The sequence below is a fragment of the Gossypium arboreum genome, chromosome 8, assembly GCF_025698485.1.
Source record: "Gossypium arboreum isolate Shixiya-1 chromosome 8, ASM2569848v2, whole genome shotgun sequence".
NCBI classification, from domain to species: domain Eukaryota; kingdom Viridiplantae; phylum Streptophyta; class Magnoliopsida; order Malvales; family Malvaceae; genus Gossypium; species Gossypium arboreum.
In genome coordinates this window covers 67,251,189-67,323,277 of record NC_069077.1, presented here as the reverse complement: position 1 = coordinate 67,323,277, position 72,089 = coordinate 67,251,189, and positions in this window count along the sequence as shown.

Genomic DNA, 72,089 nt, shown 5'->3' with positions numbered 1-72,089 from the left:
AACTTTAAAATTCACTATAAATTATCCAAAAGAATTAGGAGACATACCTTATATTTACAGATTCCATTTTGAGTCTAGTTTCATTAGAAACAAACGACATCAACATTAAAGCCCTGTACAGAGAGATATTCAAGTTATACCGCGCGAAGGTCAGAGCAGTCAATCCCTGTAACATGGGTAACTTTAACTAATAAACTGTACCAATTGGCCCGACCAAAAATCCTAGAAATAAATCCATGGATGGATATATGAGTCTAAATTTAGGGAAAATTTACGAAACCAGTTTCCGAGTTTTGCAACTCGAGATATGATTTTTAAGGCGACAGTGACGCAGTTTTCCAGCCTGACTGGAAATGTCAATTTGGTGGGCAAAACATGTGAACTTGGCTTGTTAACCCCTCGGGTCCGACACCGGCGATGGTCTCGGGTTTGGGGTGTTACATAGAATTTGTCTGGACTGAGAAACAGCAAAAAGCTTTTGACCATTTGAAAAAGGTATTGACTGAAGCGCCAGTGTTGATTCAACCGGAGTCTGGGAAGGACTACACTGTGTACAGCGATACGTCGCATGTGGGGTTAGGATGTGTACTGATGCAAGAGGGTAAGGTGGTCGCTTATGCTTTGCGACAGCTTAAGCCTCATGAAGCGAACTACCCTATGCACGATTTAGAGCTAGCAGTAGTGATCTTCACGTTGAAAATCTAGAGACATTACTTATATGGAGAAAAGTGTATCATATACACAGACCATAAGAGCCTAAAGTATCGTTGACTCAGAAGGAGTTAAACCTTAGGCAACGAAGATGGGTAGAGTTGCTTAAGGATTACGACTGTTCGATTGAGTACCACCCAGGTAAGGCTAACGTGGTGGCTGATGCGTTGAGTCGAAGGGTTGTTACTGATTTGAGAGCCTTGTTTGCACGTTTGACTCTGTTCAACGATGGAAGTCTATTGGCAGAATTGCAAGTGAGGCCTACTTAGACTGAGCAGATTAAAGAAAAACAGTTGAAGGATGATTCGTTAGTTCTTCGGTTTTGGCAAGTTGAGAATGGTGAGAATGAAGATTTTGGACTGAACACTGACGGAGTTCTATGCTTTCATGGAAGAGTTTGTATTCTGAAAGATCCTGAATTGAGGCGGTTAATTTTAAAGGAGGCTCGTGGTGGATCCTGTGCCATACATCCTGGAGGGAATAAGTTATATCGAGATCTACAAGAGGTGTACTGGTGGCCTGGACTGAAACGGGAGGTGACTGAATTTGTTGGGAAATATCTAGGGTGCCAGCAAGTTAAGGCCGAGCACAAATTGCCTTCTGGATTACTGCAACCGGTGAAAATTCCACTATGGAAGTGGGAGAGAGTAACTATGGACTTTGTGAGTGGGCTACCTTTGACACCCACCAAGAAAGATTCTGTGTGGGTAGTTGTAGATAGGTTAACAAAATCTGCACATTTCATACCATTTCGTTCTGATTACTCATTGCAAAAATTGGCCAGGTTGTATGTGGCAGAGATAGTGCGACTGCATGGAGTGCCAGTGTCGATTATTTCTGATCGAGACCCTAGGTTTACATCTCGATTCTGGTAGAAGTTGCAGGAAGCATTGGGTACATGATTGGATTTTAGTACTGCTTTTCATCCTCAGACAGATGGATAGTCGGAAAGGGTTATTCAAATTTTGGAGGATATGTTAAGAGGTTGTATCATCAATTTTCGTGGTAGTTGGGAGGAATACTTGCCATTGGCGGAGTTTGCATACAACAACAGCTACCAAACAAGTATTCAGATGGCTCCATATGAGGCACTTTATGGGCGAAGATGTCGTACGCCTACGTGTTGGATGAAGTTGGGTGAACGACAAGTTCTTGGACCGGAGTTAGTGGCAGATACTGAAAGTAAGGTTAAGTTGATAAGAGATCGATTAAAAGAGGCATCTGATAGACAGAAGTCGTATGCGGATCTAAAGTGCAAAGAGATTGAGTTCGCTGTTGGGGATATGGTTTTCTTGAAGGTTTCACCTTGGAAGAAGATCTTGAGGTTCGGCAAGAAAGGCAAATTGAGTCCGCAGTTTATAGGGCCTTATCGGGTTCTTAAATAGGTAGGGCCAGGAGCGTATCAGTTAGAGTTACCACCGGAGTTAGACAGAATCCATGACGTCTTTTATGTGTCTATGTTGAGGCGATATCGATCGGATCCTTCACATGTTGTGCCAGTGGAGGAGATTGAAGTAAAGACTGATTTGACCTTTGAGGAAGAGCCCGTGCAAATTGTGGATAGAGAGGTTAAAGTTCTAAGAAGGAAGTCGGTTCCGTTGGTAAACGTACTGTGGCGTAATCATGGAAGGGAAGAGGCTACTTGGGAGTCAGAAGAGACTATACGTCAACAATACCCTTAATTATTTGGATCAGGTAAATTTTGAGGCCGAAATTTCTTTAAGGGGGTAGAGTTGTAACGCCCTAATTTTCGGGAATTCTATGGATGTTGGAAAATTTTAAATTTTTGGTGTTCTGTCTACTTGGCGTAGATTTAATCAGGTTAGTGGGCCTCTAGAAGGACCAAGCTTAAGTTAAAACCCAATAATTTTAATTTGTTTTGATTCCATAGGAAGAAAGGGTTAACCAGGTTCTGGTTAATTGGGCTTTTAAGTATTAATTGGGTAAAAATTAAACACAAGGAAGTAGGTGGCAAGGTGGGATGTGACACCACTGGGGAGGCTATAAAGGTGGCGTGTGGCTGCTAGGGAGAACCAAGGTTCAAGTCACAATGAAAGCATATTAAGGGAATTATTTTTATGGTTGGAAAGGGTAAGTAATGGAACTCAAGTGAAAGACTGTCAGGAGGAGTTTAAATTGCTCAAGGGATTGAGTAAGGAGGGGATAAGGGAGAGGATTTAGGAGTTGATTAGGGAGAGCAGTATTGGCCGAATGGTGGACTCTTGGGGAGTAAGGGTTGGCCGGCCAAGGGTTTGCTTAGGGGGCAAATTTCGGCTAGGTTAAATGCCAAGTATAAATTCAGCATTTAGGGGTAAGTGTGCCATTTTTTCTTACCATCTTTCCTCCTCCTCCTTTCTTTTCTTTTTCTTTCCATCTACCTTCTCCTCTTCTTTTCTCCATAGCCGAACCCTTCTACCACTCTTCTCTACACCACTTTCTTACTGTTATTTTTAAGCCTTATAGCCGAATATCACAAAAACTGAAATCCCGAAGGTTCATATTGCCTGTGCCGAATTCTCCTAGCAAAACCTACTGATCTTTCTTCATCCTTTTTGATCAATTCTTTCTTTTTTTGAACCCCAAACCTCTGTCGACAAAGCCACTACAAAACCCTCACATTTTCTTCATTGTTGCAAAAAGCCGAAAACGCATAGCCTTAGGGACATAGTCGAATTCTGAGATCTCTAAGGGCTCGACTTTTGTTATCATTTGAGGAGTTAGATCTGCATCAGAATCGAGTAGGATTTAATTGGAACCATTGACCGAAGGAACCGGTGGTAAGTTTTCGAACCTAATCTTTATTTCGGATTTTAGAAAAAGCCGAAACTCCATAAAGGTTAGGGAGGCTGTCGATTTGGGCTTGTAGCTCTAAGGGTTGTTATAATTGCTTTATTTTGGTAATAGTGTGATCTAGAGGCTACTGATCAAAGGCTTGGACAAGTGGAACGACTAGATCTAAACCTAGTCGCTAATTTCGGCAAAGGTAGGATCGCTAGTACCTAAGGTGTTTTCGGCCGAATATGGTAAGGGGGTTAATATGTAGTTCATTTTAATAGTTAGATTAACGTGTTAGTAATCCAATTGTAGGCAGTTCGTGTGTGGATCTCGTCAGCATATTGTCCAAACAGGTGTGTAACTGACACCCTTTCATAGTCTAGATCGGCAAAAGCCAAAAAGTCGAAATGCCGAAAAACCAGTATTTTGTGGACTTGCGAGTGTGCGAATGCTCGTGAGGCAAATTGATTAACGTTTTTGGTAAACTACAATGTTTAGACTGTAGAGTGCATGATTTATGTGCCTTCGATATTTTTGGGCTTTATGGGCCAAAATTGGGATAGTGGGCCAACGGGCTCAATTTGGTAAGAACCCTCAGTAAGTGTTTCTGTTAGTACTTATATGCATGAAAACCCTTAAAACTGATAAAATTACTGAAATACCTTTATAGGTGGACAATTTACAGATTTACCCCTAGGAGTAAAATTACTGATATACCCCTAGGGTTAAGGTTGACCTGAATGCATGTTTGACTGTTATTATTTACTGCATGCCATGTTATTATTATCTGATGCATGGGATTGGGATACTGATGGAGGAAGTACTAAAAGTGGCTTGTCCACGTACTGGAGGCTTTGCCTCAACTTATTGTTAACTGAGCAGCAATGCTACAACTGTGAAGTGTAGGACTGGGTGGGTTGTGCTATTCCCCACATGGAGTGTAGGGCTGGTATGGATGGAGTTTAGCGGTTGGTTATAGGCTGGGTTGGGCTTGTATACACGAATATGTCTGATCTGTTCTGGAATGGGCCTCTGGGCCATACTGTTATCTGAAAATGGGGCTAAGGTCCAGTTTATTGTATTTTGAAAAGGGCTTCGGCCCAATACCCACTGTTATCTGACTGGGCTTAGGCCCAATGGGCTTGAGCTGACTTGGGCTTTGGATGGGTTTTCCTTGCACACTGAGTTTTCCAAACTCACCCCTTTCTCTTCCATCCTTGCAGGTGAGCCTTAGTTATGGACTTGGAGCTGGGCGAGATTCAGACTGGCCACGAAGATTAATTTTTGTTTTTTTTTTAGTTTCGCATTTATTATTTTGACTATTTTCATTCTGGTTTAAGTTGTAATAAGGCCGCTCTTCTTATTATTTTTATTATTTTGGGTTATTAAATTGGTTAGCTCTAGGGTGCGGTTTATAAAAGTTACTTATTTTCAAAATAACACGATAATCGATCAAAGCTTCCGCAATGTAAACGTTTTCAAAGGAAATGAATATTGTAAATAGACTTAAACTTAATTAATTATTCGTGGACTAGTCACAGGTTTAAAGTGTGGCAATGGATGTGTGCATGTCTAGTATTGGATCCGTGAAGAGCTTGGTACTTAAGAAGTCCAACAGACTCACCTCCTCTTTTTTGGCTTCCTACTTGGTGCACAACTTCCATTCACTTTAACTTAAAACAAAACATTCTTCAAACCCTAAGAAAGATTTTTGGATAAAACATAACTTCTTTAGTAACATTCTCCATGTGACACGCCAGATTCGAGCCAAACTTCCAGGCCAGGTTTGGGGTGTTACAATTTTTTGTTTAAAATTTTGAATTTTGTTAATTATGCTCAATTTGAGTATGAATAAAATTCTATTATTTTAATAAATTATTATGTTAGCTTAATAATGACATGAATGTATTTTTAATAAAGCATGCAAATTCGTACCATAAAATTTTTAGTTCTTTAAGAAAGTTAGGCATGCATGAAAGTTTAAGTGTTTAGTATTGATTTAGTAGTTCTTAAGGCGAAATCCTAGGGAGCATGGAGCATTGGAAATGTTTCAGGCAACTATTGTTTGGACCGTTTGAGCATTTCAAACCCTCCATGGTAAAATTTTATCCTTTGAAACACAACTTTGAGACTATATGGGCTAATTTTATTTCGACCCTTGCAATGGTTAGCCATTTCTTTTCGCTTAATGATCTTAAAATATTTCCCAAACACTAGACTCAGTAATATTCAAAATGTACTTCGAAAATAAGTTTGGGGGAGTGGAAAAGAAATATCAATTGCTCGAGTTAACTAAAAAAAAAGAAGAAAAAAAGAGAGGGCACATGTATTTGAAAGAGATGTACAAAAGAGCATATGAAAGTCAAGTCGGTGTATCGAAGGTAAAAATTTTGAAGGTTCGATTGATGCTGAGTCTAGGGTTTTTAAACCAAAATTATCCATCGTTCACCTACCCCTAGCCTAGCCACGTTACAACCTTGATAAAGACCTATTGATTCAAAGTCCTAATGCTACCCACATTAGTGGAGAGAAATTGCTATGATCAACATATGAAGACATAAGTTAAGCTTAATGATTGCAGCTTAGTCTTGAATAAAGGAATAAAAATCAAATTGGTAAGGGTTAACATGCCTTCGTTACAAAAGCATTTAGTCTAAATTTTGCTATTATAATAATTTGTTCAGTTTAATTTGAACAATATGTATACTTAAGTAGCATAACTATCAGATTTCTTGTCTTTGAGCATAAGTATTTTAAATTCATAATTTTGGGAAAAATGTTGTTTTGAAGGAATTTTTCAAGGATGTTTTCGAGAAATTCTTTTCAAAATTTGTGCATTACTCGGGACGAGCAATGAATTAAGTTTGGGGGTGTGGAAACACAAAAATTTATATACTTTTTCATACCCATTCTTACTTAAATTCGTACAAATCCGGTTAAATTCTTGTCAAAAAATAATTAAATATTATAAAATAATTAAATTGTGTTAAAAATATGAACATGGTGAATTTATTTAATTTTATACTCAATTTTGATTAATTTTGTCTATTTTCGACAAATTCGCGCAAAGGGCGAAAATTGGCTCGGCTAACACTGCTGAAAGCACAAAACAGAGAAGCAATTTGAAGTATTGAGGCACATGAATTTCCAGCCTAAGACGGTCCAGAAAATGTGTATTAATTCATAATTTAATTAATTTTAATTTCCTTCCCATTTAATTTGGGTTAAATAAATTATTTTTAATTAGTTATGGAGAAAGGGTCCAGTTAAACCGCACTAGTCGAACCGTATTGAATGAACCGAACCAGCCACTAATTGGGAAGCCTAGAACCGTCCATATGCTGACCCAAATCATCATTTTATCTGGTTAAATATGCTTGCAAAAAGGCCCTCAAAAGGCTTCTAATTTGCATTCAAACCCCACCTTTAATTGTGGCTTTGTAGATTTTCCCCAAGCCATTTTTAGCAAAGTTGAAAGTCTCAACTCTTCCAAGTAGATGGCCAGCCATAGGGGGGCTCTTTGGCTGCTGGAATTTTCTATTTTTAGCAACCACAATCAGCTATAAAAGCCACCCATTGCTGATCATTCAAACCATCCCTCATTCCATAACATTCTCCCATTCTCTCTTATCCTCACTCAGTTTTCGCTCAGTTTTTCCATCCCATTTCCCTTATTGTTCAAGTGCCAATTTCTTCTCTTGGAAATGAGGCTTTCATTAGCCATTTTGGAGTAGCAATTAGGTGTTCATAAGCCACCTTGATAGCTGAGAGTAACGAAGAACGGAGCAACTAGTCAAGCCACAGAGAAACACCGGATTTGCTTCTTGTTCCCTATCTCTTTTATTTTTGTTGTTGTTTTGACGAACATGTTTATGAATATTTATGCTATTGAAATGGTTATTTTAATCAATTTAGCTTAAAATTAAGTTTTTGTTGGGTGGATTATATTCTGCCTACTTGAATTGTTAAAATGATGTTTATGTTGTTATAGGCCTCAGTAAATTGTTTAGTTAAGTAAAATCATGCCTAAGTTATTTTTGCAATATAATTGTTAAATAACTAATGAATTAATTATTTAAATGGATTGAAATTATAATTAATTGACACAATACTTAATCAGTGCATGTTTATTCTTCTAAGGTAGCCGAAGGTTAAATTAGCAATGTATCTGGCAATATTATTGCCTTGCATAACTTGCAAGATTATTGTGATTAAACTGTTTCAAGGTAGGGATGCCTTGTTACCTCACATAGTCTTCTATATGCTTATTAGATTTAATTAATCGTTTGAATTGACATAGGGATATGTAAGAGATTAGTTCAATTTAATGAGTATGTATGTGCAATAACATGTTTTCTTATTAAAATCTGTTTAGTCGATTGAATTGACATAGGGATATGTCAAGAGATGAATGGAATTTTGTATGTGAGAATGTTCAGAAGTTAGCCAATTACCGAGTTGCCGTGAATTTATTCGTAACAATGTAAACACGAGTTTAATTATTCTAAGTTAAAGGAATATAATTAATCCAACACAAGTATGTTACATTGATTAAATCTTATTTGAAATCGTGCATTAGAACTCCTTTGTTTTATTTTAATTATTTACTTAGTTTTTAAATAGTTTTTGACCATTTTTTAAAACCAAATTATTTTTACCTCACCAAAGTGTTTTACAATTAATTTCGTAAATAATTCTTTTCACAATCCTTGTGGGTACGATAACTCGACATTACTTGTCACTTCATTACTTGTTGCAATTGTGTACACTTGCACATTTTTCCGTCGTTCCAAACATGCATGTATTTTGTTGATTAATGAAGGAATATGAATGTTTGATGCATGATAAACATCTTTTACTAGGTGATTCTTAGTGAAAACACCTAAAAAGGGGACTTGTTTGTAAAAGTGTAAAAGTGGGTAGTAATAATGTGAAATAAAGGAAAATATGGGCTGATATGAGCATAGTAAAGTTTGGCTAGGCTTGGGTAACCAAGAAAATGCATGCATTTCATTTTACGCGCCTAGGGATTAAATTGTAAATAATTGAAAAGTTAGGAGTAAAAAGGTAATTTTATCAAAGCATGAATTAAGGATTTATTTGAATAATGCAATTGATAAACAAGTTAAATTTGGCATTATAGATCAAGAAAAACATGAACTAAGTCTTGATCGAGGAAAGAATAAAGTATACAACGATTAGGCTCGATTACCATCATTTTGTACCGAGGTAAGTACATGTATAAATTATGTGACAATGTGGTATGTTATGTTGTGTTAACATTATGTGATAATTATTTTATTGCTTATTATGTATGCTATGTCTAATGGAACTATTGTAAGCATGAATGATGTTATGGTCGTTATCCACGATGTCATGAGCAAGTGCAATAGTGGTGCAATGTGCAAGTGAGAAAAACCCCGTTTGAACCTTAGGAATACTTAGGATATAAGTGACATGTCACTAGGAATTAAGAAGTCCGAACTCGTTGAGTGGTCTGGGTTCGTGATATATGTGGCATCCGAGGTCGTTGAATGGTTCAAGTTCATAATGGATGCAATACATGTGATTGAGTTTCGAGCAATGCTTTTGTGTGTCCTACCGGTGGCTAGGTAATCCTTGAATGGTCAGATACCTGACAGCTTTTGTGAGAAGCCCTTATAGTTACACCTTGATCGATAGCTTATATGAGCAAGCCCATGAGTAGCTCCATTGCGAGCATTGCATGATATGAGGTAGCTCTAGCTACGTATGTTTATGTGGCACTTATGTACAAGTTTTTGTGTATCCAATAGTATTCCAAGTGTTCAATAGGTATTATAAAGGATGATGCGATGAAAGTCCTAAGATAGGCATGGTAATGAAGGTAAAGTTATTTGATATGCTACGGGTATGTACAGATATGTACGTTATACTCATGAGTGATGCCTTGTTACAGGATGATATGTGACGAGAAAGTACATTTAGACATATATATATATGAATACTTGATAAATGAGCTAGAATGCTTGAATGATGAATAATCTTGGTGGTTATGTTATTATGTCTTGTATGATTATGGTTTACTAATATTGCATACTATTTGCATGTGGACTTACTAAGCTTAAATGCTTACTCCCCTCTCTTTTCCATCCTTTGTTGTTTCACCAAGCTAGCTCAGGGATCGGAAGTTGTCAGAGCATTCGATCACACTATCAAAAGAATATTGGGTATAGTGAATTTGTTATTTTGAGTATGGCATGTATAGGGTACTTGGTCATTTTGTGATATGTGTCATCCTATTTGGCCAAATTGTGAAGGCCTATGATGTTGATGATTCATTTTGTAATAGCCATGTGACATGACTCATGATTGATTCTTGGGTTGTAATATCTAATTGTTCATGCATGCATGTGTTGATGCCTTGATGATGTGCTATGTGGTTTGTGTAATGAGATATTGTCTTGACGATATGGAATACGATTGCTTGGTGAATGTATGAAGATGTATGGATTAAATACTATGAGATAAGGAATGGTATAATAACCTAAGATGACAATAGTTATAAATGTGCAACTTGAAATTTTGATAAATAAGTTGATATGCATGAAGTTTGTATAGAATGCTTCCAAATGGTGTGATTAAGGGAATGTGCAATAGGATGATATTAAAAGATACGAAAGTGCTATGGTGTTAAATATTGAGTGTCTAAGTATGTCATATTGCATGCTATGAAATATGCTTAAGTGCGTGAGTGATTAAGGGTGGCAATTGGCTTGGAGAATAGCCTTCAAATTGTCCACGTGGTTAGACACACGGGCATGTGTCTAGGCCGTGTGTGACACACGGTCTGTCCCACTGGCGTGTTGAATGGTCGTGTGTCCCCTGCACCCTAATTTTGCAAGTCAGTATGCTCAGTAGTAAAGACATGGGCTAAGACACGGGCGTGTGTCTTGGCTGTGTGTGAGGCACGGCCTACCCACATAGGCGTGTACTCTAGCCATGTGAAGTCTGCACCTTTTTATGAAAAATTTATTTAATTCTAATTGACTACACGGTCTGGCCGCACGGGTTTGTGATACGGCCGTGTGACCTAAAATTGGTGCTAACTTCATAGTTAAAGAGTTACATGGCTGGAAGACACAGGCATGTCGTGAGCACACGGGCATGTCCCCTGTTTCACACGGGTGTGTGGCTCTGTATTAAGGAAAATTTCTCAAACTCTTCTAAAAGTTCCCGATTTAGTCCCGGTCCTTTTTTGTATGGTTGTTTTGGGCCTCGTAGGCCCATATTAGGGACAAATTGTGTATGTGTGAATGAAATTGATTTGAAGAAAAAATTTATAACTCGGTTTTGCATGAATGACTGTGTTTGTTTTCGATAATGCCTCGTACTCTGTCCCGACGCAGGACATGGGTAAGGAGTGTTACACTTTAATAGGATTGCTCACTCGAGCTATATTCTATCTGCAACATATGCAGGACCACATGTAATATGGGAAATCACATATATCCATCTAATTTCATTATTCAAACGAAACTTATTATTTTTCGGATATGATTGAATATATGATTATTTCATTTATTTTTAACATTTATATAATTAATAGAATCACATACCACATTCAATTCAAATATATAATTAAACACAATTCTGTTACACAAACTTAACTTGACACTTGTTTGTGTATGAAAATCTACTAATTTGAAACTTTTTCTTTTCCTTGATCTATCTTCGAATTTGAGTTGTCCAGATCTATGAAAATGAATTTAATCATCAATTTATCACAGTTCATATTCAATTGGATTCAATTTAAACCAATTTCGTCCCTAGGCTTGAAAAATGAAATTCATGCAATTTAATCCTTATTCCAAGCCTAGTAGAAATTTCATAAAAATTCAAAATTTTCTATGAATTTTACATCTTTACAATTTAGTCTTAATATCATAATTTCATCAAAATTCACTTTACAAAAGTTGTTTATCTATCAACAACCTTTCATTTTCTACCATACTTTGATATCTTTTCAAATTAATCCCCAAAATAGATAGATTAGACTATCCCGATCTTAAAAATATAAAAAAAATACCAAAAACGATACAAGAAAACATACCTAATTAAGCTTGATTAGTTTCATTTCTCTATCCTAGGGTTTCCATGCAAATTTTGGGGATGAAGATGATATAAAATGATAATATTTCTATTTAATTATTTATCATCCATTAATTTTTCCACTTTCCAATTTAGTCCTTACCTTTTTTCTAATTTTCCATGGATGATTCATAAAAAATATCTACTAACTTTTCTTTAATAGTCTAACTACTAGAACTCAACTTTTGTATTTTATGCAATTTGGTCCTTTTCATAATTAAGCATATAATCGATAAAATTTTCTTATCAGAATTTTCATACAACATTCCTATCATAATACTTACCATGCAATAATATTAAAATAAATTTTATTTCTGGCTCGGATTTGTGGTTCCGAAACCACTGTTCTGATTTCACTGAATTTGGGTTGTTACAATTTTATTGCAATATTATTTTGACAATACGATGATTTATGATTAATCTAAAATTTCTTATATTTTAGAACACCCTCGGCCATCCGATCAACCTCCTCTAAGAGCAGAGCTTCCTCTTTAGGGTTTCAATTATCACATTATTTGTCTCATGAACCATTTTTATTTACTTTCATATTTTATTAAATATTAAGGATAAAATACCAATGTGTTGAATTATTAAAATAATAAATACACTTAGCTTTTGAAGTTTCAAACAAATAATCATTGATGATATCTTTGAAACTCAAATGAAAATTTATTAGAATTTACTTTTTAGTAAGTGTGCTTTTAGCTTCTCCTAACCTTCATTTTAATTGTTTAATATTTTAGATTTAGAATTACAAAAAAAGATTAGATGAAAGCTTAAAAGAACAAAACTCTTCATCTTTTTAGTCTTACCTATCCATCTCTCTAGTTTCTTTGATTTTCATTTTCATTTAATTTTTAAAAAAAATTAAGGTGATTGAAGATATTTCTTTGATCCTTAAAAACAAAATCTCTCTTGAGCTTACTTGGCTTTTCATTTTTCAGTCTCTTATTCTTTTTACTTTCATGGAACCTTAATTTCTTGACTATTTCAAAAACTTTTCAATATTTTGGAAATAAGCATGAAGTGTAATAAAGGCAGATGTTAAAGGATAAAATGATTTCAAGGATCGTAGCCTTTAGATCATTTATTTAGCTCTGGACTTCCTGTTTCTTTCTCTTACTTCTTTTTCCTTTTCCCCTTTTCTGGGTTTAGCAATATATAAAATCAAAGGTTGAACTTTAATTTTTAGTTGTACAAGATTTCGGCGGTGTTTTCAGTTTTTGGTTCCTATTTTTCTCTATCTGTTGCAGTTCATATTTTTTTAGTATGACTTGTTGACTCTGGATTAAATTGATTGACATGATCTGATGTACCTTATAAAAATTATATGCATGAATATGAATGCTATATAAAAATAATAAGAAAATTATCACTAAGGCCACGTTTTGGTTAGGGGGAATGGCATAGCCATTCCCTCCCTATTCTCAGATGAATAGTACTATTGTTGTTTGGTTCACGGTTTCTTCATTCGGTTGAATCACTTAAAGTGTTTCTATTCCCTCAAATGCGTAACATGAATTCAGTGGTGATGGCTTTGAGTAGCTATTCTGACCATCACTGAATAGAAATAAAGAAAATTCTTCCCAAAATCTCCTTCACACTTTCTCTGCAAATGCGTTCAAAGTTGCTTCCTTTCTCTGCAAATGCGTTCAAAGTTGCTTTTTTTATCACAACAATGCACTTTCAGGTTGGCAGATTTTTCTTTTCAAGTTTAATTTTGTTTAGTTTCTATTCTTGAAATCATCAAATTTTGCTTTAGAAGGGGTTTCTAGTAATGGGTTTTCTTTAAATTTTCTAAAAAATAAGCTACAACTCAACTCCCAAATCACTGTCTTTTAGGGGAGATGATGTTTCTTTTTCTCTTATGGGTACATAGGATTATAAAATTTAAAGAATTCAAGATGCCATGCAAAAAATGATGCTGAAAACCGTCACTTTCAACTGTTGTAAGAATAACTCTTATTTTGTTTTGTGTTGTTTTCTTTGTTTGTGCGTTCAATTTGCATTTTATTTTAGTTTTATTCTTTTCCTCGTTCTTTGTTGACTTTCTTGTGTAGAATCTTTTTAATGTTCCCTAGTTGGGGATATTAAGGGACATCTGATATTAGTATCAGTCTGCCAATATTTATAATTGCAGAATGTGCCTTAATATAACTAGATCCAAAGTCAAGTTGTTCTATCATTGGTCGGGCATTTAGAACTTTTTCAACAACAATATTTTTCTTGTATGAGCAGGTTTTTTATTTTTCTGAAATCCAACATCATTACCTCCTCTTTTTTGTTGGTTGCGGCTTCCTGCTAGTGTTCCTTTCTTGAATGCTTTCCCTTTTGTGTCTATTAAGGTTGAAAAGAACATTGAATTTACAATTTTTGGTCTTTGTCAATAGGTTCATTTGGATGATGTGTTTGGGCATCAAATGATAAGAATTTTGATGTGAAACCATCCTACTTTCTTATTTTCATCTATTATGAGTTGGCTTAATTCTGTGAGTGAATTAGTTATTTCTCAATAAGTTGTTTGCGCGCATTTTTAACCTATAGAAATTTTGTATTGTTTTAAATTCTTTTGGTGTTAGATTGAAACTTAAAAGATGTTTAGCTAGGTTGGAATGTTACAGAACGTCCTCTTTTCTCCTCTCTCTATCTTTGGCTAAAATTTTTTTATAGAGCACCGATTTTTCTCTTTGGTTGAAATGCAATAAATTTTGAACTTAGAGATTAAAACATATTACAGTCAATACCTTTTATTTATTTGCAATCGTGGAAGTAAAAAGGAGAAAATTGGGAGCTTGGATGAATTGATGTTGGTTTATACAAAGAAACACTAGTTATTAGTTGAAAATCAATACCTCTTTGCTCACATTTTTTTTCAGAGTCGAGGCTATGCACTTTTGGGTATTTTTGCTACGCCAACTTTGCTAGCAAAGGAAAAAATATTTCTTGATCAAGGATGGCATGTATACAACTATATATTATCTTTTAATTTTTGCTTGACACCATATCTTATTTTTTATTTTTTATTTACATAACTTTTAATGTCAATGATATGGGAGTTAGGCTATGAATATATCTGCTGGTTTATTTATTTTATGGAACATATTTTCTTGGTGCCTTTAGAGTGTCATGTCTTTTATGGTAAGCATGGTAGTGTCTCTAACCCAAAAGAACATAGTAATGAACAATATAAAGTCCAGGTTCAGCCTAGACAGAGCTAATAATTTAGCAATTATTAGTCCATTCCCTTTCCCCTTATCTTCCTCATAACTTCTAAAATGAACTTTTAATTGTAGAAATAAGACATCATAGAATAAAGTTTCCCTCCAATCTTACCTTATGTCCTGAGTGAGATTCTTTCTAGGGCATGCTTTTATATATATGTGAGATTCAACCATAAGAGGCTAAAAGGTCGTATTGGAGAAGAAGACTCTCGTATGGCTTTCTCTACTCTTTGTAATGCATGTACTATTTTTTTCATTTTTGTAGTGGCAAATCATTGCTTCTAACCTGCTATCATATGTTCAGCAAAAGTCACAGCTTATTTACATGCTTAGAAATATGCACTATAGTTTTAGGTGCTTCAAACTTCATGTAAAGTTATGGCCCCCTTTACACCATTTTTCACTGAGGCTCTTTATCAAAACATGCAGAAAGTTTATGATAGAGTAGAGGAAAACATTCACTATTGTATTTTTCCTCAATAAGAAGGAAAGGTATTCTTCATCTTTGTTGTAATTATTCTAATTTTTTCTGTAACACCCCAAACCCGGCCTGGAAGTTTGGCTCGAACTTGGTGTGTCACATTGAAGTGTTTTTCGAAAACCATGTTTCCATTAAAAACCCTTCTTAATAATTAAAAACTTATACCCTTTTTAAACCTTGTTAGAAAACCTCAGCTGAATAACATTCTTAACAACTTTGTAAAAATCTTGGTAGTTGCAGAAACTTACTTTAAAAACAATTGTGGTTACGTGATGTTTTAAATAACAGTAGTTGCTTTGGAAAATCGTGTTCTAATACTAGCAATTATAAGAACAATAAATAAAATTTCAAATTTGAAATCTAGAAAATTACAACGGCTTTACTACAACCCACATAAAATAATTTAAAGGTAATAATCAAAACTGTAACATAAACAGTGTGTATGGCTTCCTGAGCCCCTAGCAACCCCAATCCATCTAAGGTGGAAATAACTGAAGGTTAATAAACGGGTGAGTTTACTAAAACTCGATGTGAAATCCCTACTATAGAAAGGAACGATCAGTCATCTAAAAGAATTAAAAGTCCTGCCCCACCTTACTTACAATTTCAAGTACCAATCGGTCTTAGCCCATTACAACAGACAGATACAGATGGACCTTAGCCCATTACGTAATAAGAAACATTATCGAATTGGAACCAAAATGAGAATCGAAATCGAAATCGATAATAGAATCGAATCGAATCAATATTAGTAATGAATTAGAATCGAATCGAAATTAGGTGACGAATCAAAATCGAAATCGATGTGAATCGAATCGAAATCGAATTAGGTGACGTAATCGAATCGAATATGAATGCAATCCCAACCCAATCCACCAGTATACACCCCGTACCAACCCTACACTCCATGTGGGAATAGCTCAACCCACCCACCCACTCCACGATTCTTGACATTTGCTGCTCGATTATCGATAAATTGAGGCAAAGGCTCCAGTACGTGGACAAGCCACTGAACAGAATAAGTGGCACAAAGCCATAGATAACTATAATAACTTCGGCACATAGCCATCAGTTACAGTAATATAACTGGCGCACAGCCTTCGGTAAATATGATCGACACAGAGTCGTCAACAAATATGTTAGGCACATAGCCACAGGTAAATACGTTTGGCATGAAGCCATAGTCAAGATGGCACAAAGCCATATTTAGGTTGGCACAGAGCCATTTATAACGGGTCTATAATCGATACGAAGCCCACAATAACGGCACACAGCATTCGGTAACATGATCGGCACTCAGCCATCGATCGGTCAACAAACATTGTGACAGAGTCACCAGATACAGATATTGTGGCAGAGCCACCATAACAGATATTTGTGGCATAGCCACCAGAACGCTTCCTCCGTACAAAATCCCAACCCATGCAACATGTCATGTATGCAGAATGTCATGCCCATATTTGAATCAAACAATCACAGTCAAGTCATTCATATCACCAACATATATTCACAATCAAATCCGTCAACCACACAGTCCAAGTCAGTCACTTGCCCACAAGGGCAAAACAGTCATTTAACACCCTAGGGGCAAAATGGTAATTTTACCCCACAAGGGTATCTCGATAATTTTACCCTATAGGGGTATTTCGGTATTTCTACCCTACAAGGGTATTTCAGTAATTCTACCCTACCGGGGCATTTCAGTAATTCTACCCTACAGGGTATTTCAGAAATTCTACCCTACATGGGTATTTCGATAATTCTACCCTACCGAGGTATTTCGGTAATTCTACCCTATAGGGGTATTTTGGTAATTCTACCCTACAAGGGTATTTTAGTAATTCTACCCTACAGGGGTATCTCGATAATTCTACCCTATAGGGGTATTTAATAATTTTGTAAATTGAGGGTAAAATGGTTATTCTGTAAATCGAGGGTAAAACGGTAATTTTATAAATCGAGGGTAAAACGATAATTTTGTAAATCGAGGGTAAAACGACAATTCTGTAAATCGAGGGTAAAACGGTAATTCTGTAAATCGAGGGTAAAACGGTAATTCTATAAATCGAGGGTAAAATGGTAATTCTATAAATCGAGGGTAAAACAGTAATTCTGTAAATCGAGGGTAAAACGATAATTCTGTAAATTGAGGGTAAAATGGTAATTCTTTAAATCGAGGGTAAAATGGTAATTTTATAAATCGAGGGTAAAACGGTAATTTTATAAATCGAGGGTAAAACGGTAATTTTGTAAATCGAGGATAAAACGGTAATATTGTAAATCGAGGGTAAACCAGTAATTCTGTAAATCAAGGGTAAAACAATAATTCGATAAATCGATGGTAAAACGGTAATTCTGTAAATCGAGGGCAAAACGATAATTCTGTAAATCGAGGGTACTTTGGTAATTTTACAAGTCGAGGGTATTTCAGTAATTTGGTAGACTAAAGTATTCTAAACAGGGATAATAATACGAATGGCCCTAATGCCCATTCTCATTAAATAGGCCCACACTCGTGTGGCCCTTTTAGCCCAAATCTAGCCATAGATATGAGATTCACCTAGCCTAGTCCAATATTTACTATACAATCAAACAACTTATCCAACTGGGCCCGTAGGCCCATTGGGCCCACATAGCCCCTTTAGGCCCATCGCGGCCCTAAGTAGCCATCCTACATCTAGAGTAGTGAGAAATACACACCTGATTGGAGACCTGAGTTAATCCACACTCGAGCACTCTTAGCCGACGCCCAACCCAAACGAGCACGCCATAAAGCGAAAGGATCGACCAAGAAAGGTACCTTTACTCTCCTCATGGTTCTCTCTATTTAAAGCCACCTTCCTATCCACTCTTATGTTAGCTTCGATGTGGGATCCTTCAACATCGAGTTTAAATTCAATACCAACTCTTGTCACCTGTTAGCAAAATAAATGCTCTTTGCTTGCCATGGATTCAAACCCATGCCTCCCTCAAATGCTCCACACGCCACTTGCCACTAAGCCATAAGGTTTTTGTGCCACAATTTCTCCAACAATATTCTTAAGGCCTACCTACTACACCTGTGGTTTGATTCACCTTAAACCAAATTTTTTGCTAGAGTCCGTGTTTAAACCGGGACTTCTCCAACACTTCTCGACACACTTAACCACTAAAACAAGCCTTCATTAACGAAATTTGCATGCACAATGAATATTATAAGTCGCCTTCAACCGCTCCCATGCTCAAGGCCCAAAACTTCTAGGCCCAAATTGAGGTGTTACAACTCTACCTCCCTTAAAGAAATTTCGCCTCGAAATTTCCATCTAACAGTGTAGTCGTAACATCTACCCCACTACGCTATCATTGCAAGACTCGATCCTACTATCACTATCACACTTCAACTAGAACTTGAAACATCTCATACATACAACACTTATTCACTAAAGCAGACACATATATACAATTGCTATATCCAAACATCACATCCACATAAAATAAATACCAAATTTAAATTCAGACCAATATCTAAGGAATCCATAGTATTTCAATTTCTAAATAGACAAAAGTATTCAGAAGACTTACAGATTCGGCGCCGGAGACTCGGTGTGCCACACTTTTTAAGAGAAATACTTCAAACAGACCACGTGGTTGAAAATAATTTTCTCAAATTCAACCTTTGAAAACCCAATCAACAGCCGAGTTATTGCAACCCAGGCTCTGATACCACTAAATGTAACACCCCAAACCCGGCCTGGAAGTTTGGCTCGAACTTGGTGTGTCACACTGAAGTGTTTTTCGAAAACCATGTTTCCATTAAAAACCCTTCTTAATAATTAAAAACTTATACCCTTTTTAAACATTGTTAGAAAACCTCAGCTGAATAACATTCTTAACAACTTTGTAAAAATCTTGGTAGTTGCAGAAATTTACTTTATAAACAATTGCGGTTACGTGATGTTTTAAATAACAGTAGTTGCTTTGGAAAATCGTGTTCTAATACTAGCAATTATAAGACCAATAAATAAAATTCCAAATTTGAAATCCAAAAAATTACAACGGCTTTACTACAACCCACATAAAATAATTTAAAGCTAATAATCAAAGCGTAACATAAACGATGTGTGTGGCTTCCTCCGAGCCCCTAGCAACCCCGATCCATCTAAGGTGGAAATTACGAAAGGTTAATAAGCGGGGTGAGTTTACGAAAACTCGATGTGAAATCCCTACTATAGAAAGGAACATCGGTCATCTAAAAGAATTAAAAGTCCGCCTCACCTTACTTACAATTTCAGACCAATCGGGTCTTAGCCCATTACAACAGACAATGCAGATGGACCTTAGCCCATTACGAATAAGAAACATTATCGAATTGGAACCAAAATGAGAATCGAATCGAATTAATGTAATCGAAATCGAATCAATATTAGTAATGAAATCAAAATCGAAATCGAATTAGGTGACGAATCGTAATCGGAATCAATAATGAATCGAAATCAAAATCGTAATTAGGTGACGTAATCGAAATCGAATATGAATGCAATCCCAACCCAATCCACCAGTATACACCCCGTACCAACCCTACACTCCATGTGGGAATAGCTCAACCCACCCAACCCTACACTCCACAGTTCTAAAATTCTGTTGCTCGGTTATCGATAAATTGAGGCAAAGCCTCGATCGACGGACAAGCCACCGAATGAATAAGTGGCACAAAGCCATAGATAACTATAATAACTTGCACATAGCCATCGATTCTGATAATATAATCGGGCGCATGACCTTCGGTAAATATGATCGACACAGAGTCGTCAACAAATATGTTAGGCACATAGCCACAGGTAAATACGTTTGGCATGAAGCCATAGTCAAGATGGCACAAAGCCATATTTAGGTTGGCACAGAGCCATTTATAACGGGTCTATAATCGATACGAAGCCCACAATAACGGCACACAGCATTCGGTAACATGATCGGCACTCAGCCATCGATCGGTCAACAAACATTGTGACAGAGTCACCAGATACAGATATTGTGGCAGAGCCACCATAACAGATATTTGTGGCATAGCCACCAGAACGCTTCCTCCGTACAAAATCCCAACCCATGCAACATGTCATGTATGCGAAATGTCATGCCCATATTTGAATCAAACAATCACAGTCAAGTCATTCATATCACCAACATATATTCACAATCAAATCACAACAACACACGGTCCAAGTCGGTCCACTTGCCCACAAGGGCAAAATCATTTAACACCCTAGGGGCAAAATGGTAATTTTACCCCACAAGGGTATCTCGATAATTTTACCCTATAGGGGTATTTCGGTATTTCTACCCTACAAGGGTATTTCAGTAATTCTACCCTACCGGGGCATTTCAGTAATTCTACCCTACAGGGTATTTCAGAAATTCTACCCTACATGGGTATTTCGATAATTCTACCCTACCGAGGTATTTCGGTAATTCTACCCTATAGGGGTATTTTGGTAATTCTACCCTACAAGGGTATTTTAGTAATTCTACCCTACAGGGGTATCTCGATAATTCTACCCTATAGGGGTATTTAATAATTTTGTAAATTGAGGGTAAAATGGTTATTCTGTAAATCGAGGGTAAAACGGTAATTTTATAAATTGAGGGTAAAAAGGTAATTCTGTAAATCGAGGGTAAAATGGTAATTCTATAAATCGAGGTAAAACGGTAATTACAGAAATCGAGGGTAAAAGCAGTAATTACAGAAATCGAGGTAAAACGGTAATTCTGTAAATCGAGGGTAAAACGGTAATTCTATAAATCGAGGGTAAACCAGTAATTCTGTAAATCAAGGGTAAAACAATAATTCTATAAATCGATGGTAAAACGGTAATTCTGTAAATCGAGGGCAAAACGGTAATTCTGTAAATCGAGGGTACTTTGGTAATTTTACAAGTCGAGGGTATTTCAGTAATTTGGTAAACTAAAGTATTCTAAACAGGGATAATAATACGAATGGCCCTAATGCCCATTCTCGGGCCAAATAGGCCCACACGCTCGTGTGGCCCTTTTAGCCCAAATCTAGCCATAGATATGAGATTCACCTAGCCTAGTCCAATATTTACTATACAATCAAACAACTTATCCAATTGGGCCCGTAGGCCCATTGGGCCCACATAGCCCCTTTCGACCCATCGCGGCCCGAAGTAGCCATCCTACAGCTAGAGTAGTGAGAAATACACACCTGATTGGAGACTGGAGTTAATCCACGCTCCGAGCACTCTTAGCCGACGCCCAACCCAAACGAGCACGCCATAAAGAGAAAGGGATCAGCCAAGAAAGGTACCTTTACTCTCCTCATGGTTCTCTCTATTTAAAGCCAGCTTCTCATCCACTCTTATGTTAGCTTCCCGATATGGGATCCCTCCAACATCAGAGTTTAAGTTCAACACCAACTCTTGCCGCCCCCTGTTAGCAAAATAAATGCTCTTTGCTTGCCATAGGATTCGAACCCATGCCTCCCCTCAAATGCTCCACACGCCACTTGCCACTAAGCCATAAGGTTTTTTGTGCCACAATTTCTCCAACAATATTCTTAAGGCCTACCTACTACACCCAGGGTTTGATTCACCTTAAACCAAATTTTTTTGCTAGAGTCCAGGTTTAAACCCAGGACTTCTCCAACACTTCTCAACACACTTAACCACTAAAACAAGCCTTCATTAACGAAATTTGCATGCACAACAGAATATTATAAGCTGCCTTCAACCGCTCCCATGCTCAAGTCCCAAAACTTCTAGGCCCAAATTCAGGGTGTTACATTTTCAGTATATATGCCTCATCAGTTACTTATTGATCAATGTTATTTGTTCCAAATTTTTTCTGGTTGAAGTTATTTGGACATTTTATTATCTTAATTATAACTTGCTCAAAGCCTACAGGTTTATCTTCTATCAAGAGAATACTATTGTTTGAAGTTGGAGTTTGAACATGGAAATGGGCAAGTTTGTTTTGGTTATGAAGAAGGGGTTGCATAATTGGAGAAATTTAGATGGATTGAAATATGTTAACCAGTGAGGTGAATAAAGGAATAAGATGAAGGTAGAATGAAGGGAATGAGTCTGAAGGTTAGGAGGAAATTATGGTTTTGTGGAGAGAAATCAGAGATTCTGCCAAGGGAGGTTGAGAAGAAAAGAGAAACCAATGTGAGCTGTTTACATGGTCCTTTCACGGTGGTGACAAATTTAGTTATGTGTTTTAAGATTGTTGATGTTGTAACACCCTAACCCCGGCCTAGACATTATGGTTGAATCTGTGATGTCACATTGGAGTGAGTTTTGAAAAGCGTAGTTTTACTGGAAAAGTCCATTTGTGTTAAAACCTCATTTGTGTTCTTTAAGAGAAGTTAACTTATTTGTTCATTTGTTAATTTATAGGTTTGATTAGCAAAACATGACCCATACTAAATTGTTATTACGCTTTGAAAATGTTGTTCGGAGCGGAAGCTTTTAAAACAAGTTGTGTAGCTTGGTAGTTGAAAATCATTTACTTTTCGAAAACACTTGTCCTACTACTAGCAGATATAAGTCAATTTAAATAAATCCCCAATTAAAAATAAAAACTTAAAACGACCTTATCACATGAACTTTACCCAAAAAAACTACTTTTACCAAAAATCCAAAATGAAACATAAACAGTGGTGTGGCCATCCTCGAGTCCCTCGCAGCACCGACCCACCTAAGGATTACCTGTACAGATAGGCAGAAAATGTGAGTTTATGAAAACTCAGTGTGTAATCTATATTTAGCAAACAATCAAACATACAGTGTTGAACAGTCTAGGCCTAAGCCCATATCAGTCGCAATATCAGTATGGGCCTTAGCCCAATACAGTAACAGTATCAGTGTGGGCCTTAGCCCATTTCAGTACAGTATCCACAATGCATACAAAGATCCTACCCATCCATCCTCTACACTCCACTCTGACCAGCCCTACACTCCTTGTGGGAATAAAATCGACCCACCCATCCCTACACTCTAAAAAATAGTATCGGTTGTGGCACTAACAGTATTTTAGTAGAGTTACCAGTAATAGGCTTATAGCCTTTCAGTACACTTCCTCCAATATCATATGTCCCACCCCATGCAATGCAACATAATATAAATGTACATACAATAAAGATGGCATGCTCAAACGTTCATATATCACATAGGGGTTTTTTCGTCATTTACCTCATAAGGGTATAACAGTAATAACATAAATTAGGGTCTAGGTGTACTTACCGACCCAATAGTAGGTCCACAGTTGTCTCATGCAACCCGTGAAACCTTAAAAATTCAAACAACAAAAATGGACCCAAGCCCATTGTAACACCCCGAACCCGAGACCATCGCCGGTGTCGGACACGAGGGGTTAACAAGCCAAATCCACATATTTCACCCACCAATTTGACATTTCCAGACAGGCTGGAAATCTGCGTCACTGTCACCTTAAAAATCATATCTCGAGTTTCAAAACTCGGAAACTGATTCCGTAAATTTTCCCTGAATTTAGACTCATATATCCATCCATGGATTTAATTCTAGAACTTTTGGTGAGGCCAATTGGTACAGTTTATTAGTTAAAGTCACCCATGTTACAGGGATCGACTGCTCTGACCTTTGCGCGTTAAAACTTGAATATCTCTCTGTACAGGGCTTTAATACTGGTGCCGTTTGTTTCTAATGAAACTAGACTCAAAATGGAATCTGTAAATATAAGGCATGACTCCTAATTCTTTCTGGATAATTTATAATAAATTTTTAAAGTTGCGATAGGGGACCCAGAAACCGTTCTGGCCCTATCTCACAATAGCTTTAATATCTCTTAACATGTAACTCCTATGACCGTTTCGTTTATTCCACATGAAAGTAGACTCATTAAGGTTCATTTACATAATTTATTCATTATTTAATACCATTCCTACAAATTTTGGTGATTTTTCAAAACCATACTACTGCTGCTGCCAGCATCTATTTTCAAAGTAACCATTACCTATTTCATGATTTCCACGATTCAAATGGCCCTTTTTGCACCATAGCACAAAGTGTGATTATGATTAACCATTCCAATGGCTAATCCTTTCAGACAATTTCATACCCCATAGTGATTATCATACAAACTATTATAGAATCATACTAAAAACGTATATAAGCCATTTTCGCATGGCTATCCAAGCTTACACAAAACCGAAAGGTACATGACCTTCAACATTAGGGTAGTCCTATACATGCCATTTCAAAGTTCAACCAAAATTATACCAAAATGGAGGCTTTGATAGTGTAGATGACTTCGACTTTAATGATCCCGAATCCGATCGCTAACGAGCAAAATCTATAAAAGAGAGCCAAAGCAGCGGGGTAAGCATTTTTATGCTTAGTAAGTCTCAAGCAATAAAATCAGCTTTAACTAAGGCATTACATTCACATAGCCAAATGAATCATTTCATTAATACACATTCACATAATCATACTTGCTTCACACTTCATCATTGTATACTTTCACAAGATATCAACCAATTCAATAGCTGAAAATTCGTTAGTCGATTGAGCGAATGTTACTCAAACATATCGACTTTTCCAATGCACATATAAACATACCTTTTCCTTTGGGCTTTTCGAGCGTACTAATTAAATTTATTACAGCAACCAACGCTCACCTTCAGCCCAAGCTTCTTGAATACAACCGGATATAACCACATGCACGAATGCCCTCGGTCTTAGCCGGATAGAACGACTTGCGAATGCCTTGGTCTTAGCCTGGATGTAGTCACTAGCACAATTGCCTTGGTCTTAACCGGATATAATTTCCAGCATAAATGTCTTGGGACTTAGCCGGATATCATTCAATTGCTCATGCACACATATACATCAATAATCATTTCACATTCATATTTCATTTTCGTTACTAAGGCTCAAACACAAACATATCACTAGCATAATCGCCTTGGGACTTAGCCCGGTATCATTCAAATACTCATACACACATAAATCAATAATCATTACACATCCATATTTCATTTCACATAATTCAAGTAGGGTCATTTCTTGAGGACTTACCTCGGATCTTTGTCGAGCGGCTTCAACGGCTATTCGATCACTTTTTCCTTCCCTTTGCTCTTGAGCTTAACGAATGCAAGTAGAAGTATTCAATATTTTCTCAATAATGTTTACTTGTTAATCACATTCAGCATCTCATATCAACTCATTTTATTATAAACTATCAATCGACTTTTAAACCAAAACGCCATTATAAGGCCGATTGTTCTTGGTCATACATACACGAAATCAAAAATAAATTCCAAGGTTTTCACATTATAAGGTACTAAGCCGAATACACTTGCTAGGTTCACATACATTCTTCATCAATTTCTTCTTTAAACAAACACATTTAAGCATTCCTTTCAGATTATCAACTCCAACCACATTCATTACTCAAGTATAGTAATTTCACATTCGGCAATAGTATTACATACAATAGTGATTCTTCTTACTTTGTATTTGTGCATCTATTTGATCATTAGTTTAGTTCAAACACCCATACACCAAGATTCATCAAGTTTAGCATGAAACACAAACCTTAATCCTCAATGACCACTATGGCGAAAATCCTAGTCAACCCAAAATCACAATTTCTAGCATGGGTTACCTAGAGAACTTGGTAACTAGCTCAATTTCATCTAACGTTTCAAGAATTCACATGAATTTCTCACTTTATTTATAGCTTAGAAACCGAATGGTTGCTCCTTAGAATCGGCCAAGAAGAAACAAGAAACAAAAACTTGTTTCTTTAACCCATCCACCATTTCTCCTTAAAGCAGAAGACAACAATCATTTTCCTCCATTTCTTCCATGGCCGATTACCCACTATCACCACACAATCAAGATCTTGACAAGGCTAAGTAGAAAACTTAGTAACTAGCTTGATGTATGCTAATATTTCAAGAACTAACATGAAATCACTTACCTTGTTCCAAGCTTAAGGGTGACCGATTGGCTATCTCCCTTCTTCCTTTGAGGTTCGCCAAGCTAAGGAGGATGAACACTTTTCTTCCTTTCTTTTTTTTTTTTTTCTTTGTTTTTGTTTCTCTCATGTACGGCAAAGGGGGGGGAAAGCATCCACACTCATTTTTTTTTCATTCCTTTACCCATGCTCTTATTTTATTATTTCTAACATCCACCACTAGCAAAACATGTTTAAGACATGTTTTCTTTTGCCCATCTTCATTACCATGGCTGGCCACTTCCTTTTCTTTGGGTAAATTGACATGCAAAACCATTCTTTTGCATGCATATACTATTAGACCATTGAAAGATTAGCCTATCACCTTTCAACAATGTTTCATATAAGTCCATTTTAATAAATTCACATAGAAATGATCAAATTAATGCATGCAACTTTCACACATGCATTTACTAACATCATAAACATAGAATATAACTTTTAATTACTTATAAGACTCGGTTTAGTGGTCCCGACACCACTTTCCGACTAAGGTCAAATTAGGGATGTCACAACTCTCCCCACTTAAGAAATTTTCGTCCCAGAAAATCTTACCGTAAATAGGCTCGGTATCGCTCTTTCATAGAGTCCTCAAGCTCCCAAGTGGCTTCTTCAATTCCGTGTTTATGCCACAACACCTTCACTAACGGGATTTTCTTATTACGCAACTCTTTCGCTTCACGCATCATAATGCTAATCGGTTCCTCTTCATAGCTCAAATTAGGCTGAATCTCAATCTCGGACGGAGCGATCACGTGCGATGGATCGACCTATATCGTCAAGCATCGAGACATGAAAACGTTGTGGATCCTTTCAAGCTCGGGGTAAAATTAATCGATATGCGATCGCCCAACTCGTTCGGATACTTCATATGGCCCGATGAACCTCGGACTCAATTTGCCTTTACGACCAAATCTAAGCACCTTCTTCCAAGGTGAAACTTTGAGAAAGACCTTGTCTCCAACCCGATATTCGATATCTTTTCTTTTCAAATCCGCATCGACTTTTGGCGATCCGGCGACTTTCAAACTATCACGAATTACTCGAACTTTTGCTTGGCATCCTTAACCAAATCAACCTCAAGATTTTTCCTTCACTAAGTTCACCAGAATAATGGGGTACGGCATTTACGACCGTATAAAGCCTCGTAGGGTGCCATCTTAATACTTGATTGAAAGCTTTGTTGTTGTAAGCGAATTCAATCAACGGCAAATACCATTCCATGAACCATCGAACTCGAGGATGCAATATCTCAACATATCCTCAAGTATCTCATTATCCGCTCGGATTGACCATCGGTTTGGGGGTGAAAGCGGTCTTTGAAATGCAACTTGGTACCCAAAGCTTCTTGCAACTTTTTCCAAAATCGCGAGGTAAATCTCGGATCTCTATCCGACACGATGGAAATAGGCACCCCGTGCAATCTCACAATATGAGAAATGTACAGTTCGGCTAGTTTGTCCATTGGAAAGTCCGTACGTACGGGGACAAAGTGAGCCGACTTAGTCAATCTATCTACAACGACCCAAATCGTGTCCTTCGTACTCACTGACAATGGCAGTCCGGATACAAAGTCCATTGTGACTCGATCCCATTTCCACTCGGGTATCGTGATCGGCTGAAGCAATCCTGAAGGCACTTGATGTTCCGCTTTCACTTGTTGACATATTAAACATCTCGAAACAAAGTCAGAGATGTCTCGTTTCATACCACGCCACCAAAACCGACGTTTCAAATCGTTGTACATCTTTGTACTCCCCGGGTGGATTGCCATTCGGCTACAATGGGCTTCGTTCAGAATTATCGAGATAAGTTCTGAATTCTTTGGAACATACAAACGATTTTTGAACCTCAAACAATCGTCATCGTCGATTTGAAACTCCGAGTCCTTGTTCGGAACACACTCAGCCCGTTTTGCAGCCAACTCGTCGTCGACTTTCTGAGCTTCATGAATTTGATGTATCAATAATGGTTTGGCTTTCAATTCAGCTACTAACTCACCGTCGGATCGAATGCACAAGTGCACATTCATTGCTCGTAAAGCGAATAATGATTTACGACTTAAGGCATCCACAACCACATTCGCCTTTCCTGGGTGATAGTCAATGACCAGCTCATAATCTTTTAACAGCTCGAGCCAACGTCTTTGTCGCAGATTTAAGTCTCTTTGGGTCATCAAATATTTGAGACTTTTGTGATCCGAGTACATGGCACCTCTCACCAAATAAGTAATGTCGCCAAATCTTTAAGGCGAATACGATGGCGACCAATTCGAGATCATGGGTCGGATAATTTTTCTCATGTGGCTTTAATTGCCTCGACGCATAGGCCACAACTCGACCTTCTTGCATCAATACACAACCTAACCCAAGTAGGGAGGCGTCACTATAGATGACAAACTCTTTGCGGATTCAGTTGCACTAGAATTGGGGCTTCATCAAATAAGTTTTCGATTGATCGAAACTTTTCGACATTTCTCCGTCCATTCAAACTTAACATCCTTTTGGAGTAACCGTCATCGGCGTGGCTATCGTTGAGAAACCTTTACAAATCGTCGGTAATAACCTAAGAAGCCCCAAAAAGTCGAACCTCGTAATATTTCTGAGGCTTCCAATTAAGTATGGCTGAAATTTTATTTGGGTCGACTCGAATACCGATCTGAGATACCACATGACCCAAGAAGCTAACCTCTTTAACCGAACTCACACTTGTTGAACTTAGCATATAATTGCTTATCCCGTAAAATTTGCAAGACTAACCTCGGTGTTCAAGATGTTCGGTCTCATTTCTTGAATAGACCAAGATGTCATCAATGAACACGACTACGAACCGATCTAAATATGGTCTCAAGATCCGATTCATTAAATCCATAAATACCGCAGGGCATTAGTAAGCCCAAACGGCATCACTAGGAACTCATAGTGACCATATCTCGCTTCAAGGCGGTCTTGGGTGCGTCCGAATCTCAATTAAGTAGTTGATAATAGCCCGATCTCAAATCTATTTTCGAGAACACCGAGGCTCCCTTCAGCTTGATCGAACAAGTCATCGATCGTGGTAACAGATATTTGTTCTTTATCGCGCTTTATTAAGTCGACGATAGTCGATGCACGACCTCATGGTTCCATCCTTCTTTTCACAAACAACACTGGCGCACCCAAAGGCGAAAAACTCGGGTGAGCAAAACCTCTATCCACCAATTCTTGCAATCGAGCTTTCAACTCCTTTAATTCCGTTGGTGCCATACAATACGGAGCTATCGAAATTGGAGTGGTACGGTACCAATTCGATGCCAAATTCTATTTCCGAACAGGTGGTAAACCCCAAAACTCTTCAGGAAAACATCCGGTATTCACAAACCATCGGCATCGATTCGGGTTTCTTTTACGATTCCTTGTCCTCGAGCACATATGCAAGGTGCGCCGCACCCTTTTCTTACATATTTCGGGCCAACATTGCGATATTACAACCGGCAACCCTTTTAAGTGCGTAGACTCAACCCGAATTATCTCGTTATTCGCGCACCTCAAATCGATAGTCTTGCTTTTGCAATTTACAACCGCATCGTGCATGGTCAACCAATCCAAACCAAGAATAACATCAAATTCATCGAACGGCAAAAGCATCAAGTTGGCCGGAAAACAAGAACCTCGGAACACTAGGGGACTTTTCTTGCACACTTTGTTGACAAGCACGTAATGACCCAAGGGTTTGACACCGAATTACAAACTCGAGAGACTCAATAGGCAAAGTCTTCTTTGGATGCTAAGGTTTCACATATATAAGAATGAGTAGAACTAGGGTCAATCAAAGCAATCACATTAGTATTGAAAAGAGTGAAAGTACCGGTAATGACATCCGGAGAGGCAGATCCTCGGCGTGCGGCGTATGGCATAAGTCCTAGCAGAGCCCGAGCCTCGGATCGATGGTAGCATCTCTACATCCTCTCGACCGCCACTAACATTGCCCATATTTCTAGGTGGCCTACCTCGGCGAAGGGTAGCACCGGGTTTCCACTCGACTTACATTTTGTTCAAGCAACCTCGGGCAATCCTTCATAAGGTGGTCGGCCGATCCACACTTATAGCGGGAGCGATCACGAACCAAAAGCTCCCGAATGCCATTTGCCACAATGCGGACATTCCGCCTCTCTCGGCGATCATTTCCACCATCGGCGATCGAAGTGACTCGTGTGGTCACGAAGTCGATCGCGTCCTCGTCTAGAAAAGCCCGGCGCCTCTAGACCGGCTCACATCATCTCGAAATCTCTTGATGCTGTTGAAGAGACTTTCCGAGGACCTTTTCGAATTCTCCAGTTCGCACATCAACTTTTGTTTCTCCTTTCTAAGCTCTTCGCCTTTACAAGCTCGCTCAACAAGTACTACGAACTCTCGTATTTCGAGAATGCCAACGAACATCCTTATATCATCATTCAGCCCATCCTCGAAGCGTTTACACATAATAGCCGGACGAAATGTATTCTCGCGTCTGGCTAAGCCTCACAAATTTTCGTTCAGTAGTCGATGGCGACATAGAACCTTGCTTAAGATCAAGAAATTCCTTCGCTTTTGGTCGATGAATCTCGATGATATACTTTTTTCGAACTTGGTTTGAAAGAATTCCCAAGTCACTTGCTCTCTAGGCACCACAAGTCGAGTACTCCACCAATAATAGGCGGAATCGCGTAGCAAGGAGATGGTACACTTTAAGCACTCATCGGTGTACAAGATAGCTCATCGAGCACCGGATAGTGTTATCCAACCAAAATTCAGCTTGCTCGGCATCGTCGCTATCCGTAGCCTTGAATTCAGTGGCCCCATGTTTACGAATTACATCGATTGGGGCTTACTTGACCTTATTTGGTCAGGCTACGGAGGTATTGTAGGTGCGGGGTTGCATTAGTCGGGAATGGAGGTTGTGGAACAACTGTGTTAGTTCGAATGTATTGGTTGAACCAATCATTCATCACACTATAAAAGGCTTGCCTAGCCTCATCATTCGATTCTCGCCATAGGTTGAGAGTCCGCCATTATTTGTCCCTTGCGCTGGCAGCAGCACCACACTCTCCACATCATCACTATTGCTCGGTTGGGATCGGGATCCATTGCTATAAACAAACACAAAGTCAAATTGTCGAAATCACCACACTATCAATTCATCATTTAATGGCATGTATAGCTAGACCCCAAACATATCACGGTAGTCCTAGAATCGACTAAACCGTGGCTCGATACCAATTAAATTGTAACACCCGAACCCGAGACCATCGCCGGTTATCGGACACGAGGGGTTAACAAGCCAAATCCACATATTTCACCCACCAATTTGACATTTCCAGACAGGCTGGAAATCTGCGTCACTGTCACCTTAAAAATCATATCTCGAGTTTCAAAACTCGGAAACTGATTCCGTAAATTTTCCCTGAATTTAGACTCATATATCCATCCATGGATTTAATTCTAGAACTTTTGGTGAGGCCAATTGGTACAGTTTATTAGTTAAAGTCACCCATGTTACAGGGATCGACTGCTCTGACCTTTGCGCGTTAAAACTTGAATATCTCTCTGTACAGGGCTTTAATACTGGTGCCGTTTGTTTCTAATGAAACTAGACTCAAAATGGAATCTGTAAATATAAGGCATGACTCCTAATTCTTTCTGGATAATTTATAATAAATTTTAAAGTTGCGATGGGGACCCAGAAACCGTTCTGGCCCTATCTCACAATAGCTTTAATATCTCTTAACATGTAACTCCTATGACCGTTTCGTTTATTCCACATGAAAGTAGACTCATTAAGGTTCATTTACATAATTTATTCATTATTTAATACCATTCCTAAAAATTTTGGTGATTTTTCAAAACCATACTACTGCTGCTGCCAGCATCTGTTTTCAAAGTAACCATTACCTATTTCATGATTTCCACGATTCAAATGGCCCTTTTTGCACCATAGCACAAAGTGTGATTATGATTAACCATTCAATGGCTAATCCTTTCAGACAATTTCATACCCCATAGTGATTATCATACAAACTATTATAGAATCATACTAAAACGATATAAGCCATTTTCGCATGGCTATCCAAGCTTACACAAAACCGAAAGGTACATGACCTTCAACATTAGGGTAGTCCTATACATGCCATTTCAAAGTTCAACCAAAATTATACCAAAATGGAGGCTTTGATAGTGTAGATGACTTCGACTTTAATGATCCCGAATCCGATCGCTAACGAGCAAAATCTATAAAACAGAGAGCCAAAGCAACGGGTAAGCATTTTTATGCTTAGTAAGTCTCAAGCAATAAAATCAGCTTTAACTAAGGCATTACATTCACATAGCCAAATGAATCATTTCATTAATACACATTCACATAATCATACTTGCTTCACACTTCATCATTGTATACTTTCACAAGATATCAACCAATTCAATAGCTGAAAATTCGTTAGTCGATTGAACGAATGTTACTCAAACATATCGACTTTTCCAATGCACATATAAACAGACCTTTTCCTTTGGGCTTTTCGAGCGTACTAATTAAATTTATTACAGCAACTAACGCTCACCTTCAGCCCAAGCTTCTTCGGAAAACAACCGAATATAACCACATGCACAAATGCCCTCGGGTCTTAGCCCGGATAGAACGACTTGCACGAATGCCTTCGGGTCTTAGCCCGGATGTAGTCACTAGCACAACTGCCTTCGGGTCTTAACCCGGATATAATTTCCAGCATAAATGTCTTCGGGACTTAGCCCGGATATCATTCAATTGCTCATGCACACATATACATCAATAATCATTTCACATTCATATTTCATTTTCGTTACTAAGGCTCAAACACAAACATATCACTAGCATAATCGCCTTCGGGACTTAGCCCGGGTATCATTCAAATACTCATACACACATAAATCAATAATCATTACACATCCATATTTCATTTCACATAATTCAAGTAGGGTCATTTCTTGAGGACTTACCTCGGATCTTTGTCGAACGGCTTCAACGGCTATTCGATCACTTTTTCCTTCCCTTTATCGGATTTAGCTCCCTTTGCTCTTGAGCTTAACGAATGCAAGTAGAAGTATTCAATATTTTTCTCAATAATGTTTACTTGTTAATCACATTCAGCATCTCATATCAACTCATTTTATTATAAACTATCAATCGACTTTTAAACCAAAACGCCATTATAAGGCCGATTGTTCTTGGTCATACATACGAAATCAAAAATAAATTCCAAGGTTTTCACATTATAAGGTACTAAGTCGAATACACTTGCTAGGTTCACATACATTCTTCATCAATTTCTTCTTTAAACAAACACATTTAAGCATTCCTTTCAGATTATCAACTCCAACCACATTCATTACTCAAGTATAGTAATTTCACATTCGGCAATAGTATTACATACAATAGCCGATTCTTCTTACTTTGTATTTGTGCATCTATTTGATCATTAGTTTAGTTCAAACACCCATACACCAAGATTCATCAAGTTTAGCATGAAACACAAACCTTAATCCTCAATGACCACTATGGCGAAAATCCTAGTCAACCCAAAATCACAATTTCTAGCATGGGTTACCTAGAGAACTTGGTAACTAGCTCAATTTCATCTAACGTTTCAAGAATTCACATGAATTTCTCACTTTATTTATAGCTTAGAAACCGAATGGTTGCTCCTTAGAATCGGCCAAGAAGAAACAAGAAACAAAACTTGTTTCTTTCACCCATCCACCATTTCTCCTTAAAACACAAGACAACAATCATTTTCCTCTATTTCTTCCATGGCCGATTACCCACTATCACCACACAATCAAGATCTTGACAAGGCTAAGTAGAAAACTTAGTAACTAGCTTGATGTATGCTAATATTTCAAGAACTAACATGAAATCACTTACCTTGTTCCAAGCTTAAGGGTGACCGATTGGCTATCTCCCCTTCTTCCTTTGAGGTTCGGCCAAGCTAAGGAGGATGAACACTTTTCTTCCTTTCTTTTTTTTTTTTCTTTCTTTGTTTTTGTTTCTCTCATGTACAGCAAAGGGGGAAAGCATCCACACTCATTTTTTTTTCATTCCTTTACCCATGCTCTTATTTTATTATTTCTAACATCCACCACTAGCAAAACATGTTTAAGACATGTTTTCTTTTGCCCATCTTCATTACCATGGCCGGCCACTTCCTTTTCTTTGGGTAAATTGACATGCAAAACCATTCTTTTGCATGCATATACTATTAGACCATTGAAAGATTAGCCTATCACCTTTCAACAATGTTTCATATAAGTCCATTTTAATAAATTCACATAGAAATGATCAAATTAATGCATGCAACTTTCACACATGCATTTACTAACATCATAAACATAGAATATAACTTTTATTTACTTATAAGACTCGGTTTAGTGGTCCCGACACCACTTTCCGACTAAGGTCAAATTAGGGATGTCACACCCATAATACGACCCATGTGGGTCCACACACTCATTTGGCCCAATAAGCCTAAATAATGGCCTTGGTTGTGTAAACAACACAGCCGGCCCGATAATCACCACACATCTGTGCGGTTTACCCTTGTGGGGCCCATGACCCCATGGGGCCCATATGGCCCATTTCGGCCCATCGTGGCCCAAAAAGACCTAAGCCCACGGAATCGCTCATGGTGGTCTTTGCGATCACATGCTTGCACTTATGTGTTTAGTTCACTCGCTCGGCATTGATGGTCCCAGTTTTCTGGCTTTTGCCATTTAACGGATGAAACAGTGTGGTTACACACCTATTGCGATTTGGAGTGAATCCGCACCGCTGACACTCTAATGCCTAAAGAACAATTCATAAATTGATCACTCAATTTGTAACTCATGATTTAAAAGAAACTAATGGAGTTCCAACGATTATGGTCTTCTTACCAAAAGTCCCCAAAATCGCACCCTTGGTCCCCCCCAAGGAATATATCAATCAACTTGACCACTATCTACACCAAAGGCATCATTTTCCAACATTAGACTCGCACTAGAAGCATAACAACATCAAAACCGAACCATACTTACCACAAGAACCGAGCAGAGTACAGACTGTTGAAGTAACGCACACGAAAGCCCGTAAAGATTTATCTGAACGGTAAAGATGATAATTGACAAGAAGATATAAGGTTAGAAGATGGATTAACAAGGTGAAACAAACCTAAAGGAAGAGAAAAGGAATCGAGCTTACCCAACAATGTTCGACCAACACAAGAATACTAGAGTAGGAGACGAGAATCGTTCTTAACCTAACCGGTCACACCACACTTGCTAATTGAAAGCAAAATAAAGAAGTAAGATGGTATTCAACCAAAGTACTAATATGATAAGGAAAGAATACAGAGGAGGACAAGAGATGTGGGAGAAGCAAAGAAAGTACACTCGGTTAAAGAAGGAATTGTTGGGGGTAAGAGGAGAGGAAAGAAGGAGTCGGCTATAGCCAAAGCAGAAATATTCGACCAAAGAGACCTAATTACAAGAGGGAAGAGTAAGCCGGTAATCGATCAACCAAAAATTTTGAGAACAACCCAAAAAGACCAAAACGAAGAAAAACCCCGAATGCTCACCTCTACAAAACCATCACACCCAAAAGAAAGAGAAAAAAATACGAAGCAACCAAACCAAAGAAAATGAGAATTCAGCACTATGGCTTAAGTGAGCTAGCAACCGATTTTTGGCAAACAAAGACTCCCCCTCACGGCATAAGACTCCCACGGTTTCCACAACTCCTTAATTTTCTCTACAATCTACTCCTCAAATCTCTCAACCGATCTCTATCCCAAATCCCCCATGATCTCTCCTAAATTTCAGCCACTCACTCCCCACTCCCCTAAACACTCTCAACCATCCATGACCATCAATATCCTACTAATATTCAACTACTTACACGGCACAACATCAAAAAGACACGCCTTGCGCACAAGAAGACTAGAACCCAAGACCCTTAAGTATCCCAACACGCCCCCTACCAATTGGCTAGTAGGCTTTTTATGATGAAACCTCCCCACAATTAATTAATAAGTTCACCAACAGGAGACAGGGTTCATTCATGCCAAAATTCAAAATTTTACACAAGCCAAGACTTGAACTCAGGATGTCTCCCATAGTCCTCAAAACACTCAACCACTAAAGCAAGCATACATTTATGTAACACAACACACAAAAATAAATTTCAAAATTTTGGGGCGTTACAACTCTACCCCATAAAAGAAAATTTCGGCCACGAAATTTACCTGGTCAAAATAGATGGAGGTATTGCTATTGCATCACCTCCTCAGGTTCCCATGTGGCTTCCTCAGAACTGTGATTATGCCATAGCACCTTAACTAGTGGAACCGACTTCCGCCTCAGAAATTTCATATCGCAGTATAAAATTTGAACCGGCTCTTCCTCAAAAGTCAGATTTGGTCTAACCTCAATCTCCTCAGTCGAGACGAAGTGTGTAGGATCAAAGCAATATCGCCTCAACGTAGAGACGTAAAACACATTATGAATCCAATCCAACTCTGGAGGTAACTGAAGTTGATAAGTAACTGGTTCCACACGCTTCAATATACGGTATGGCCCAATGAACCTAAGGCTTAGCTCTTCCTTCCGACCAAACCTCAGTACTTTCTTCCATGGCAAGACCTTGAGAAATACTAAATCCCCCACAGAATACTCAATCTCCTTACGCTTTAGATCCGCATATGACTTCTATCTGTCTGAATCCACCTTCAGTCGATCCCAAATCAGTCTAACTTTATCCTCAGTATCAGAAATCAATTCAGGACCCAACATACACTGCTCATCCAACTCAGTCCAACACGATAGAGTACGACCTCTATGACCATACAATGCCTCGTAAGGTGCCATCTGTATGCTAGTCTAGTAGTTATTATTATACGTAAACTCTGCTAATGGCAAGTAATCCTCCCAACAACCTAGAAGTCAATCACACAACTCTTTAACATGTCCTCCAGTATCTGAATCACCCTCTCTGACTGACCATCTATCTGAGGATGGAACGTAGTACTAAAGTCCAACCTTGTACCATTGCTTCATGTAAATTTTTCCAAAACTGAGACGTAAAGTGAGGATCTCTATTAGATATAATAGAAACCGGTACCCCAAGCAGTCGCACTATCTCAGACACATACAGCTTAGCTAGTTTCTGCAGCGAGTAATCAGTACGAACAGGTATAAAGTGAGGATTTCATCAGTCAATCTACGTTAACCCATACCGAATCTTTCTTAGTAGGCGTTAAGGGCAACCCACTAACAAAGTCCATAGTCACTCTTTCCCACTTCCACAACGGAATCTTAACTGGATGAAGTAACCCTGAAGGTAATTGATGTTCAGCCTTAACTTGCTGACAAGTAACGCATTTACTCACAAATTCGGTAACCTCACGCTTGAGACCCAACCACCAATATTACTCACGAAGGTCTCGATACATTTTATTTCTGCCAGGGTGCATAGCGTAAGGGCTACTATGCGCCTCTTACAGTATAGACTGCCTCAAATCAGTATCTGATCGCAGTGATTCGTAACAAGTAATAAATATTTATAATGAAGATCAAACCTAGACTAACTATTATCACAACAAAAAGGCAACCGCACCTATCGAACAATAGTATAGTATCAGCAAGATCGAGATATCTACCTAAGGGAACAAAAAGTACTAGTAATAACTATCTTTTTATTATCTAGCCTAAGAATAAAAGGGTTTGTTTATTAAACTAATTATCTAAACTAATTAACTAATTTAATTAAAGCGAAGAGAGAATTTGGAAAAAGACTTGAAGAGAAACAGTTAATAAAGACGACACCCAAGGAGGAATCCACCTAGATTTCACTTGTTATCTGACTCTGAACCGGACGATTTATTCACTTGACTTGTTCCGTAGAGATCTCCAAGTTAAGTTATTATCCCTATTCAAGACTAATAACATCTAATCCCTAGATTGAATAACTGAGACTTTTCTCTAATTAACACTCTAGGGTTGCATTAACTCGATCTATGGATCCCCTTATTAGGTTTCACCCTAATCCGTCAAAATCTCGTAACCCTATTTCTAGGTGTTCGATCAACTCCGCTTAATTATGCCAAATCTACTTGTAGGCAGGGTCTATTCCTCCTCTACATAAGCACATCAAATCATGAATTAATACCCGGAATATTAACTCAAGCATTAAGAACACATAATTAAGAACAAATCAAGTATTTATCATACAGTTCAGACAATAATAACAAGATCCATCATAGGTTTTATCCCCCCTAAGTATCTAAGGGGTTTAGTTCATAATAAAATAATAGTACATCTTTAAAGTTTGAAAATAACAAAACATAAAGAAAACTCTAAAACCCCTGAAGGAATTCTGAGAGAGATCTTCAGTCTTGGAGTAGCTCCGACTTTTAAGATGGATCGTCTGGCTTCCTTCAAGTAATTCCCAACGTGTAGTTCTGTGTTCCAGAAAAGTTCTAGAGAGCCCCCTTTCTAGGTCATACTTAGGGTGTTTATATAGGCTTTTGATTGGCTTTCTTCCCCCCTCAGTATCCTTTTTCCGTGTAGAATACAACTCCTTAAAAAAGGGACATGCCCGTGTGCCACAGCCGTGTGACGTGGTTGCCAGGCTGTGTGTGATCCGTTAAATTGCCACGGTCGTGTGGGCTCAATGGCCAGGCCGTGCGAGTCGTGTAAACCTTGGTCGACACGATATAAAGGCATTGGCGTGTGAGTTGCCTGTGTGCCAAGGCTTAGTCCGTGTGGGTCTTCTCGATTTGGTCCGTTTTGTCCCTTTTTAGCTTGTTTTTGGCTTCTTTTGAATCTTGGTGCTCTCCTGGGTACAAAACATGAAATAACCGGATTAAAAGCACCAAAATCCACAAATCTAGTAGTAAACATCCATAAATATGCTAAGTATTTGAGGTAGAAACATGTATCATTTGGCGTTTATCAAATACCCCCACACTTAAGAATTTGCTTGTCCTCAAGCAAAATTCTCACTTACTGCTAGAATTCATTCTTTTCAATCACAATATCATTATTGATAATGTTACAAACTATTCCACGGAAAATTATACAGTGAGAATTTAACTATAGGGGCATTAAAGCCTCAAACAATCTAAATCAGATATTTCAATAATAAAATTATAGGTAAGCTCCTTTTAAGTAATTAACTTTAGTCCTAAATACACAAGAGATGACATCCTCACTAAAGATTCACTCAAATCACTCAAAGTGTTTAAGGGTCAAGATTAAGCACTCGATTGTCTAACATGAAAAGTTATTACCATAGACTTGCCTGAAAATCAAATCTCCACCACCTGTAAATGATATGATACACTAATCAAAAGGTCTTTGCATGGTTGTAATGGGGTTTAGGTTACAGGTATGGATACAGGTCGATGAAAAGGGTTAGAATTGAGATAATTTCAATATGTTACCCCACTATCAAAAACATAATTACTGAATCACAAACAAATAGCTAGAACTATTTTACATGAGTTCATAACAACTTTAGCTTGCTGAGAATTACACACATTTTTTTTATTTTTTTTAAGAACAAATCAAGTTAATACAATACAGAAATTATACTTCCTGATTCAGTAACAAAAAATGATGAACATAGTGAGGTAACAATATTAAATTCAATCTTGATAAAAAGGGTCAAATTAAGTAAGAGGATTTCAACAATAATGGGTTAATGGGTTAATAATGAGGGTTAATCAAAGAAAAAGGTTAATAGGTTCAAAAGGGGTTCATTAAGGGTTTAATTATATGGGAAAGCTTTTTATGGAGTAAATGGCTTAAATTCTAAGTGCCTTTATCATCTCAGTATATCAAATCATACGTGTGATCTCGACATGTATAATCGAAGCAAGTTCTAGAATAATAGTTCAATGTTGACACACTCAAACCACAAAAGAAGTGAGCAAGAAAGAAAGCTATATGCTCAAAAGGCTCAAAAATCTCACCAAAAATTCAAGTTTTTGATGTCAGTCCTGTATACTTAAGATTTCAAGATAATACCTCAATTTAGGAAAATAATCTAAAAATTTTAGTTTTCAAAATATCAACTTATCATGCTCGATTCTTTAATGTCCTATAATCAAATAATCCTGCACAATTCCCATGGTCTAATTCATGACATACCAACAATAGTTATAGATCAATCAGAATTCATTCTATCAAAATTATGAGAAAATCACTTAAGCATAAGACCAAATTCAGGGATTTGAGAATAATGCAAAAAATTAGGTTCCATGTTCACCCCCCACACTTAAGATGTACATTGCCCTCAATGTACAAAGATAGACTAGTCAACATAAAGAAAATCCTAAGAGGGAAAGAGGTGAAACTCTCTGTTAGAAGGATGCGGAGCTTGATTCTGAGGCTAGAGTGTTTGGGGAAAATGGTAGCGGCCACTGTTCTTGGCTAGATGAAGAAATTGGGTCGTTGAACATGGCACTTGTTAGGTATTGTTCCATGTTTGTTTCCTCATTGCGTAAAATATTCCTAGCATCTTTGCTTGGAAGTCTGTAGAATCATGAAGAGCTTATTAAGAGTTGGTGTGGAAGAGAGTGTAGGGGAATTACTTGTTAGAAATACCAGAAAATGGAAAATAAAAATTTACTAATATAGATATGTCTTTCAAAATAAGAAAATTGAAATGAAAATAAAAATCAAAAGAAAAATAAGAATAAAATAAATAAAAGAAAATAAAAATAAATAGGAGGATTCAATGATCCTCGTCGGTAGGGCCCTCAGGTGGTGGTGCTGGAGGTGCGATGTAGAAGTGCTAGCACAGCTGCTGCATCATGGCCTGCATATCGTCCATCTGTCGGTCTCGTCGCCGATCTCACTCGTGGATCATCTCAAACTGCATAGTGCAGTACTGCTCGAAATGGGCGAGTCAGTCAGAAAGATGTGCCAATGAAGCAACTGCAAGAACTGGTCGTTCCCTAGGTGGCGCGGTCGAAGGCTCCTTGTGCTGTGGGGGAACATTATCAGGAATGTCCTCAAGATCCTCCTTGTCAATGGCATGCAAGAGACGGTACTGAGAAGGATTGGTCCCACGTCAGCGCTCGATCATCTGCATGTGTAACATAGTCGTGATGCCCTGTGGGGACATCTGACCTATCAGTGTAAACGCTGATGTCTAGGCCGTGGTGTTAAGGAGGCCGAAGTGTCTGGCAAGGCGTGTCACGTAGGGGCTGATGGAGATCACTCCCTTCCTATGCCGCTCGGTCTGATGGCGAATGGCGAAAGCAATGAAGTAGGCCAAGTCAGTCACGTGTGTATTCGCAATGCACCATAAATAGTAGGCGTCGTGGATGGTGATGACGCGGGTGCTCTCTCTCCTCCTGATCAATGTGTGTACCAAGATGGCATATAGTTAGCGTAGGGAAGGAGCGAGGGCTGAGGCCTTCGAGCGGCTTGGGTCGTAGGTGGATGAGAGTGGTGCCAAAGCCTTTCAGCATAAGGAGGGGGAGATGTGGAGATTGCGTGGTAGTGTATTCATGTCCTCCTCCTCCATAAATTCATTGGTGTAGAGTCCCAGAGAAACTCTAAACTCTAGGACACTCATCGCACGAACTAAACCACCTAATCGGAAGTGAATGGTACCTGGGTCGTCATTGTTCGTCATCACCACCTGTAAATGAAAAGTAGAGCATAGTTCTAGAGTTAGCTCTAAATAAGTGGGTTCGGTAATAGCGAAGATGTGACAGCCCAAAATTGACCCTAGTCAAAATGTGGTTTCGGGACCACAAAACCGAGGCATAAAAATAATTTAATTTAAAATTTATTTTGATGCCTATGATATGTGTTAATTTGTGTGTGACATTTTTGATGATTGATTTAGTGTTATAAAGGTGAATTTCACTAGAAAGGACTTAGTAGTGAACTTTGAAAGTATGAAGGGGAAATGTGTGATGACTAATTAAAGCATGCATGCAAAACAATGGACTTGCATGTCAAATTCCCCTTTTTATAGGTGGTGGCCGGCCATGACAAAGAAATATGGGCTAAACATGTCATGAAACATGTTTTGTTGGGCATTAGGGAGAAATAATAAACAAATAAGCATGGGTAAGAAAAGAATGAAAAAAAAAATGTGTGTGAGTGTGGTATCTCCCCCATTACCGTGAGTTGTAAAGGAAGAAAGAAAAATTTGTTCATCCTTTCTTTGAGCCAAAACTAAGGAAGAATGAGGGATTTTGCTCCATTTTTGGTTTAGAAGAGATCTAGAAGGAGATTTGGCTATACTTGCATCAAGATTAAGGTATGTTGAGGTTGTGTCATGAGATTCATGCTTGTTTTGGTTACTAACTTGATGTGCATGTTAGCCATGGTTCAAATCCTTACTATGCCATGAAAAATGGTATTTGGCCAAGGTTGATATTGTGTTAAAGCCATTGCATGCTAAATGTGAAGCTTGTTGATGATGCATGCAATGATGGATTGACTACTCTTGAAATTTCTTTTTAGTGCTCTTGAGTAGGACATTGAATTCTTTGTTTAACCATGACCGAAGTTGAAAGGGTATGGTTGTGATGTATTCGGCCATGGTGCATTCATGAGCATGATTTATGCTTGTTACTTGATTGGTAAAAAAAATTTGTGTTTGGATGGGTATGAACCCCTTGAGATTGACCTTGCACCTATATGTGTATACATGTTTGCACATGATGTATTGGCATGACATATATACTATTTCAAGGTATATATTTGCTTGTGATGATGTTTTGGTTATGAAGTACATGAGAGATGTGTATTGAGCTACAATATGTAATCGTTAGTTAGTAAAATGCATGCTGTTTTTGTGTGGTATTAAGTGCATAATTGGCCTCAACATGGACATGCATATTCGCCACATGAGGGGAAATTGGTGTGCATGCATTCGGTTAGAGGCAAGCATATTGATGCCTATTCTTGGCTTAGAAAATTGGCTAAGAGGAATATTAACTAATGTGTTGAGTTCGATTAGTGATTTCGTACATATGCGACTTTGATGCCTAATGAGTATATGTATTGGCTAGGTATCTTGAATTCCCTTCGATGCTCAAATGATAAAACCAATTTATTTGTTAAATTAAGCTCAAGAGCAAAGGGAGCTAAATCCGATAAGGGAAGGAAAAAGTCGTCGAATAGCCATCGAAATCGTTCGACCACGTCCGAGGTAAGTTTTCGAGTATCGAAACTTAGATTTTGATTCGATTGAATGAAGTAATAAGCAATCGAAATTGTGCCTTTGTATGTGGCCATTGAGCGAAATGATATTTTTGCTAAGTGAATTGTGCATAAAAGTTGTGTTATGAAATTGAAACAAAGATGTGTATAAATATTCGAGTGATATCCGGGCTAAGCCCGAAGGCAATTGTGCGAGTTATGATATCCGGGCTAAGCTCGAAGGCAATTGTGCGAGTTGTGATATCCGGGTTAAGTCCCAAGGCATTTGTGCGGGTTACCATAACGGGCTATGTCCCAAGGCGTTTGAATGAGTAGCTATATCCGGATAAACTCGAAGGTATGTAATTCGAGAACTTTGAACTTGCTGTAAAAATTTTCAGTTAATACGCTTGTGAAATTCCCAACAACAAGGTACGTTTCGTGTGTGCTTTGCACACTATGAGTAAGTGTATGTGCGTATTCGCTCCGATGATAAATGCGTTATCGGCCTTGACTAAGCCGTTATTAGTGTATGAATATAAGAGTTGGGATTGTGAAGTAAGCATGTCTTTGAGAAATTGTGCATATGAATTATTGTTTAGCTACTTGAATGCTATGCTTTGGTTGTGTGTATATTATGGCTCAAACTTACTAAGCATAAATTGCTTACTCCGTTTCTTTGTTTCTCTGTTTATAGATTTTGCTCGTTAGCGATCGGATTCGGGATCATAGAAGTTGAAGTCAACCACACTATCAAAGCCCTTTTTGGTACTCCTTTAGTTGAGTTTTGGATATGGCATGTATAGGACTACCCTCGGTTGTTTTTAAGTACTTTGTGATGTATATGTGTGCGGCCATGCGAAAATGGTTCGTAAAAGTGGAGTATGGAATTTGACCATATGTGGTTTGTAATTATATTTGGTTTCATGATGTGATTATGGTTTGGAATGAGAGAGTTGGTCACATGATCAGCCATTCGAATGGCTAAATATGATCATATGTGGACCTAAGTATGACTAGACTATAGTTGGTCCATGGGAACTACAATATAGGTAAAGCCTACCTTAAAAACAGATGCTGCCAGCTGCAGTGACGTGGATGTGAAAAATCACCAAAATTTGTAGGAATGGTGTTAAATAGTGAATAAATTATTCGATCGAACCTTGACGAGTCTATTTTCATATGAAAGTAACGAAACGATCATATGAACAGTATACCGAGAGATATTAAAGTTCTCGTGAGACAGGACCAGAACGGTTTGTGGGTCCCCTGTCGCGACTTTGAAAATTTACCATAAATTATCCAGAATGAATTAGAAGTCATACCTTATATGTGCAGATTCCTTTTTGAGTCTAGTTTCATTAGAAACAAACGGCATCAGTATTGAAACCCTGTACAAAGAGATATTCAAGTTGTAACACGCGAAGGTCAGTGTAGTCGACCCCTGTAACATGGGTGACTTTAACTAATAAACTGTACCAATTGGCCCAACCAAAAATTCTAGAAATAAATCCATGGATGGATATATGAGTCTAAATTCAGGGAAAATTTATGGAATCAGTTTCCGAGTTGTGAAACTCGAGATATGCTTTTTAAGGCGACAGCGACGCAGTTTTCCAGCTTGCCTGGGAATGTCAAATTGGTCGGTGCCATAAGTGGTTTTGGCTTGTTACCCCTCGTGTCCGACACCGGCAACGGTCTCGGGTTCGGGGTGTTACAGAAGAACCGTTCCCATGGGTCTATGGATAGGAGGGCATGGATGGCATCAGTGAGCTGGACTTGCTCGACGGCAGCCCAATCAGTGTAGTGACCTATGGTGATGGGTCGTGCGCGTAGTATTTGAAATAGCTTCTCCTGCGAAGCTTGTGGAAATTCAAGGAACGCGTACCAAACTTCGACTGTAGCTTATACCGAGGAAGAACTCAGTCCCTATGTCTTTTTAAGGAAGGGACCGCGACCTTCTTGCCCCTTGATGACGACATAATATACCTGAAAATATATGAGCATTGATAGAATCCAAGATACATTAGTAACAATATCTATGTAAAGCATGAAAAATACTAATGTAACAACACAAATTGGAAAAACAAGGTTAAGAAATGCCATTGATTTTGAATGTATCGGAAAATTCAAGAAAATTTGCCAAGTGCGTGTTAGGATCCTCATCCTGCAAACCATCAAACTGAACAAACTATTGTATCATCTGAATTGTGTTAGGTTTTAGTTTGAAATTATTCGCAGCAATAGCAGGTCTAACTATACTAGACTCAGTTCCTGTTAAAGAAGGTTTAGCATAACCATACATAGTACGTAGAGCAGGATTTGGATTAGCTGTAATTGCGGAGGCAGCTGATCTCCTGGATTTTCGTCCATCTCTTCAGTTGGGGTTTGAGTATCGTCTTCTCGCTCGTTCTCCGTGTATCATAAGCTACGCCTTATTTCTCTTTGATTTTTGCGAATTGTACGATTGATTTCTTCGTCAAAAAGTAATGGTCCTAACGGGTTTCTTCTAGTCATAAACTATAAAAATCTGCAAAGAGAGAGAAAAAGTAAGTAATAAATAATAAAATAAAATAAAATTCCAAGAAAATAAATTGCTAAAGTAATAAAAATTAAGTGTTCCTAATATTTCAGTTCCCCGGCAACGGCGCTAAAAACTTTATCACATTGATTCGTAACAAGTAATAAATATTTATAATGAAGATCAAACCTAGACTAACTATTATCACGACGAAAAGGCAAGCGCACCTATCGAACAATAGTATAGTAACGGCAAGATCGGGATATCGTACCCAAGGGAACCAAAATTACTAGTAATAACTATCTTTTTATTATCTAGCCTAAGAATAAAAGGGTTTGTTTATTAAATTAATTATCTAAACTAATTAACTAAATTAATTAAAGTGAAGAGAGAATTTAGAAAAAGACTTGAAGAGAAGCAGTTAATAAAGATGACACCCAAGGAGGAATCCACCTAGATTTCACTTGTTATCTCACTCTGAACCGGACGATTTATTCACTTGACTTGTTCCTTAGAGATCCCTAAGTTAAGTTATTATCCCTATTCAAGACTAATAACATCTAATCCCTAGATTGAATAACCGAGACTTTTCTCTAATTAACACTCTAGGGTTGCATTAACTCGATCTATGGATCCCCTTATTAGGTTTCAGCCTAATCTGACAAAATCTCGTAACCCTATTTCTAGGTGTTCGATCAACTCCGCTTAATTCCGCCAAATCTACTCTTAGGCAGGGTCTATTCCTCCTCTACATAAGCACATCAAATCATGAATTAATACCCGAAATATTAACTCAAGCATTAAGAACACATAATTAAGAACAAATAAGTATTTATCATATAGTTCAGATAATAATAACAAGATCCATCATAGGTTTTATCCCCCTTAGGTATCTAAGGGGTTTAGTTCATAATAAAATAAGAGTACATCTTTAAAGTATGAAAATAACAAAACATAAATAAAACTCTAAAACCCTTGAAGGAATTCTGAGAGAGATCTTCAGTCTTGGAGTAGCTCCGGCTTTTGAGATGGATCGTCTGGCTTCCTTCAAGTAATTCCCGGCATGTGGTTTTGTGTTCCAGAAAAGTTCTGGAGAGCCCCCTTTCTAGGTCATACTTATGGTGTTTATATAGGCTTTTGATTGGCTTTCTTCCCCCCTAAGTATCCTTTTTTCGTGTAGAATACAACTCCTTGAAAAAGGGACATGCCTGTATGCCACGGCCGTGTGACGTGGTTGCCAGGCCGTGTACGATCCGTTAAATTGCCACGGCAATATGGGCTCAATGGCCAGGCCGTGTGAGTCGTGTAAACCTTGGTCGACACCCTCGAAAGGCACGGACGTGTGAGCTGCCCGTGTGGCAAGGCTTAGGCTGTGTGGGTCTTCTCGATTTGGTCTGTTTTGTCCCTTTTTAAGCTCATTTTTTGGCTCCTTTTGACTCTTGGTGCTCTCCTGGGTACAAAACATGAAATAACCGGATTAAAAGCACCAAAATCCACAAATCTAGTAGTAAACATCCATAAATATGCCAAGTATTTGGGGTAAAAACATGTATCATTTGGCGTTTATCAGTATCTTTTGGTACACAAATTCTCCCACGGAAACAAAGTACCCCTTCACTATTCAGTCTAAAATCTGAAGTTTCCCCATTCTCTATCTGTCGAAAACGAGAACTCGGAGACTCATCCTCCAAATGCTTACCTTTAATCTGTGACAGCCCAAAATTGACCCTAGACGGGATGTGGTTTCGGGACCACAAAACCAAGGCATAAAAATAATTTAAAATTTATTGTGATGCCTATGGTATGTGTTAAATTGTGTGTGACATTTTTGATGATTTGATTTAGTGTTATAAAGGTGATTTCACTAGAAAGGACTTGTGTGAGAAAACTTAGAAATGAGATAGGCAAATGTTGAAGTGGCCTATTGATGCATACTAGGAAATGTTGTCCTTGCATGTCAAATTTCCCAAATTTGACTATAGTGGCCGCCAAGGTGGGTATGATGGGCAAGGAAAACATGTTTCCAACATGTTTGGTTAGTGAGTTATGTATGAAGGAATATAATAAAATTAGCATTAAAAAATGAACAAAAAAAAGAAAGATGAGCATGGATGCCCCCTTGTTGCCGTGAGTAGAGGAAAAAGAAAGGAGAAATTTTTGTTCATCCATTTTCACTTCTTGGCCGAATATACTAAGGAAAAAGGGGGAGGATTTTTGCTTCATGCTTGGTTTAGAAGAGAACTAGAAGGAGATTTGGCTATACTTGCATCAATATTAAGGTATGTTTGAGGTGGTGTCATGAGATTCATGCTTGTTTTGGTTGCTTACTTGATGTGCATGTTAGCCATGGTTCAAATCCTTGTTATGCCATGAAAATGGTATTTAGCCAAGGTTGATATTGTGTTGAAACTATTGCATGCTAAATGTGAAGCTTGCTATTGATGCATGTAATGATGGATTAACTACTCTTGAAATTTCTTTTAGTATTCTTGAGTAGGGCATTGAGTCCTTTGTTTAACCATGACAAAAAAATTTAAAAGGGCATGGTGTGTGAGGTATTCAGCCATGGTATGCTCATGAGCATGGTTTATGCTTCTTGCATGATATTAAAATTTGTGTTTTGAATGGTTATGGACACCTTAAAATTGACCTTGCACCTATGTGTGGATATATGTTTGCACATGATGTTTTGGTTATGAAGTAAATGATAAATGTGTTTGCTTAAAAAATAAATTGTTGGAGAATGTTTGTAAAATTTCAAGTATATTCGGCCATTGGGTGAGTATGTAAGTGATGTTGAATCAAGTTTTTGGTGCATATTTGGTGATGTGTATAATCGACCAAATGGGTGATTAGTAAAAAAATGGTTGCGAATATACAAGCATACATATGCATGTGTAGTTGAATTATGAATGTTTAGCAAGATGGTTAAACTAGTTGATTTATTGATTAAGCTCAAGGAGTTAAAGAAGGAGAATCAAGCAAGGGAAAGACGAAGGTCATCGAGTAGCCGACTTGGACTGTTTTACCCAACACAAGGTAAGTCATTAAGCATATATTTGGTGTTGATGTAAATGACCATAATATATACTCAATTGTGTTTAAATGAGTTGATGTGTAAATGGAAATGTATGTGTATGGAATGATGCCATTGTTGAATGTATAAAGGCAGCAAAATGCATAAGGTATTGGTCTCGGCACTAAGTGTGCGGGTATAAATGGACACGGTGACAAGATTGGCACTAAGTGTGCGGGTTTTAAATTGTACAGCACTAAGTGTGCGAGTTTGATTATGTAGCACTAAGTGTGCGAGCTGAAAATATATAGCACTAAGTGTGCGAGCTGAAAATTATATAGCACTAAGTGTGCGAGCTGAAAATATATAGCACTAAGTGTGCGGATTCACTATATGCTCTTGTATTACAATTGGCACTTGAGTGTGCGACATTATCGAGTTAATCCGGACAGCGGATCGGGTAAGTACCTTGAGCTCATGACGAATAGGCAATACGTTCATGCTCGGGTTGAGCTTGGTAAGCTTGAAATCTATGTGATGATTGCAATTGTATGATTGTGGTGCGAATGAGTTGGTGTGTAAAATGCCTCAAATATCTTATTGTATAAAATATGAAATGTGGATGTATGACTTGGTATGAGATTGAACCGAAAGGTCCGAGGAATTATGGTATAGTTTCGATATGGATGAAGTACCTAGCCTCGTTTATTGTTTGATGTTGCGAAAATTTTATTAATGGATGGTTGATGAATGCTTATGACTTACTGAGTTATAAACTCACTCGGTGTTTTCTTGTCACCCATTTTAGGTCTCTTGGGCTCGTATTGTTGCGTGCTCGGAACCGTCGTTGAAGTCATCACACCGGCTGGAAACCTTTTGGTATTGTCTTCGTAGTTGAACTAGGAGAACATTTGGCATGTATAGGCTATTATGTTTTGTTGAATTGTGGGTTGTAAACTTTAAGCCATGTGAAAATGGCCTATGTGGTCGTCGAGTGGGATGCTAGAACCTATAGCCACGAGTCTTAGAAACTTTAATTTTGATAAGGTGGCCATAAATTGTGTCATGTATGATGGATGATTAGTAAGGCCAAGGAAAGATTCATGAAATTGGCAGTCTACTGCAGTAACTGTTGCGGACAGCAGCAGTGAGATGAGATTGAAAAATCACTAAAAATAGTAGAAGTAGAATTAAATAATGAATAAATTATGAAATTTAACCTTGATGAATCTATTTTTATATGGACGAAACGAAACGACTATATGAGCAGTATACTGAGAGATATTAGAGTTCTTGTGAGACAGGGCCAGAACGGTTTCTGGGTCCCCTGTCGTGACTTTGAAAATTTACTATAAATTATCCAGAAAGAACTAGAAGTCATACCTTATATGTGCAGATTCCATTTTGAGTCTAATTTCTTTAGAAACAAACGACACCAGTATTAAAGCCCTGTACAGAGAGATATTCAAGTTATAACGCGCGAAGGTCAGTGTAGTCGACCCCTGTAACATGGGTGACTTTAACTAATAAACTGTACCAATTGGCCCGACCAAAAATTCTAGAAATAAATTCAGGTATGGATATATGAGTCTAGTTTCAGGAAAAATTTACGGAACTGATTTTCTAGTTCTGGAACTCGAGATATGATTTTTAAGGTGACAGTGATGCAGTTAGCTAGCCTGCCTGGAACTGAAATCAATTATTGTCAAGAGAGAAATAAGGGAAGTAAGCCCGGTAACACCACGTGATCAAATCCGGTGACGGTCACGGGTTTGGGGTGTTACATAATCTGTTCAATCCACCTCGGTTTAACTTGAAGTTCGGCCAGCAAACTACCATCATCAAATAAGATAAGATGAGCAAACATTGCCCTCAAATCAATAATAGTTCTACGGCTCAATGCATCGGCTACCACATTAGCCTTACCAGGATGGTACTCAATCGAACAGTCATACTCCTTGAGCAACTTTATCCATCTATGCTACCTAAGGTTTAACTCTTTCTGAGTGAGGAGATACTTAAGGCTCTTGTGATATGTGTAAATGATACACTTCTTACCATACAGGTAATGCCTCCAAATCTTAAGTGTGAAAACCACCACTTCCAACTCCAAGTCATGCGTCGGGTAGTTCGCTTCATGTGTCTTAAGCTGATGAGACGCATATGTCACTACCTTACCCTCTTGCATCAACACGCATCTCAAGCCAACATGTGATGCATCGTTGTAGACAGTGAATTCCTTCCCAGATTCTAGTTGAATTAAGACAAGAGCCTCAGTTAGAACTTTCTTAAGTTTCTAAAAACTTTCCTGTTGCTTATCAGCCCAGTTAAACGGTACCCCTTTACGCAACAACTTAGTCAAAGGTATAGCAATCAATGAAAATCCCTCAACAAACTGTCTATAATACCCTGCCAAACCCAGAAAACTTCGAATCTCAGATACTGACTTAGGTTGCTTCCAATCCAGAACCGCTTCAATTTTCCAAGGATCAACCCTAATCCCCTCAGTAGACACCACATGACCCAGAAAAGTTACCTCTCGAAGCTAAAATTCACACTTACTAAATTTAGCATACAATTATTTCTCCCTCAAAATCTACAGAACAACAAGGAGATGTGCGTCGTGCTCCTCCTCAGTCCTCGAATACACCAAAATGTCGTCTATAAACACCACTATGAACCAATCCAGATAGGGCTGGAACACTTTGTTCATCAAACCCATAAAAGCCGCTGGTGCATTTGTCAATCCAAACGGCATCACTAGGAACTCGTAATGACCTAACGAGTCCTAAATGTTGTCTTGTATACATCAGTCTCCTTGACCCTCAGATGATGGTACCCCAAATAGGAGATCAATTTTAAAAACGACTGAGGCTCCTCAAAACTAGTGTAATAGATCATCAATCCTCGGTAAGAGATACTTATTCTTAATAGTCAATTGTTCAGTTGTTGGTAATCGATGCATATACGCATGGTTCCATCCTTCTTTTTCATGATCAAAACTGGTGCTCCCCACGGAGACACACTTGGGTAGATAAACCTTCAATCCAAAATCTGAGCCTTAAGCTCTACGAGCTCCTTCAGTGCCAATCTACAAGAGGCGATAGACACCGGAGCTGTACCAGGCAAGAGCTCTATCCCAAACTCAACTTCACGATTAGGAGGTAACCCCAATAACTCATAAGAAAAGACATCCAAAAAATCCTTAACTGTTCTGATATCTTTCACAAACGAAACCTTAGAACTTGAAGCATTAACGTAGGCTAAATACGCCTCACATGTAACACCCCGTACCCGAGACCGTTGTCGGAGTCGAACACGAGGTGCTAACAGACTTATTTCATTGTAAAACACAGTTCATTTAAAATTTCCAGACAAGCTGGCTAACTGCGTCACTGTCACCTTAAAAATCATATCTCGAGTTCCAAAACTTGAAAACCAGTTCCGTAATTTTTTTCTGAAACTAGACCCATAAGTCCATCTACAAATATTTTTCTAGAATTTTTGGTCGGGCCAATTAGTACAGTTTATTATTTAAAGTCTCCCTTATTTCAGAGTTTGACTGCTCTGACCTTCATGCATTACGACTCATATATCTCCCTGTACAGGGCTTCAATACTTATTCCATTTGTTTATAAGGAAACTAGACTCAAAAAGGAATCTATACATATATGGCATGTCTTCTAATTATCTCTGGTTAATTTATAGTGAATTTCCAAATTCAGATTAGGGGATCCAGAAATCGCTTTGGCCCTGTTCCACGAAAACTTAAATACCCCTTAAAATACGACTCATATGATCGTTTCGTTTCTTCCGTATGAAAGTAGATTCATCAAGGTTCGATTACATAATTTCTTCACTATTTAATTCCATTCCCACTATTTTTAGTGATTTTTCAAATTTACGCCACTGCTGCTGTCAGCATCTGCCTTTAAGGTAGACTTTACCTATTTCATAGTTTCCATGATTCAACTAGCCTTTTAGCATATATAGCACAAATTATGATCATGATTAACCATTCCAATGGCCAATCATTGCCAAGCATATCCACACCTCTCAATAACCATATACATACAAAATGATTATAACACTATGCTTAAAATATATAAGCCATTTTCGCATGGCTATCCAAATATATACAACACCGAAGTACTTGACTAATAACACAAGGGCAGTCCTATACATGCCATTTTCAGAGTTCAACCAAAAGTGTACCAAAAAGGGCTTTGATAGTGTGGACGACTTCGACTTCGACAATCCCGAGCCCGATAGCTAACGAACCAAAATCTATAAAACAGAGAATCAAAGAAATGGAGTAAGCATTTAAGTTTTGAGCAATGAAATCATGCACAACTGAAGTATAGCATTCATACGACTAAACGAATAATTTCATATACACATATTCTCACAATCATACCTACTTCACATTTCCAACCCTTATATTCATACATAAGGAATCAACCTGACTAAAAGCCGGAAGCTTGTTAATCGATTGAGCAAATACTATTTAGAAGGAATCAATTATCTCAATGCACATACGAAACATACCTCATCGTTGGGATTTTACGAGCGTATTAATTGAAATTATTACAGCAAGATCGCTCATTCCCAAACCCAAGTATCTTCGGGATTTAGCCGGATATAACAACTCGCACAAGGCCTTCGGGTCTTAGCCCGGATATGGTCACTAGCATAAATGCCTTCGGGTCTTAGCCCGGATATAGCAACTCGCACAAATGCCTTCGGGACTTAGCCCGGAATTAGTAACTCGCACCAATGCCTTCGGGACTTAGCCCGGAATTAGTAACTCGCACAAATGCCTTCGGGACTTAGCCCAGAATTAATCACTAGCACAAATGTCTTCGGGACTTAACCCCGTTAGTATCCGAATATTCATGCACATATCAGTAAATCATGACACATCTTTATTTCGTTTTAATAACTAGAATTCAAACACAAATCAATTATTAAGCATTCCCATTTTCGGCTCAATAGCCACATACGAACAGCATGATTCGGTTTCCTTCATGATATGATTTCTATGCACATACGGCTACCCATCATACGTATAGACTAATTAACTCACATATAATTCAAGTAGAATCATTATATCACCGTATATTGTTATGATTATACGTCATGACTTAATCAAATCGTAAACTAAGTTTCATTACTCGAAAACTTACCTCGGATGTTGTCAAACGATTTTGACGGCTATTCGATCACTTTTTCCTTCCCTTTATCGGATTTAGTTCCCCTTTGCTCTTGAGCTTAATTTAACAAATAAATTGATTTAATCATTTGAACATTAAAAGAGAAACTCAAGGTACTTAACCCATATATACATTAGACATTAGAGTCACATATATATGAAATCATGAATCAACTCAACATATTAGCCCACACTCTCTTTTAGCCGATTATCTAAGCCAAGATAAAAGCATCAATATGCTTGCCTCTAACCGAATACATGCAACACCAATCTACCTCATGTGGCCGAATATGCATGTCTATGTTGAGGCCGATTATATGCTTAATACATTCTACAAATATGGTCTCTTGTATTGACTAATTACCATTTTGTTTCAAGTTCAAAGCTCGGCTAAAACACCTATATACACTAGTAATCAAATACTAACATTTGCACTTCACCTTAATAGCTAACTTAGCAACCGTTATTTTAACATATAATTGTTCATAACAAAATTAGAGCATCCTCTCCATTCCATCAATTCAAAACACATACATTACTCAATAATATTCAAAGTCACATTCGGCCTTAGCACACAACTTCTCTACTTCATCTAACATGAACAACAACTATATTTCTCTTCCACTTCCTACCATGGCCGAATGCCTCATGAAGTTGCTAAGACCTACCTTTTTCAAATTCTCACACACACTCACATCCAATCCTTTTTGTTGAGCACTCAAACTCTATCATCTTCCTACCTCATCAACACAACATCACACCAACCAAGAAGACAACACCCATGGCCGAGTATCATCTCCCTCATATAGCAAAGATTTAAACCATGGGCTAGGTAGAACTCAAGCTAACAACTAAAAATATACATGAATCTCATGGAGCAACATCAAACATACCTTAGCCTAGTTACATGCATGGCCGAACCTCTTCAACCTTTCTTCTTCCTTCCTCCTTAGAATTTTCAGCCAAGGATGAACATTTTTTTTCTTTTCTTGTCTAGTCACGGCAATGGGGAGTAAGGGGGGACAACTTTGGTTTCTCCTCCCACTCACCTCATGTTTTATCATTATTTTATTTTCTAAACCCATAATGCTAATAGGAAATTCATATTATCATCTATGACCCATCCATGGCCGGCCACTACTCAAAATAAATGGATATTTGACATGCAAACCCTTCATTCTTATAACTTGCATTAATAGGCCACTTACATTTGCCTAGCACATTTCTAAATTTTCTCACATAAGTCCTATTAACTAAATTCACATGCAATCGACCAAATCGAAGCTTAAAACTTTCACACATTCATATTCACATATTCTAGACAATAAATATCACATTCAAATACTTCGGTGACTCGATTTAGCGGTCCTGAAACCACTTCCCGACTAGGGTTAATTTAGGGCTGTCACATCACAACCCTTACGCACCAACTTCTCAACCCTAAGTGTAGAAATCACATTTGAAAAATAATTTCGACGCTCTCCAACCACAATTACCTCATCACCCTTTTTTAGTTCTCAATATGATCCGCTTTGCAGCACAGTCCAAATTTGCCGATGCTTAACCAGTCAGTCCATGCCCAATATTATGTCGAATTCCTCAAAAGAAAGTTCTATTAAGTCAGCTAAAAAAATCATTTTTTGAACCTCCAAAGGTACATCCTTAAACAATTTGCTCACTCTCACTGACTGCCCTAATGGACTTAACACGGTAACCTCACTCGTAGTGTTTTCAACCATTATACCCAAAGTCTCAGACACAGTGCATGTTATATAAAAGTGCGTAGATCCAATATCAATCAATGTAGTATAAGGTACATTATGAATAAAGAACATACCATAATAACATCTGGGGCATCTCCATCCTCTCAATAATGTACAGCATAAATCAATGTTGGCTGCCTCGCCTCAGTATGAATAGCACCTCTACATGGTGCTCCACGACCCTTACTATTTCCACCTCTGGCCTGACCACGGCCTCTTGGTGGCTACTGAAAACCTCTTTGTGCCTGAACAGTACCCATACCAGTAGCTTCCATCTAATCGGCCCTCCTTGGATAATCCTTAATACGGTGCTCCATAAATCTGCACCTCAAACATGCCCCTATCCATACCCAGCACTCACCCTGATAGTGTTTCCCACAAACAGTACATAGTTGCAACCCAAAAGTAGCAACAGGGGGCCCAACTCTGAAAGGCCTGTCAACTCTGGCCTTTTTCTTAGGCCTCAAAGCTGAACTTGAGGGCTCCCAAACCCTCTTGTTCCTTCCCCTGTCTACCTCACAATTCCGACGCTCAGCGTATTTCACATCCTCAGCGATTTTCGCCTTTTCTACTAACACAGCAAAATCTCGCTCCCTCTGAGGAGCTATCAAAACTCGTAGATCATCTCTGAGACAGTCCTCAAAATGCACACAGTGCTCATACTCAATTGCCACCATACCTCCGGCATAGTGGCTCAATCGCAAAAAATTCCACCTCATATTCAGCCACAGACTTATCCCCTTGAGTCAGATTCAGAAACTCCTTCCTGTGGGCATCCACATAACTAGCACCCACATATTTCCCTTGGAATGCATTCTTGAAAAACTCCCAAGTCAATCGATTAGGCTGAGTACCCTCTTTCACAGTAAGCCACCACTGATAGGCTTCATCTCTCAACAATTACACTGCACATTTTAGTTTCTGCTCTGAGGTGCAGTCGAGGTCATCCATGATCCTCTCTGTGGCCTCTATCCAATATTCAACCACATTAGGGGCAACTCCAGCGATACCCCTAAAGATCTCGGCCCCATTAGACCTGAGTCCTTTCGTTTCCGACCTACAGCCTACAGTACCAGTATTGGGACTAGCTACCCTTTCCAGAATTCGTAGCATAGCTTGGAATAGTGCGTCGTCCCTAGCTACCCGATCGTGTGACCCAATTTCAATCACAGGTGAAGTTCTCTCACCTCAACGTTAGGTATATGACCCGATGCCGAAGACCCAGCCTGAGCACCTCCACAGCCTCTGTCGTGGCCTCTTGTACCCCTTCCACAAGTACCTCTGGTGCTCATTATCGATTTGCGTATTATCTGTATTAATAGTTTTATGTATCAGTTTTACAATTTCAGTGTTTATTAACGGATGTTTTATGAAAAATAGCATTAATAATTTAGAGTTGTTTGTTTTCGCAGTTCGTGGTCTTACTACAGTTTCAGGTTACCCTAAAGGTTTTTGTATAGTATATTATCTACAGTAATCTCAGTACTTCAATTGAGTCAAACAGTAATTTTAGAGAACTTACAGGATCGGTATCGCAGATTTGGTAGACCTCACATTCAAAAGCATCACTTCAAAAATTCTTTTATACTATTTGCAACAGTCCCTTTTGAAAATTTTACGTTTTTAGAGAACACCCAAATACACAGTCGTGTTTTGTAACCTGACTCTGATACCACTAAATGTAATGCCCCAACCCCGGCCTAGATGTTATGGTCGAAGCTGTGATGTCACATTGGAGTGAGTTTCTAAAAGCGTTGTTTTACTGGAAAAGTCCAATTGTGTTAAAACCTCATTTGTGTTCTTTAAGAGAAGTTAACTTATTTGCTCATTTGTTAATTTCTAGGTTTTGATTAGCAAAACATGACCCATACTAAATTTTTATTAAACTTTGAAAACATTGTTCGTAGCGGAAGCTTTTAAAACAAGTTGTGTAGCTTGGTAGTTGAAAATCATTTACTTTTTGAAAAACCCTTGTCCTATTGCTTGCAGATATAAGTCAATTTAAATAAATCCCCAATTAAAAATAAAAACTTAAAACGGCCTTATTACATAAAATTTACCCAAAAAAACTACTTTTACCAAAAATCCAAAATGAAACATAAACAGTGGTGTGGCCATCCCTGAGTCCCTCGCAGCACCGACTCGCCTAAAGATTACCTGCACAAATAGGCAGAAAATGTGAGTTTATGAAAACTCAGTGTGTAATCAACATTTTCCAAACAGTCAAACATACAGTGTTGAACAGTCTGGGTCTTAGCCCATATTAGTCGCAATATCAGTGTGGGCCTTAGCCCATTTCAGTACAGTATCCACAATGCATACAAAGATTCTACCCATCCATCCTCTACACTCCACTCCGACCAGCCCTACACTCCATGTGGAAATAAAACCGACCCACCCATCCCGACACTCTAGAAAATAGTACCGGTTGCGGCACTAACAGTATTTGCAGCAAAGCTGCCAGTAAAAGGCTTATAGCCTTTTAGTAGACTTCCTCCAATATCATATGTCCCACCCAATGCAATGCAACATAATATAAATGTACATACAATAAAGATGGCATGCTCAAACATTCATATATCACATAGGGGTATTTTCGTCATTTACCTCATAAGGGTATAACAGTCATAACATAAATTAGGGTCTAGGTGTACTTAATGACCTAACAGTAGGTCCACAGTCGTCTCGTGCGACCCGCGCAACCTTAACAATTCAATCAGCGAAAATAGGCCCAAGCCCATAATACAGCCCATGTAAGCCCACACACTCGTATGGCCCAATAAGCCCAAATAACGGCGTTGGCCGTGTAAACAACACAATCGACCTAATAATCTCCACACATCTGTGCAGTTTACCCATGTGGGGCCCACAAGCCTGTGGGCGCACACGGCCCATTTTGGTCCATCGTGGCCCAAAAAGACCTAAGCCCACGAAATCGCTCGTGGTGGTCTCTGCGATCACATACTCGTACTTATGCATTTTAGCGACCACACGAGTGAGCGCACACTCACGCGGCATCGATGGTCACAGTTTTTCAGCTTTGCCATTTAACGGATGAAACAGTATGATTACACACCTGTTGCGATTAGGAGTGAATCCACGCCCCCAACACTCTAATGCCTGAAGAACAATTCATAAATCGATCACTCAGTTAGTAAATCATGATCCAAAAGGAACTAATAGAGTTCCAACGATTATGGTTTTCTTACCAAAAGTCCCCAAAATCGCACCCTTGGTCCATCCTAGGGAATGTATCAATCAACTTGACCACTACTTACACCAAAGGCATCATTTTCCAACATTAAACTCGTACTAAAAGCATTACAACATCACAACCGAACCATACTTACCACAAGAACCGAGCAAAGTACAGACTATTGCAGTAACGTACACGGAGGCCCGTAAAAATTTATTTGAATGGTAAAGATGATAATTGGAAAGAAGATATAAGGTTAGAAGATGGATTAACAAGGTGAAAAAAATCGTAAGAGAAAAGGAACCGAGCTTACCCAACAATGTTCGGCCAACACAAGAATACTTGAGTAGGAGATGAGAGTCGCGCTTAACCTAACCAGTCACACCATACTTGCCAATCGAAAGCAGAACAAAGAAGTAAGATGGTATTCAGCCAAAGTACTAATATGAGAAGGAAAGAATAGGGAGGAGGACAAGAGATGCAGGAGAAGCAAAGAAAGTACACCCGGTTAAAGGAGGAATCATTGGGGTAAGGGGAGAGGAAAGAAGGAGTCGGCTATAGCCAAAACAGAAATATTTGGCCAAAGAGACCTAATTACGAGAGGGAAAAGTAAGCTGGCAATCGATCAACCAAAACTTTTGAGAACAACTTGGAAAGACCAAAAAGAAGAAAAACCTCGAATGCTCACCTCTACAAAATTGTCACACCCAAAAGAAAGGGAAAAAAATACGAAGCAGCCAAACCAAAGAAAATGAGAATTCGACACTAAGGCACAAAGACTCCCCCTCACGACATAAGACTCCCACACTTTCCACAACTCCTAATTTTCTCCACAATCTACTCCTCAAATCTCTCAACCGATCCCTATCCCAAATTCCCCCATGATCTCTCCTAAATTTCGGCCACTCATTCCGCACTCCCCTAAACACTCTCAACCATCCATGAGCATTAGTATCTGACTAATATTCAACTACTTACACAGCACAGTAGCAAAAGGACACTCCTTGCGCACAAGAGGACTCAAACCCAAGACCCTTAAGTAACCCAACACGCCCCCTACAAATTGGCTACCTGTAACATCCCGAAATAGGGCCTAAACGGAACAGTGGTTGTGAAACCACAAATTCGAGGTAGAAAATTTTATTTTATTATTATTTTGAGGTTCATGATATGATTTCATGATTGTGTGAAAATTTTGTGATGAAATTCTATGCATAAAGTGCTTAAGTTGAGATTAGGGACTAAATCGAATAATTTGTAAAACTTGCATTCTAGAAGTTTTTAGTATGAAATTGCTTTGGAATATTAATTAGGAGGGTTTAAATAAAAATTTGACCAATTTCTAAGTTCATGGAAAAAATAGGACATGGATGGAATTTTTGAAAGTTTAATAAGGAAGGCCATTTTGGTCATTTGGATATTAAATGAAATAAAAAGGGAAAAATAACACAAAATTCATCATCTTCTTCATTAGCACGAAATTTCAAGGGTTCTCCATAGCTAGGGTTTGTTTCAAGCTTTCAATCTCCATAGTAAGTGATTCCAAGCCCCGTTTTTAATGTTCTTTACGTTTTCGGAGTCCTGGTAGCTCGATAAAGCTTATGCTAGCAATAATTTAAGTTAGGGTCCATATTTGGAAAAATACCCGTAGGTGAAAAGTGTTTATTTTGATGTTTTATGATAGAATATGAGGTTTTAAGTTATGTTAGACAACTTGTGCTACTCGGTTTTAAGTGAAAACGAGTAAAAGGGCTTAATCGGTAAAAATACCTAATAGTCATAAGTACATGTTAGAGTGTGAATTTGATGTTGTCATAGAAGGGAAAAATGATCATCATGTCATAAAACATAAGAAAATAGGATGAAGTTTAAATTACGAGCCTTGGGGCAAAAGTGCAAATATGTGAAAATTTAGGGGCAAAAATGTAATTTTGCCAAAGTTTGGGTCAAGGACTGTTTTGATAAATTTGAATATTAAATAAGTTAAATTTGCTATTATAGATCAAGAAGAGCGAAATTCGGGAGTAGATCGGGGAAAAGAAAAAGTAAAGGACTAAATTGTAAAGTTTAGTCACATTTTGTATCGAGGTAAGTTTACAGTACATAAATGCAATATTCTTTTATTTTACATTATTATTGTCAATTTCCAGTATTTATATACTTATTTTTTGAGAATATTTAAAGTCGAATTAAAGGCTAAGTGATGAGAAAAAGCATTAGGAAGCCCGTTTGAACCTTAGGAATGCTAGGATATTGGAGTTGACAGACGGATAGGATGTAAATGAGCCATGTAAGTCCATATCAGATATATGGCTTTGGAGACAGGAATGAGCCATGTAAGCCCATATTAGATATATATATATGGCATTGGAGACAGGAATAATTCATGTAAGTCCATGTCGAAGACATGGCATTGGCAGGTTATTGATAGACAGGAATGACCCTAGTATCCTTAGTATTCCGAGTGGTTCAACGGGTCATTGTACATGTTAAATTACAGTGAATTATCATCAAAAAGGGAAGGTAGATTATATTTATGAATAGTGAAAGGTCAGGTAAGAAAGAAGGTAAGTGAGTAAAGGACAAGGTAGAAAATCAGAATGTAAAGAAAGTTTATGAGGCTAGGTGACATTATGTATATTTATTCATTATGTTGAATGTTTTAATTTATTTGGCTGTAAGCTTACTAAGCCTAGTGCTTACTCTCTTTATTTTCTTTTTCTTATATTTTTTATCTAGCCACTCAGGGATCAAAGGAAACGTCGAAGACCCGATCACACTATCGAAGAAATCACATTGGTATAGTTAGATGTTTCGTTTTGTGTATGGCATGTATAGGAACTTGGTTTCTTTTGATATGATATGATCAATGAATGATGTGTAAATACTTTCTAGTGATTAACTAATAGAATGGCTGATGATATACATGTTTAATAGTATGTATGATTAAGTAGTAACTATCACATGAAAACTAAGAAAAATGTAAAAGTAACTTAAAAACAGATTCAAGTATCAGAAATAACGTGATTTTGAAAATCACAAGAAATTGTAGAGACATGGGTTGTTGGTGAATAATATATGAAATTAAAGCTTATTGTGTCTATTTTCATATGCAATTAGCAAAACAGGTAAAGCTTTTGTATTTTATAAGATATCTAAGTTTTGGTGAAATAGGGCCAGAGCAATTTTTGGATCCCCTATTCCAACTTTATAAATTAACCATAAATTTTAAAAAAATAATTAGGTGGTGTACTTTATATGGTTATAATCCTTACTGAATCTAGTTTTAAAAGAAAGAAACGGTATAGTCATATGATTTTTTTATAGAGAGAAAAGTGGTTTGTAGTAAGTAGAGGCCAGTGCAGTCAAATTCTGAAACAGGGGTAACTTTAATTAATAAACTGTACTAATTGGCTAAGGAAAAAATTCTAGAAAAAAAAATAGTAGATAGGAATATGAGTCTAGTTTCAGGAAAAATTATGGATCTTAATTTCAAGTTTTGAAACTCGAGAAATGAATTTTTAAGCCACCATGACGCAGAAAAATAGTTTATTCCGAAAATTAAAATAAGTGGTTTAGAGTTGTTTAAAAGGTAAGATAAGTTTAGTAACACCTCAGGCTTGACTCCGGTGATGGTTTTGGGCGTGGGGGTGTTACATTTATTGGTATCAGAGCAGGTTTAGTCGATTCTCGGAACAGTTAGTGTGAGTAAAAGTCTAGCTATACATGCCATACCTGTATTTTGATAGTGTGACGACTCTTGACGATTTTTAGATATTTTGTTTTATAGTAATGGATCCCGAGCGAGCTGGTGATGATGATGTAGAAAGTAATGTGCCTGCTCCCGCAGAAGGGTTAGCCTCATCTGAGAATAGGCCAGTAACAGTTAATCAGGGAGGAGTGACTCGAGAAGCTCTCTTCCAAGCTTTGAATGATTTGTTTGCCGAGTTCGTTCGTACGAATCCGGCAGTTAGACCTTCACCCCCTCATGATTCTCAGGCTACCCATGTAGCTCAAGCTCCCCCAGTCATAGGTACAGTGATAAGAGAAAAGCCACCAGTTGATAGAATCAGGAAACAAGGGGCAGAAGAGTTCCGAGCAACAAAAGATGATGATGCAGAAAGAGTAGAATTTTGGTTAGAAAATACTATCAGAGTCTTTGACGAATTATCTTGTACACCTGAGGAATGTATGAAATGTGTAGTATCACTTCTTAGAGACTCAGCCTACTACTGGTGGAAGACACTTGTATCAGTTGTACCAAAAGAGAGGGTCACTTGGGATTTCTTTCAGGAGGAATTTCGTAAAAAGTACATCAGTCAGAGGTTTATTGATCAGAAGAGAAAGGAATTCCAGGAATTGAAACAAGGTAATATGACGGTGACCAATTATGAGCGCGAATTTGTTAGGCTTAGTAAATATGCTCAAGAATTTGTGTCCACAGAGGCTATCATGTGTAAAAGGTTTGAGGATGGGTTAAATGATAATATCCGACTGTCAGTGGGTGTCCTAGAAATAAAAGAGTTCGTTATTTTAGTTGTGAGCCTGTAAGGCAGAGGAGCTATTAAAAAGAAAAGGCAAAGTTGAGACAGACACAAGATACAAGGAAGAGACATATGAGCAGGTCATTCCAGGCTACATCCAAAAGGCCAAAGGAGTTTTCTACGGATCTAGTTTCTCGGTAGGGTATTCTAGTCGAATAGAGGCGTGATTTAAGGATTCAAGGCTCAGAACACCTCGACTGTGAGTGTAGGTAATGTTGGATAGGGTAGATCAGGGTGTCCACGGTGTGGTAGACTTCATTATAGTCCTTGTCGGGCAGGCAAAAATGTTTGTTATAAATGCGGTGCTCTAGATCATTTTGTACGAGAATGTCCAAAGGTGGCTAATCGAGAGATAACATAGAGTGCTAGATCCAGAAATGCTCCTACTAGAGGCAGATCACCGAGGCAACTGGGAGTAGGAGCAAGTGTGAGGTACCTCAAGAGATTCAAATTGTGAGACCGGATGTTAGAGCCCCTGTAAGGACTTATGCTATTCGTGCACGCCAAGAGGCATCCTTCCTCAAGTGATTACGGTACATTTTCTCTACATGATATTAATGTCATTACTTTGATTGATCCGGGTTCAACTCATTCATATGTTTGCAAGAAATTGATGCCTAGTATAAGTATGCCTATAGAATCTACAGAATTTATGATTAAAGTATCGAATCCATTAGGCAAGCATGTATTAGTAGATAAAGTATGTAGAAATTGTCCTTTAATGATTAGAGGCTACTGTTTTCCGGCCGATCTCATGCTATTGCCATTTGATGAGTTTGATGTGATTCTTGGTATGGATTGGTTGACTACACATGATGTGATAGTGAATTGTGGAAAGAAATTCATTGAGTTGAAGTGTGAAAATGGTGAAATTCTTCGGGTTAATTCAGAAGAGTCAGATAGTTCATTTCCCATAATTTTTGTTATGTCTGCTCAGAAATGTTTGAGAAAAGGGTATAAAGCTTATCTTGCTTTTGTGTTGAACACTAAAGATCCAGAATTGAAAATTGAATCAATGCTTGTGGTATGTGAGTTTCCCGATGTGTTTCCGGAAGAACTACCAGGTTTGCCTCCTGTTAGAGAAGTTGAGTTTGGTATTGAGTTGATTCCAGGTACCACGCCCATTTCTATTGCTCCTTATAGAATGGCTCCAATAAAATTAAAAGAATTGAAAGCTCAGTTATAGGAATGAACAGATAAAGGCTTTGTAAGACCCAGTAGTTCACCATGGGGTGTACCAGTGCTATTTGTGAAAAAGAAAGACGGATCGATGAGATTGTGCATAGATTATCGACAACTTAACAAAGTAACAGTAAAGAACAAGTATCCATTGCCTAGAATTGATGATCTGTTTGATTAATTGAAGGGAGCTACTGTGTTTTCCAAGATAGATTTGAGATCCGGAGACTATCAGTTGCGAGTTAAAGAGTCAGATGTCTTAAAGACTGCTTTCCAGACTAAGTATGGTCATTATGAGTTCCTTGTGATGCCATTTGGCTTGACTAATGCTCCTGCCATTTTCATGGACTTAATGAACCGAATTTTCAGACCGTACTTGGATAAGTTTGTAGCTGTGTTCATTGATGATATCTTGATTTATTCTCATGATGAGACTGAGCATGCAGAGCATTTGAGAACAGTTTTACAGATTCTAAGAGATAATTAGTTGTATGCCAAGTTCAGTAAAAGTGAGTTCTGGTTACGAGAAGTTGGTTTTCTTGGACATATTGTCTCAAGTGAAGGTATTAAGGTCGATCCGAGCAAGATTTCTGCCATTGTTGATTGGAAGCCTCCTAGAAATGTATTAGAAGTTAAAAGTTTTCTTGGTCTTGCTGGATATTATAGGCGATTTGTAGAGGGATTTTCCATGATAGCTACCCCACTGACAAGATTGTTACGAAGGGATGTCAAGTTTGAATAGACTGAGAAGTGTCAATAGAGTTTTGACAAGTTAAAAGCATTGTTGACTAAAGCTCCTATTTTAGTACAACCAGAACCAGGTAAGGAGTTTGTGATTTACAGTGATGCGTCCATGAATGGACTTGGTTGTGTACTTATGCAGGAAGGGAAGGTAATTGCTTATGCCTCTAGACAGCTAAAGCCACATGAGAAGAACTATCCGACACATGATTTAGAGCTAGCTGCCATTGTTTTTGCACTGAAGATTTGGAGACCTCATTTGTACAGTGAGAAGTGCCACATATTCACTGATCACAAAAGTTTGAAATATTTGATGACTCAAAAAGATTTGAATTTGAGGCAAAGAAGATGGTTAGAGTTAATAAAGATTATGAGCTAGTGATCGATTATCACCCAGGTAAGGCAAACGTTGTTGCTGATGCTTTGAGTAGGAAATCTTTATTTGTATTAAGAGCTTTGAACACTAGTCTAGCCTTATCAGATGATGGTTTTATCTTAGCTGAGTTGAGAGCTAAACCGATGTTTCTTGAAGAAATTTGTGAAGTTCAAAAAATGACAGTGAGTTGTTAGCCAAAAGAGATCAGTGTGAGTCGGATATAGTGTCATATTTTCAGATCAGTTCTGACGGTTGTTTGATGTTCCGAGATAGGGTATGCGTACCGAAGAATGATGAGCTTATTCGAAAGATCTTACAGGAAGCACATAGTAGTTCTTTCTCTATCCATCCAGGTAGTACAAAGATGTATAATGATTTGAAGAAAATGTACTGGTGGGTAGGAATGAAAAGGGACATTTCAGAGTTTGTTTCTAGATGCTTGATCTGTCAGCAGGTAAAGGCCGAACATCAGGTACCTTCAAGTTTATTGCAGCCTGTGCTAATCCCTGAATGGAAATGGGATCGAGTTACTATGGATTTTGTGACAGGATTGCCGCTTACACCGAAAAAGAAAGATGCAGTATGGGTTGTGATTGATAAGTTAACGAAGTCGGCTCATTTTATCCCAGTTCGTATGGATTATTCACTTGACAAGTTGGCCGAGTTGTATATTTCAGAGATAGTCAGACTACACGGGGTACCATTATCGATCATTTCAGACAGAGAACCAAGATTTACTTCACAGTTTTGGAAGAAATCACAGAAGGATTTGGGCACAAAGTTGAGTTTTAGTACAGCTTTTCATCCTCAAATCGACGGTCAGTCAGAGAGAGTTATTCAGGTACTTGAAGATATGCTTAGATGTTGTGTACTGGAATTTCAAGGCAGTTGGGAAAAATATTTACCATTAGTAGAGTTTGCCTACAATAATAGTTATCAGTCGAGTTTGAAGATGGCACCTTATGAAGCTTTGTATGGACATAAATGTCGCACACCTTTGTATAGGACAGAGCTTAAGGAAAATCAGATTTACGGGGTTGATCTAGTTAAGAAAACAGAAGAGAAAGTAAAAATCATCAGAGATTGCTTGAAAGCAGCCTCAGACAGACAAAATTCATATGCAGATTTGAAGAGAAAAGAGATTGAGTATCAAGTTGGTAACAAAGTTTTTTTGAAAGTATCCCCGTGGAAGAAAGTTCTCAGATTTGGCAAGAAAGGCAAACTAAGGCCACGTTTTATTGGACCGTTTGAAGTGATTGAGAGAGTCAGACCATTAGCATATCGGTTAGCTTTGCCGATTGAGTTAGAGAAAATTCATAATGTATTTCATGTGTCTATGCTACATCGTTATCGTTCAGATCCGTCACATGTGATTTCTCAGACAGAGGTTGAGATTCAGCCAGACATGACTTACGGTGAAGAACCGGTAAAGATTCTAGCTCGAGAGGTAAAGCAATTAAGGAACAAAAGTATTGCACTTGTGAAAGTACTATGGAATATACATGGGGTAGACGAGGCTACATGGGAACTCGAAGAGGCTATGCAAAAACAGTACCCAAATCTCTTCACAGGTAAAATTTTCAGGGACGAAAATCCCTAAAGGGGGGAGAAATGTAACATCCCGAAATAGGGCCTAAACGGAACAGTGGTTGTGAAACCACAAATTCGAGGTAGAAAATTTTATTTTATTATTATTTTGTGGTTCATGATATGATTGCATGATTGTGTGAAAATTTCGTGATGAAATTCTATGCATAAAGTGCTTAAGTTGAGATTAGGGACTAAATCGAATAATTTGTAAAACTTGCATTCTAGAAGTTTTTAGTATGAAATTGCTTTGGAATATTAATTAGGAGGGTTTAAATAACAATTTGACCAATTTCTAAGTTCATGGACAAAATAGGACATGGATGGAATTTTTGAAAGTTTAATAAGGAAGAGCATTTTGGTCATTTGGATATTAAATGAAATAAAAAGGGAAAAATAACACAAAATTCATCATCTTCTTCATTAGCACGAAATTTCAAGGGTTCTCCATAGCTAGGGTTTGTTTCAAGCTTTCAAGCTCCATAGTAAGTGATTCCAAGCCCCGTTTTTAATGTTCTTTACGTTTTCGGAGTCCTGGTAGCTCGATAAAGCTTATGCTAGAAATAATTTAAGTTAGGGTTCATATTTGGAAAAATACCCGTAGGTGAAAAGTGTTTATTTTGATGTTTTATGATAGAATATGAGGTTTTAAGTTATGTTAGACAACTTGTACTACTCGGTTTTAAGTGAAAACGAGTAAAAGGGCTTAACGGTAAAAATACCTAATAGTCATAAGTACATGTTAGAGTGTGAATTTGATGTTGTCATAGAAGGGAAAAATGATCATCATGTCATAAAACATAAGAAAATAGGATGAAGTTTAAATTACGAGCCTTGGGGAAAAGTGCAAATATGTGAAAGTTTAGGGCAAAATGTAATTTTGCCAAAGTTTGGGTCAAGGACTGTTTTGATAAATGTGAATATTAAATAAGCTAAATTTTCTATTATAGATCAAGAAGAGCGAAATTGGAGTGGATCGGGAAAAGAAAAAGTAAAGGACTAAATTATAAAGTTTAGTCACATTTTGTATCGAGGTAAGTTTACAAAGAAATAAATGCAATATTCTTTTATTTTACATTATTATTGTCAATTTCAGCATTTATATACTTCTTTTTTGAGAATATTTAAAGTCGAATTAAAGGCTAAGTGACAGAGAAAAAGCATTAGGAAGCCCCGTTTGAACCTTAGGAATGCTAGGATATTGGGGTTGATAGGACAGGACAGGACAGAAATGAGCCATGTAAGTCCATATCAGATATATGGCTTTGGAGACAAGAATGAGCCATGTAAGCCCATATTAGATATATATATATGGCATTGGAGACAGGAATAATTCATGTAAGTCCATGTCGAAGACATGGCATTGGCAGGTTATGATAGACAGGAACGACCCTAGTATCCTTAGTATTCTGAGTGGTTCAACGGGTCATTGTACATGTTAAATTACAGTGAATTATTAGCAAAAAGGGAAGGTAGATTATATTTATGAATAGTGAAAGGTCAGGTAAGAAAGAAGGTAAGTGCGAAAAGGAGAAGATAGAAAATGAGAATGTAAATAAAGTTTATGAGGCTAGGTGACATTATGTATATTTATTCATTATGTTGAATGCTGTAATTTATTTGCATGTAAGCTTACTAAGCCTAGTGCTTACTCTCTTTATTTTCTTTTTCTTATAGTTTTTATCAAGCCACTCGGGGATCGAAGGAAACGTCGGAAACCGATCACACTATCGAAGAAATCATATTGGTATAGTTAGACGTTTCATTTTGTGTATGGCATGTATAGGAACTTGGTTTCTTTTGATATGATATGATTAATGAATGATGTGTAAATACTTGCTAGTGATTAACTAATAGAATGGCTGATGATATACATGTTTAATAGTATGTATGATTAAGTAGTAACTATCACATGAAAACTAAGAAAAATGTAAAAGTAACTTAAAAACAGATTCAAGTATCAGAAATAACGTGATTTTGAAAAATCACAAGAAATTGTAGAGACATGGGTTGTTGGTGAATAATATATGAAATTAAAGCTCATTGTGTCTATTTGCATATGGAATAAGAAAAACAGGTAAAGGTTTTGTATTTTATAAGATATCTAAGTTTTGGTGAAATAGGGCCAGAGCGATTTCTAGATCCCCTATTCCAACTTTAGAAATTCACCATAAATTTTAAAAAACTAATTAGGTGGTGTAATTTATATTTTTAGAATCCTTATTGAATTTAGTTTTAATAGAAAGAAACGGTATAGTCATATGATTTTTGTACAAAGAGAAAATTGGTTCGTAGTAAGTAGAGGCCAGTGCAGTCGAATTCTGAAATAGGGGTAACTTTAACTAATAAACTGTACAAATTGGCTAAGGAAAAAATTCTAGAAAAAAAATTAGTAGATAGATATATGAGTCTAGTTTCAGAAAAAATTTACAGATCTTAATTTTGAGTTTTGAAACTCGAGAAATGAATTTTTAAGCAACCATGACGCAGAAAAACAGTTTATTCTGAAAATTAAAATAAGTGGTTTAGAGTTGTTTAAAAGGTAAGATAAGTTTCGTAACACCTCAAGCTTAACTCCAGTGACAGTTTCGGGCGTGGGGGCGTTACACTACCAGGCTTTTTATGATGTAACCTACCAACAATTAATTAAGAAGTTCACCAACAGGAGACAGGGTTCATTCAAGTCAAAATTAAAAATTTTACATAAGCCAAGACTTGAACTCAAGACCTCTCCCACAGTCCTCAAAACACTTAACCACTAAAGCAAGCATACATTTATGCAACATAACACACAAAAATAAATTCCTAAATTTTGGGGCATTACAAATGTGGATGTCTGAATTTCACCGGGTTATGGTTCGCGAATCAATTGTAGGGTACTTGAACTAGCTGTGGGTCCGCGATATCGTTGGCTTCTTTGGAAAACATGCGTCAAGTTTCTCTGAGTAATTTGTAAGGTTTGCTACCTAGGGTGTAATAAGATATTATTTTATTTTTTGGTTTTGTAGAATTGAAGGTAAAGTTGAATGCATTGAAAATCAAGGTACAAGTGACTCACGGAGAACTTGTCTTCTTGACTGTGGGTGACTACTATTTGGCGGACAAGAAGGGATGTTTATAATTACATTTTCTAATACATGCATATATGTGTATATATTACAAGTACATGTTGGACTGAGCAGACCAAAGCAGCAAAGCAAGGGAAGGGAAGGCAACAATTACTCCTTATTCATACAATTGCTCTATGCAACGCTACGCTGCATTTATAGTGTAAAGTTATGAATGCATATGTAAATATACATAATAGGATGTTTGTAATCCTTATTATTTTTAAATATATATATGTATGTATGTATGCATATATTATAAGTATTTTAGGCTAAACTAATTTCTAAGTTTTTGTATATATATATTTTTGTATTTTTTGTAAAATAGAGAATGAAAAATTTGACTTTTAATACATTGGATAGTTGGTTTTACCCTACCACAAAAAGAAAATAAAAATGGAAAATTAAATTAAAATGATGATCATAATTATATTAAAAATAAAAATTCTTTTTATATTTGGTCGTGGTCCTAATCATTCTATTTTTATTTTGTTGAGGTCATGTTATTCAGTTTAGTTCGACTCATGTTCCTTTCTATTGAATCAAACAATTGAATTAAGAATGTTATTAAATTATATAGTATTTCATTAAATTTTATTTAATAATTATGTTAAAATATGATTAAATTATTTATTTTTATTTTTATTAAATTATATTTAATAATAATCTTATTAAAATTTAATAATAATAACAATAATTATCTATTTAACAAAACTTCGGTAAGGGTACTCTGGTCATTTAAGTCTTTTTCCTTATGTTATTACAACATCTATTCTATTCAACCAAACTTAAAAATATTATTACAGCTCTACTTCATTCCATTGAAGCAAACAATTGAATTTGTAACAACTCATTTTTTAGTGAAATAGGAATAGTGGTTTCGGGACCACAAATCCGACCCAAAAATAGGGTTTATTTTTATTTTATTATATGGTCCATAATGTGGTAGATATATCGTGTGAAAATTTTGATACGACAATTTTATCGATTTAGTGCTTAATTACGAGAAGGACTAAATCGCATAAAATGCAAAATTTGAATTCTAGTAGCTATAAGGATCAAATAGCTATAGAATTCAAAACAAGAGGTCCTTATATGGTAATTAGACCATTAAAGAAAAGTATGTAGATTCTTGTTGACTCATCCATGGAAAAAATTAGAAAAGGTCGATGACTAAATTGGAATTTGGAATAATTAAATTAATTAAAAGATGATAAAAGAAAATATCATATTATTTTTTGTCATCTTCAACCTAAAATTCTATGGAAACCCTAGGAGAGAGAGAGAGAGGAAACTTTTAAGGCTTAATTGGGTAAGTTTTCTTGTCCCGTTTTTAGTAATTTTG